This window comes from Muntiacus reevesi, chromosome 14 (assembly GCF_963930625.1).
Source record: "Muntiacus reevesi chromosome 14, mMunRee1.1, whole genome shotgun sequence".
Lineage (NCBI taxonomy): Eukaryota > Metazoa > Chordata > Mammalia > Artiodactyla > Cervidae > Muntiacus > Muntiacus reevesi.
This window is the reverse complement of record NC_089262.1, coordinates 21,375,717-21,447,805: the sequence shown is the minus strand read 5'-3', so window position 1 is coordinate 21,447,805 and position 72,089 is coordinate 21,375,717. Positions and strand designations below refer to the sequence as shown.

At 36.6% G+C, this 72,089-nt stretch overlaps 2 pseudogenes; one reads left to right on the top strand and one right to left on the bottom strand.

Moving 5' to 3' along the window:
• Nucleotides 1–40,177: 40,177 nt before the first annotated feature.
• LOC136146406 (sodium/potassium-transporting ATPase subunit beta-3 pseudogene) lies at nucleotides 40,178–47,449 on the bottom strand (annotated as a pseudogene).
• Nucleotides 47,450–53,773: 6,324 nt separating this feature from the next.
• Nucleotides 53,774–54,410, top strand: LOC136146710 (large ribosomal subunit protein uL1 pseudogene; annotated as a pseudogene).
• Nucleotides 54,411–72,089: the final 17,679 nt, after the last annotated feature.

The following is a 72,089-nucleotide window of genomic DNA, read 5'->3' as shown; positions in this document are numbered from 1 at the left end:
TTTCCCAGCATCAGGGTCTTTCCTAATGAGTCAGTTCTTCGCATCAGGTGGCCAAAGTATTGGAGTTTCAGCTTCAGCATCAGTCCTTCTAGTGAATATTCAGGACTGATTTCCTTTAGGATGGACTGGTTGGATCTCCTTGCAGTCCACGGGACTCTCAAGAATTTTCTCCAATATCACATTTCAAAAACATCAATTCTTCAGCACTCAGCTTCTTTATAGTCCAACTCTCACGTGCATACATGTGAGACTACATGCATACATGTGAGAAAAAATCATGGCTTTGACTAGACAGACCTTTGTCAGCAAAGTAATGTCTCTGCTTTTTAATACGCTGTCTAAGTCATAACTTTTCTTCTAAGGAGCAAGAGTCTTTTAATTGCATGGCTGCAGTCATGATCTGCAATGATTTTGGAGCCTAAGAAAATAAAGTCTCTCACTGTTTCAATTGTTTCCCCTTCTATTTGCCATGAAGTGATGGGACCAGGTGCCATGACTAGTTTTCTGAATGTTGTTATTTAAGCCAACTTTTGCACTCTCCTCTTTCATCAAGAGGCTATTTAGTTCTTCGCTTTCTGCCATACAGGTGGTGTCATCTGCATAGCTGAGGTTATTGGTATTTCTCCTGGCAATCTTGATTCTAGCTTGTGCTTCCTCCAGCCCAGCATTTCTCATGATGTACTCTGCATATGAGTTAAATAAGCAGGGTGACAATACACAGCCTTGACATACTCCTTTTCCTATTTGGAACCAGTCTGCTGTTCCATGTCCAGTTCTGTTACTTCTTGACTTGCATACAGATTTCTCAAGAGGCTGGTTGGATGATCTGATATTCCCATGTCTAAGAATTTTCGAAGTTTGTTGTGATTCACATAGTAAAAGACTTTGGCATAGTTGATAAAGCAGAAATAGATGTTTTTCTGGAACTCTCTTGCTTTTTCAATGATCCAGCAGATGTTGGCAGTTTGACCTCTGGTTCCTCTGCCCTTTCTAAATCCATCTTGAACATCTGGAAGTCCATGTTTCAGGTACTATTGAGGCCTGGCTTGGAGAATTTTGAACATTACTTTACTAGCGTGTGAGAAGAGTTCAATTGTGCTGTAGTTTGAACATTCTTTGTCTTTTAGACAGCTTTACATTTATTAAATTTTTTCTGCAAAATTGTGACTTGCCCTATCATTTTCTCAATGTTTATTTTGAGGAGTTGAAATGTATAGTTTGATAAAGTCTAATTTATCCATTTCTTTCTACATTTAATGATTTTAGTGTCTTTTATAAGACATCTTGACTTTGAGGTCACAAAGATAAAATCCTAAATCTTCTCTAAGACATTGTAGTTTGAATATTTATGCTCAGTTTGATTATCCATTTCAACTTAATGTTTGTGAATCACTTGAGGTAGGAATATTAATCCTCATTTTCCCTTGTACAAACACCAAGGTGTTTTATAACACATCTTGAAGAGGAAAGCCTTGCCCTGGTTAATTACCTTGATGTTTAATCAACATTTAATTGCTCATATATGGTTATGTCTACTCCTAGACTCTTTATTTTGTCCCATTGATCTTTCACACATCCTACGTTCTCCCACCTTAATAGATTTATAGTAACTGTGGGGCTTCCTAGGTAGTTCAGACAGTAAAGAGTCTGACTGCAATGCAGGAACCTGGGTTTGCTCTCTGGGTTGGAAGATCCCCTGGAGAAAGGAATGGCAACCCAATCCAGTATTCTTGCTTAGAGAATCCCATGGACAGAGGCGCCTGACAGGCTCCAGTCCATGGGGTCGCAAAGAGTCGGATACAAATGAGAAATTGACACTTTATAGTAATTGTGGTATTAAAATCAAGTAGTTTACACATTCTATCTGGGTCCCTTCTGCATTTTTATGTTCATTTTAGAATCAACAATTTCTATTAAGAAAGCCTGTTGGATTACTCCACAGTTGACTTTGAATTTGCATATTATTTTTAGAAGGATTTACATAATATGTTTAAATTCTTTAAATTTATGTCATGATCCATGCCTCCATTTATTCAAATCTTTCATTTCTCTCTGTTCTATTTTACAATTTTCATTGTAGTAGGCTTACCATATTTATTCCAAGTATTTTTTATTTGAAGTTGCTATGAATAATATTATTTTTTAAATGACTTCAATTTTCAATAGTTTGTTTCTAGTGTAGTAAAATAGAATTAATTCTTTCATATTGATTTGGGTCTTACAATGTTGCTAAATTTATATGTTAGTTTTAGAGTATTTTTCCTGATTAGTCTTTTATACAAAAAGCAATTGCATTTTCTGAAAACAAAATAATTTCTTCTTTCAATATTTACTAAAATAATTTATTTGTTTTCTGTTCGCATTGGCTAGGAGCTCCAATAAAATGTTGAATAATACTGAGAGTAGGTGTCCTTGCCTTGTTCCCATCATAGGAAATTTGTGGTCTATATACTAAGTATTAGGTTAGGTATTGGTTTTCATGGACATCTCTTATTATATGAAAGATGTTCCCTTTGATGCCTAAGTCACTGAAACTGTTTTTCACAATTGGGTTTTGAATTTTGTCAGATTATTTCTGTGCATTTCTTAAGATGGTTATATTGATCTTATTTTTTATTCTGTTAATGTTGTTAATTACACTGATTGATTTTGAATGTCAAACACATCATTCTAAGTCATTTACAGATGTCAACTCTTTAAATCCTTAGAATATTTCAGTGAGAGAGCTCTTATTAATTTATCCAAGGTCACTCAGATAAAATTTGTCAAAATAAGATTTGACACTGAAAATTTAATACCTGAATCAATGTTCTTAGCCACTCCTATATTTAATGATAGTTTTTTCTCATCAGCAACATGAATAAAATTACTTAATACTTTTATAGAAAATATATATGATACAAATCTATATTACAAATAAAGCAATATAAGCATTTTGAACACTGTCAGATGTTACAAAAATGTACTAAAGTTCAAAAATCTTTGTAAAATCTCTTAGAAATTTTAGTATTTGTGGAATTAAGGTGTCTAATCTCTATTTCCTAATTCTTAAGGAAGAAAAAACAAATGTCTCTTCTTGGCAGAAAGCCTCATTCCTGTCAGCTTCTTGGTTTAATGATGAGAAAAACAATAAATGTTTGGCAAGCATTTAAACATGTGACTACCGTTTTAAAAGTTAATGATAAACATTTTTTCAACATGAAAAGTTAAAATTATAACAGCTCAGCCCTCTTGAGGGCTTTCATTTTATTCTTTAGTTTGTGAACAAAGTCCCCACCCCATAAAAACACCAGAATATTACAGAAAATACAAACTTGAAATTAGTACATTTGTATTTTCATACTAAGTAAAATAATTTTGAGGCTTTTTCTCATATCAATCTTACACAATAAAGAATATTAACAGAATTAGAATGCAGTTATTTAAATTTTTTCATAGGAGAGCTAAAAGATACTTATTTCTATGATAAATAATATTTTGTCTTATATAACATGTTATTCCAAAGTATGATAGTATGCATTATTTTATTTGATCTTTATTCCTATGGGGCCTTCCTGGTAACTCACTGGTAAAGGATCCACCTGCCAATGCAGGAGATGTGAGTTTGATCCCTGGAATGGGAAGATCCTCTGGAGAAGGAAATGACAGCCCACTCCAATACTCTTGTCTGAGAAATTCCATGGATAGAGGAGCCTGGTGGACCACAGTCCACAGGGTTGAAAAATACTTAGTAGCTAAACAATGACAATAACAAGTGTTTCTATAACTGGTAGATCCTGTTTCATATTTATTAGTCATATTTCAATGGCATTTGCTTTCTGCTGATTTTGAGGTGTTTATGTCCCTGCTGATTACCTTTCCTAAGTAATTTTTGTCAGTTTTTAACCCTCAAGAATTATGCACAAATCGGCTGATTTCTGAACATCACTAAGATCTCCTCAAATATCCTGAAGAATTTTGTTCATAGGTCATAATTTCAAAAGATAAAATGAGATGAGGGGTCCCTTCCTCCCTCAAAATCTTGACCCCTGCTGACTATGTCATCTCTGTGTCCAGTGCCTGACAGGAAGCACCATGTGCCAGAACATTCTGCTGTTCTAACCTGCCAAATCCTGCTTCAGTGTCAAAAGGAGAAAGTCTCTCTTCCCAGTGTGGTGCTCAGACAGGAGCTTCGTGCCAAAGTACATCGAGGTTCCCACAGTAGAAGCGCTAAGCAGCCTGTAATTAAGCTCATTCCGTGTAACCATAGACTAATGTGGCAGAGTCTAAAAAGACACCAGCCATATCCACATCTTTTCTGCCCTAAAACATGTCATTCTCAATTACTCAGCTCTGGCGTTTGATGTGAGTCACCATCACATACCATAATCTTTTTAAAGGTGACCCTTGGAACGGCATCTTCCTTTCCTAGATTTGGCCCCATTTAGGGTCTAGTTGGGGCTTCCCTGGTGACTCAGAGGTTAAAGCATCTGCCTGCAATGCGGGAGACCCGGGTTCGAACCCTGGGTTGGGAAGATCCCCTGGAGAAGGAAATGGCAAACCACTCCAGTATTCTTGCCTGGAAAATCCCATGGAGGAAGGAGTCTGGGAGGCTACAGTCCACGGGGTCGCAAAGAGTCGGACACGACTGAGCTACTTCACTTCACTACCCTGGAGAAGGGAATGGCAATCCACGCCAGTATTCTTGCCTGAAGGCTCTCATGGGCAGAGGAGCCTGATGGGCTACAGTCCCTGTCACTTCACTACCCTGGAGAAGGGAATGGCAATCCACGCCAGTATTCTTGCCTGAAGGCTCTCATGGGCAGAGGAGCCTGATGGGCTACAGTCCCTGGGGTGGCAAAAAGTCGGACACGACTGAAGCAGCTTAGCACAGCACAGGGTCTACTTAGGACTTCCCTGGTAGCTCAGCTAGTCAAGAATCCACCTTGAAGACAGGAGACCTAGGTTCGACTCCTGGCTTGGGAAGTTCCCCAGGAGAAGAAATAGGCCGTTCACTCCAGTATACTTGGGCTTCCCTGGTGGCTCAGATGGTAAAGAATCCACCATGCAGGAGACCTGGGTTTGATCCTTGGGTTAGGAAGATCCCCTGGAGGAGGGTATGGCGACCCTCTCCAGTATGCTTGCCTGGAGATTCCCCATGGACAGAGCAGACTGGCAGGCTATGTCCACGAGGTTGTAAAGAGTTGGACATGACTGAATGGCTAAGCACAGCACAACAAAAGGCCTACTTAACAGAGGCTTTAAAACATCAAGACTTATGGTGAAGCGGAGAACAAAATTTCTAATTTTAAAGGCGATGACGAGGGTTTCCTAAAGAAATGAGAACTACTGTCTATCTGAATGGTAGAGTCCCCTCAGCAATCAGAAGTGGTAAAACCTGGTGGGAATGCAAAATGGCACCACCACTTTGGAAGATAGTTTGGTATTTTCGTGTAAAACTAAATGTGATACTGCTACCATATGATTCTACAATCATGCCCTTGATATTTATCCAAATGAGTTGAAAATTTAAGTGTACACAAAAATCTGCACATGCAACTTAAAAACAGTTTTATATATAATTGCCAAAGCTTGAAAGCAACAAAGATATCCTTCAGACATGGAAGCAACCTAGATGCCCATCAGCAGACGAATGGATAAGAAAGCTATGGTACATATACACAATGGAATTTTACTCAGCCATTAAAAAGAATACATTTGATTCTTTTCTTTGATTCTTTTAGAATCAATTCTAATGAGATAGATGAAACTGGAGCCCATTATACAGAGTGAAGTAAGCCAGAAAGATAACCACCAATACAGTATACTAATACATATATATGGAATTTAGAAAGATGGTAACGATAACCCTATATGCAAAACAGAAAAAGAGACAGAGATGTATAGAACAGATTTTGGGACTCTATGGGAGAAGTTGAAGGTGGGATGTTCTGAGAGAACAGCATAGAAACATGTATATTATCAAGTGTGAAACAGATCACCAGTCCAGGTTGGATGCATGAGACAAGTGCTCAGGGCTGGTGCACTGGGATGACCCAGAGGGATGGGATGGGGAGTGAGGCGGGAGGGAGGATCAGGATGGGGAATACATGTAAATCCATGGCTGATTCATGTCAATGTATGGCAAAAACCACTACAATATTGTAAAGTAATTAGCCTCCAACTAATAAAAATAAAGAAAAAAAAAAAGATGTCCTTCAGCAGGTAAATGAATAAACAAATTGTGGTACATCTGAACAATGGAATATTAAGATGCATTAAAAGGAAATGAGCTACCAAGTCGTGATAAAGACATAGAGAAGCCTGAAATGCTTATTATAACTGAAAGAAACCAATCTGGAAAGGCTATATACTGTATGATTCTAACTATATGACAAAAGGCAAAAGCTATTGAGAGTAAAAATATAAACAACTGCCAGGGCTTGGGATAAGGGAGGGAGAGGTGAATAGGTGGAGCACAGACCATCTTTAGGACAGTGAAATTATTCTGTATGTTACAATGTGAAGTGAAAATCAGATATGTCTGAATCTTTGCCACCCCATGGACTATACAGTCCATGGAATTCTCCAGGCCAGAATACTGGACAACCATTTCCAACCCAGCGATTGAACTCAGGTCTCCCTCATTGCAGGCAGATTCTTTACTGTCTGAAATCACCAGGAAGCCCAAGAATACTGGAGGGAGTAGCCTATACCTTCAGTGGATCTTCCCAGTTGAGGAATAGAACCGGGATCTCCTGCATTGTAGGTGGATTCTTTACCAACATTAACTTGCTGATATTAGATTGAGCCATATAAAATAAAAAGTTTTAAATTTTTTCTTGGTCAAAAAAGTCATATTTGGGAAACTTTATGTAATTTATATAATTACATATGTGATTTATTATATAATACTGTATATAGTAGGTTAAATCACATAAAGTTGCCCATTTCTGACTTTTTGACCAAGAAAACAATTTTAAACTTTTAATATTGAATGGCTCAATCTAATATCAGCAAGTTAATATAAATTTGTATTTATATAAGGGGGTGAAGCACCAAGGTGATTTTTCTAGGTTGATGGTCAATAAAAAGCTTCAAAGAAGGGTGAGCCCAGTTTACTACTTGCATTTTGCTGAGGGAGTCTTTTGGTTTTGTTTTTGGTTTTGCTTACTGAGAAGCATATGGAAGACTGAGACCAGAAGCGAAATGCTTCAAAAAACAAAAACAGGGGGAAACTTTAGATAATGGCATCAAGAATCCATTGGTTCAGTATTTGGTTTCTGTAATCAATATGTATTCAAGAAATATTTAGAAATATCTTCCAGAAGAAGTATCCTTTTACACACTAGGATTACAAGATTTCTTGATTAAGACAGTCAGGATACAAGAAAGAGCATCAAGAACCAAAGAAGGGGGAAAAAAAAGACTCCAAATTTAATGGATTCCAAAAATCAAAGAGATGAGCAGAAAATCATGAAGAATCTTTTGTTCCATCTAGGATGACAGGTCATTCTCCAGATCCATTGGGGATTTATACATCTGATTTATACTTTAGAAGTAATTTTTTTTTTTTGGCTTCTGGTGAGTTGTTTTTTATTTTATTTTTTAAATTTTTATTAGTTGGAAGCTAATTACTTTACAATATTGTAGTAGTTTTTGCCATAAATATTTGCTGTGAAATAAGCTGATTAGTTAGGCATGTTAAAAAGGCAATGTCCATTGAGGTGAACGCAGTAGGCCAGTCAAGAAATGATGGATGTGGAACCAAAAGTGAAAGTGGGAATAAAGAGTGAGGGAAAATTTGAAAATATTTAACATAAAACTATTAGGAAAAAAGGGACTTCCCTTGTGGCTCAGCAGTAAAGAATCCGCCTGCAAGTGTGGGAAACACGGTTTCGATCCCTGGGTCAGGAAGAGCCTCTGGAGGAGGAAATAGCAATCCACTCCAATATCCTTGCCTGGAGAATCCCAAGGACAGAGCAGCCTGGTGGGCTACAGTCCATGGACGCACAAAAAGCCAGATAGGACTGAAGTGACTGAGCACTCACACATGCACATCGGGAAGAAAAGAACAGTTACATAGATTATGAATTTCAGGTGAGGACTTCCCTGGTGATTCAGTAGCTAAGACACTGTGCTCCCAAGGCAGGGAACCTGGGTTTGATCTCTGGCCCTGGAACTAGATCTCTTGTGCTGCAACTAAAGATCCCACAGATGATGCAAGATTCTCCGTGCTGAAACTAAGACCCAGTGCACCAAATGAATAAATAAATAATTTTCTTTTCTTTAAAAAGAGAAAATCTCAGTGGTTAGTTAACACGGAAGGAATGGGTTTCAAAGAGAAAACAAGGACTTTGCAGTTTGGTGTAAAGAATGGGGGAAGGTTGCTGCCATTTCCTGAGAAAATGAAAGAAAGAATCAAGGAAAGCAGCACATTTTCAAATAAAAATCTTTGTATTAAAGTTAAAAATCATGTAAAAGAGTAAAATATTTAAGGTTTTGAAAAAAATATAAACCTACAACACAGACGATAGCAAAGTAGAGATTGTTAAAATATTGGAACAAAATAATGAAGTGAGAAAAAATACACTCTCTCTTTTATTTATCATCTCATGTATGGACCAAAAAGATTATTTCACAAAAAGAGAATAAATCTATAGGAATTCAGCAAAACAAGAAAATTGATATATCTTGATAAAAATACTGATGGGAACCCTAGAATTTAGAAAATAGACAGACTCATATCCCAAGCCTGAAGAAACTTGTCCAATACTTCCACTTCCCAGAAATTGTACAACAGATAATCGCTTCAAAAATAGTAGGAGAAGCATCTGTATGTCAAGCTGAGTCAATGCATGCAAGATGCAGCAATGGACTTGGAAACATTTGTTGTCAAGGTGACTAATGGGAAAAATAGATTTGGAAGAACTAGGCTGTGTAAGTCCCTCCCATTTCTGCTCAGAACTAGCAAAAGTGGCACTTGATCTTGAGCTGGAGTAGTGAGTGTCAGTCCCGAGAATGAAGAGGCAGAGAAACTTTCTTGGGAGCTCATTACACCCAGGAGATAGGGAATAGCTCATATCCAAAAGAAATGACCCTGGCATATCCTCTCAGTTGCAGCAGTACATAATGTCTATTTTATATGACACCTGGGAACAGCCACAGCAAATCACAGCAGAAGTAGGATTTCCAAGTAGTAAATATTGATAATAATAATAATAATAATAATAATATATTAAATGAGTCAGCAAATATGGGGAAAAACTTTCACAATGAGACTAAAGAAACAAGGTAAACCAATAGAATTAAACAGAATGGAGATAGGAAATTGGAGATTTTAGGATGAATATAATAAAAATCTTCAGAGAGATGTCTTTGGATATGAACTTGGAGATTAAATTTTTGTTTTCAAAGTAATGTAAATTTCCATTTGTGTAGGACTTTGTATCAGTTTAAAATATTCACCTTTTTTTAATGGACAACATTTATAAATTGGGTTTTCCAGGTGTCTCAGCTGGTAAAGAATCCACCTGCAATGAAGGAGACCTGGGTTCAATCCTTGGGTTGGGAAGATCTCCTGGAAAAGGGAATGGCTACTCACTCTAGTATCCTGGCCTGGAGAATTTCATGGACTGTATAGAATTTATAAATTATTTTATAAAGTAATTGCTTTTACTTTACAGTTTATTTTCAGTTAAGGGAATGCCAAAGTATCTTCAAAACAGTATTGCATAACAGAAAGAAAAACAGACCTCCTTATAACACATTGTCAAGACACCCAATAGTATTTTTTGAATTTGAAATTTTATTTTTATTTTAAGATTGCACGTTCTTAGTTAAATAAACAGAAACTTATAGTCCATGCTATTTATCTTTTTGATGTAAAAATTGTCCAAACGTGTAAAAATGGATTATAAAACTTTATACTGTCACCTAAGTTCTGGCTTTGCAGATTGAGTATGTGGAGTTCACATTCCAACTTGCATTTCTGAATGTGATTGTGATGTTAATTTATTTTCCCTCAGTAAAAATTCCTTGAGGATAGGAATCATATTTTTATTTGCTTTTTTTTTTTCCACAGAAATTGTGCCCAGAATCTCCCTTTATGTGGATATTCCAACAATGTTTTATGAGTGAATAAAGCAGGATTATTTACAAACTTCTTTATATTTTCTTCTGTGTGAACAATGTGACATCTTCTACAACTGAGTCTTTAAGAGAATCATTACCTTGTGCATTACTTTGTTATGCAAAACCACTTTTTAAAGAAATAGTGTTAAATTAATTGTGAAGTCAGCTCCAGTTGTGAAGTGTTTATGAAGTAGGCTACTTCAACATTTTCAAAGAAAAAATAGCAGAAATGAGCTCTTTCTTATACTATCTTCTTCCTTGTCTCATTCTTTTCACAAATGTTAAGATAGTTTCTTGCAATGATTAGGAGATTGTCTGACACCTAGTGGGCACTCACTAAATGCTTGTTAAATTATGCTGTGAAAATGGAGGAGAACAAGAAATGAGGCCAGTATCAGCAGAGTACGTAAAGCACCTTAAAATGCCTAAAGGTACAGCTGAGAATAGAGAAGAGCGTGGCTTCTTAGAAGCTTCCAGAAGGCACTCTTTAAGAGCATACTCCTAGAGGTTAATACAAATGTCTTGACTCTTTAAAACTAAAAGGAGATTAAGAACATGACCTTCTAGTCCAAATATGCACATTCATTTTAAGATGTGGATATAATAACCTAGTTATAATTTGTAATTTATCCACATAATTGAATGATTTAACATAACAGAGAAAATGTGAGGTTTTGATCTGCATAGAAAATATTTTGTATTACTATTTCATACATTGTTATTAGGTTAGCAATTCAGTTTATTAGAGGCTTAAAATCAACCACACATGTTACACAAGGAATCACTGAAAGAATAAAAGGATACAGACACAAATATTTCACCTACATCAGTTTAGGTCAAATGTGACTAAATCAATAACATTAGAATACTCTGCCTACTATTTTAAATCAAAAGTATTCTTCTACCTAAAAAGGTTTTTTATGCTTTTTAAGGTTAAGTTGTCACATTCCCTTCTCCTGGGGTTTTTCCCAACCCAGGAATCAAATCTGGGTCTCCTGAATTGCAAGAAGATTCCTGACTGTCTGAGCCACCGGGGAAGCAGGATATACTTTAAAAGTCGCGTCATTAACTAAATTGCAATGGTTAGAATTGACATCAGTTATCTGATTATGAAATCTTAAGTTGTAGCACGGGATTATTTAACCCTTCAGTGAAATAACTTGACCCCCTCCACCCCACTCAAAAATAAGAAACAAAATACAATGAAGGAACACAGGGGTTGCAAGCCAGCAAAAGGAAAATATTGTATATAAGGCTAATTTGCTTGCCTGTTTCAATATTAGAGAAATTAAAACCTTTTTAAATGCTTGTATATTAAGGTGGTCCATACTGTTTCTTTTATTCCTTTAATTGTCTTTAGGTTTAGTTCAAGTTACACCATAATCAACACTGACATGTATCAATGGTAATTTTTTCTAACACATCTAATCACATAAATATATAGGCATGAGAATGATACATAATTTGGAGTCAATGCTGAGACTAGTCAAACAGAGAGAGATATGATTGAGTCCAGGAACAACATTTTACAATGTCAATTGTACTTTACAGGACAGTCCACCTATTAGTTCATATTTAAAGCTGGATATTTAAGAGGATCTATAAAGCTGTCATAGTATCTTATACTCCAGAACAATCATAGGCATATTGATATAAATAAAATGAGAAGACTAATCTATATTCATTCAGCAGTGATTCATTGCCCCGTGATGGAGTCCTAGTATTTTCTTAGTTTCTGGATATTCGAAGCTGGGTCAGACAAGGGTCCTCACCTCAAGGTCACTGTACAGAGTGCCAGCATTAACAGAGATATGCCCTATAAAAGCACAGGGAACCAAGACTATGTGCCTGGAAATTCACAGAAGGCTTCACAAAGACTCTAGTCCATCTAAAATTTGGAGGGGTTGTGTGTTGTGCATGGATAAATGTGGAAAGACATTTCATGCAGCATGGATGACAGTTGAAAAGGAAGGAGGCAAGGAACAATGATGATTTTCTTTTTCATGGAAAATTTTTACTTAGAGAAGTACCATGTTGATCTTAAGGTCCTGTAAGACTAAAACTTACCTGATTCAAAACAGACCATTTCCTCATCTTCCACAATCATTTCTTAACATTCTGTCTAACAACCACTTAATGATTTAAAATAAAGTATAGAAAACAATTGTTTCCTATTGTTTCCTCTTCTTCCTCATTTTCCACATACAGACATGGCTCACCCATGTTTTCTCTCCTTCATATCTTCTTCTGTTAGGAGATGGTATCACATATGGGTAACTCATGCTGAGTACGGAATCAGATATACTGGGGTTTGAATGTCAACTTCAACTTTCCACAAACTCTTGGATATTTCACATATTATCATTCAGCTCATTTCAGTCGTTCAGTAGTGTTTGACTCTTTGCGATCCCATGGCCTTCTGCACGCCAGGCTTCCCTATCTATCACTAACTCCTGGAGCTTGCTCAAACTCATGTCCATCTAGCTGTTAATGCCATCGAACCATCTCATCCTCTGTCATCCCCCTTCTCTTCCTGCCTTCAGTCTTTCCCAGCATCAGGTCTCGCCAGGACTGGGCATCACATATTATAAATTAAACATAATAATCTTGGTTTCATCAGCCCTATTGTGATGGTTAATTTTACATGTCAACTTGGGTAGATTATGCTGTCCAGTTGTTTGGTCAAACACCAGTCCGGATGTTGCTGTGAAGTCATCATTTTTAGATGTGATCAACATTTCTAATCAGTGGATATTGAATAAAGCAGAATCTTGCATAATGTGAAGGCCAATCAGTTAAAGGCCTTGGGATCCAAAACAGGCTTTCTGAAGGAGAAGGAATTCTGCCAGAAACTGTAACAGAAACTCTTCCTGCGTTTCTAGCCTGCTTGCTACCCTACAGATTGCAGACTTTCTAGCCCCCACAATCAAGAGAGCCAATTCCTTAAAATAAATGTCTTTCCCTCCCTCTCTGTCTGTCTATGTCCTCTGTTTGTCCCTTTCTGTCTGTGTTTCTCTGCTTTTGTGTTTCTCTGGCTTTTTCTCTCTGTATATGTGTTTGTATGTGTGTGTGTGTGTATGTGTGTGTGTGTGTGCATGCTCAGCCACTCAGTCAATATTATCTGAATTTATTTAGGTCCTGGTATGAGGCACTAAATAAATTCAGATAATGTTTCTCTTTTTGTTTAAATATTGTTATTTTGCTAACTTTCTTCTATACATTGGATGATTGTACTACATGAAGAGATTCTATGAAGAGATTCCCCAGCCTGCAGCATCTTCTCGTCCCAGTGAGTCCTCTACACAGCTGCTGGAAAGATGGAAAAAAAATCTAATAATATTAAAGTGAAATAAGTAACAATAGCAATGAAAACTGAGTACAGTTAGGCACTGTGTTCATCCACATAAATTTTATTATTTTACTTAAACCTGAAAAAGCAATAAAGGTATATGAATATATTAGTTTAAGCCCATATTTCAACATGGAAACCAAGTCTTTGAGCTGTCAAGTAATTTGTCCAAGGTTAAACAGCTATTACAGGCTAGAAGCAGGATTCAAGCCAAGTTCTGCCCTACTCTATTGCCCACAGTTCATTCATACCTCAATGTCCCTTTCAAATTTAACATTTAAAAGTTCTTCTCCAGCTAAGCCACCTGGCCCATAACCTTTACTTTCCTTTTCTTTAAATAATGTTTTACTCACTCTGCATGAAAAATCCTTGCACTTTAAAATATCTGATTTTTTGCGCTGTTTCTCTATTTCCTATGTGGTACATCTGGCAAACTGTTTCAAACACTATAGAATTCTGATTGAAAGCAACCTTCTCTGGGAAAACTCCCCTGACAACAAATCCATCTGAAGATGGAGTGTGTCCTCTTCATCCTCTGTGTTATGGAAGTACCACATACACCCTTTATTATGGCATTTATTATATTTTACTGTGGCTATTTTTCCTGCTCATTTAGAATCTGTTATAGAGAGAGGCAAAACAAGGATATGCCCTATTTATCTTTCTATTCAATTACATAGTGGAATAGAATGAATATTTGATAAATGGATGCAAGAATGAAGTGAGGTTGAGAACAAAAGTTGTAAAATTGTTTGAAATAGGGCTTGCTTTTTAAAATGCCAGAAATGTAGCAATTAAAATAAAATTTTAATTAATTTTTTACTATAGGCTAAGAATGTTGATAATGAGAACTAGGTTAGGCAGAGTGAAATAAAAGAAGATTTTCTGATTGAATTATGTTGGAAGGGCTTTATACTTTCCTGAATATACAGATTTTGAAGAAAGAGAAAAACTATTTCATGACTTAAATTGATTAGACATTCTAGAACTTTTGAAACACACAGGATAATTATATAAATTTCTTCTTAACTTCGTATCTCTGACCCAAGAGTCAGGAAGAAAAATGAAATGTCTAACTTTAGGCAAAAATAAGCATCCTGCTAATTACAGTGAGGTAATTATATTATATAAGCATAAAATTCAGATATTAATGAACTACTTTATATAAGCCTAGTTATTCCAAAAAGTAGAAATGGATTTGTGAAAATACAAGGACTCCATGGCTATTATAAAAGAAATGCAGACATTTTGGAGGTATGATTGTGCATAGTGATTTCAGGTTCTGCAGGCAAATATATTTTTAATTTTCTTTTAGTTTCAATAAATTAGTGAAAATATAAATGCATGAAACTGCTGATAATGAAGGAAAGCCCTATGGAGTACTGTCAAGAGTATGATTTTTTAAAGCTTTTATTTAAATATCCCTAATTCAATTTCTGACCTTTTCTTTTAATATTTATGGGCTTAAAGACACACTATATTCTTAATATGCCTTATTTTTAAATTCATAATATGAGGATAAGAACAATTATTTTCAAATCTCACAGAGCTGATATCATTGCGAAAAAATATTATTCCCTATGAAAGTGTTTGAAAATAGTAAAATGCTACATTTATATTGCTAATGTTCTTAATCATGTTACTTCTATAATTTTTGTTTAAAAAAGGGAGATATTATCCTAGTGATATAACCACCAGAAAGTGGACTATAATGAATAAAAAAATAATTTAAAACAATTGTTTTATATAGCACAGAGAACTCTACCCAGTTATCTATAATGGTCTATAAGATAAAAGAATCTTTAAAAACAGTGGATATATGTAGATGTATAACTGATTTATTTTGCTGTACATGTGAACACAGCATTGTGAATCAACTGTACTCCAACATAGACTTTTTTTTTTTAAAGAACAAATATTGAAATTCCCTGGAAACTGTGTATGTGTGTTTTAACTTGAACTTAGAAGGATATGCTACGCTAGATTTTGAGAATGGTACTGTGACAAATGTACTTGGAGGAAAGACTTCTTTGAGGGAGGAGAACAAGTCATAAATTCTTCAGATTAGCTGACTTAATCCAAATATCATTAAAAGTCTCTGTAGAAGGTTGAAGCATTACATTTTTAAATAAACTGTCTTTGAAATACAGTTGATTTACAATGTTTTGTTAGTTTCAGGTATAACAGCAAAGTGATTCAGTTTGAATATATATATATATATTCTTTTTTTATATTCTTTTCCGTTATAAGTTATTATAAGATGTTGAGTATTTTTCCTTGTACTCTACAATAGGTCCTTGTTGCTTATCTATGTATATATGCTGTGCGTGGCTAAGTTGCTTTAATCGTGTCTGACTCTTTGTGACCCTATAGACTATAACCTGCCAGGCTCCCGTGTCCAGGCAATTCTCCAGGCAAGAATGTTGGAGTGGGTTGTCATGCCTTCATCCAGGGGATCTTTCTTTCTTGTTTTTTTCAGGGGATCTTTCTAACCCAGGGATTGAACCCTCATCTCTTATGTCTCCTGCATTTGCAGATGGGTTCTTTACCTCTAGTGCTACCTGGGAAGCCTCTATTTATATATAGTAGCAAATATATTTTACCCCCAAACTGCTAATTTATTCCTTTCCCTTCGGTGGCTCAGTCGGTAAAGAAGCTCCTGTGTTACAGAAGACCTGAGTTCGATCCCTGGGTTGGGAAGATTCTCTGGAGAAGGGAATGGCTACCCACTCTACTATTTTTACCTGGACAATTCCATGAACAGAGGAGCCCGGGGCCATGGGGTTGCAAAGAGTCAGACACGACTGAGTGACTAACACTTTCCCCTTTGGTAGCCATAAATTTGTGTTCTATGTCTGTGAGTTTATTTCTGTTTTGTAAACACATTCATTTGTATCATTTAAGAAAATACATTTTAAAGGACTTCTGATAAGGTCATAAGATGCAGATAGAGCACAAGTCATTTGTGCTAGAGAAAGGTGATGTCTCAACTCAAGCCTTCTTGCCAACTCCAGAGACAAAATACAGGATTGAGTTTGGCATTTCCAATGATTGTTGAATAAATCTGAAGGATCAAGGCAAAGGAACACTTTTCTTGATATGCTCATTCAGATTCTTAAAACAGAAAATGAAAAAATGAAGAAAGGAGCAGCACCTTCAGATAATCCTCTGCCCATTTCTCTACACTTTTTCTTTGAACAACTGATTCTTAACAGTCAAATCTTCCAACCTGGTATGCAGGTGGCTCGTGATATGTGTTGGCGATGGCTCCTACTGTACCTGTGTGCTACCCACTAGAGGCGTCTGCATGGATGGGAACTTGATTTTCAGTGGGATGATCTGAAGAAGCAAGATGCTATGGCCTAAATTGTGTCCTTCCTTCTCCAAATTCCTATGCTGAAACCCTGGTTCCCAAAGTGATAGCTTTTGTAGATGGGACTTTGGGCATGTAATTAGGTTTAGAGCAACCATGAGGGCACCATAGACATGATGGGATTTGTGTCCTAATAAGGAGAGACCAGAAACTGTTTCAATCTCTCCCTCTCTCTCTGTTTTTTTTTCCTGCCATGTGAGAATACAGGGAGAATGTGGGCATCTTCAAGCCAGGAAGAGAGCTCTCACCAGAACCCAACCATGCTGGTACCCTGATCTTAGACTTCCAGACTCTATAACTGTGAGAAATAAATTTTCAGTTGTGCAATCCATCCAATCTTTGGTATTTTGTAATGGCAGCCCAAACTAAGACAAAGAATATCCAGTGATGTAGTCCTAGACTGGATCTAAGTTTCAGAATATTTAGACTAATATTTCTGACCAGATATCTCAGAACCAGAGATTATCTCATTAGATGTCTCTTTTCCTTCAGCTTATTGTATAAGAAGGACTTCCCTGGTAGCTCAGCTGGTAAAGAATCCACCTTCAATGCAGGAGACCTTGGTTTGGTTCCTGATTTAGGAAGATCCCCTGAAGAAGAGATAGGCTACCCACTCCAGTATTCTTGGGCTTCCCTGGTGGCTCAGATGGTAAAGAATCCTCCTGCAATGTGGGAGACCTGGGTTTGATCCCTGGCTTGGGAAGATCCCCTGGAGGAGGGCATGGAAACACACTGCAGTATTCTTGCCTGGAGAATCCCCATGGACAGAGGAGCCTCATGGGCTCATGGGGTCACAAAGGGTTGGACATGACTGAGTGACTAAGCACATTGTATAAAAAGTGGTGGTGTCACTCTTAATTGATTAATTCAACTACAATTTTAACTCATCAGAAATAAAAATTCTTTACATTAGTTTAAATATTTGATTAGAAAAAGTGAAAGTTAGCAAAATAGGATTAAAAGTAAAATGTTTAAAATTGAGACCTTTGGCTACATCATATAGTTTAAGTTTTCTCCTTTATCTCATTAACCAATCTGTAGAATGTATCATAACAAAATAAAAGAGCCATGTAAAAACATTTAATGCAGTAACATTTATAAAGATAATTTTTAGAAATAAAATCTTTGCAGTGTAAAAAATTATTTACTAATTTTATAGAAAAATTCCTCAAGTGAAATACTATACAACTATTAAGTTTATTATGGAAAAGTTGCATAAGTGTCATATGTAAATTATCTATGTGTATATATACACATATATATTCATGCATGCTAAGTCACTTCAGTTGTGTCTGACTCTCTGTGACCCTATGAACTGTATACCAGGGTCCTCTGTCCATTGATTTCTCTGTGGAGTGGGTTGCTATGCCCTCCTCCAGAGGATCATCCCAACCTGGGGATCCAGCCCACGTCTCTTATGTCTCCTGCATCGACGGGAGGGTTCTTTACTAGTAGTGTCACCTGGGAAGGCATATATAAATATATATACACATATATATATATATTTATACTCATATATACCAACAAATTTACATATATAAGCATACATATATCCATTATAAACTAGCTACAACTGCAAAATATCAAACTATCTATAGTTTTTTTGGAAAGGATAATTTTTTGTAATATATTTCTAGCTTCAAAACTTTTACTTCAAAACTTCAAACTCTAGGTTCAAAACTTTTACAATAAGCATCTAGTGCTTGCCTAATAGAAAAGTTATTCTTATAAATAAGATTATATGGAGAGAGGTCCTACATGACTATGAAGTATGTTATCAAATGGAAAGCCATTTTCCCTTGATATTTATGGCAAAGAATTCCTCTATTACACAAATGTTGAAACATTATAAATTGCTTGTATGTAGTTGTGTCCAATTAGTATACATGAATTAAATATTTGCAGTATCCACCCTGACAAATGCTCTAAAAGAAAAATTTAAGTAATTTCTATTACTATTTTAAAACTAATCACAGATTAAGAATTGTATATTTTGAGTTTTGCTGAAAGTTTCAGAAGCTCAGTGATTATGAATGAGACATGAATAAATATATTTAAATAAAACAAACAACAATGGTTGTTGTTTCCCAAAGGAAAAGAAATGCAAGAAGGTGAAGTCGTTGTCTAAGCAGGTTATACAAATAATTTAAGAAAGAAGAGAAACAAAAAGCAAGGGAGAAAGGAAAAGGTTCAGTCCAATTCAGTCATTCAGTCATGTCAGACTCTTTGCAACCCCATGAATCACAGCACGACAGGCCTCCCTGTCCATCAGCAACTCCCGGAGTTTATTTAAACTCATGTCCATTGAGTCGGTGATGCTATTCAGCCACCTCATCCTCTGTCATCCCCTTCTCCTCCTGCCCTCAATCCCTCCCAGCATCAGGGTCTTTTCTAATGAGTCAACTCTTCACATGAGGTGGCCAAAGTACTGGAGTTTCAGCTTCAACATCAGTCCTTCCAATGAACACCCAGGACTGATCTTTAGGATGGACTGGTTGGATCTCCTTGCAGCCCAAGGGACTCTCAATAGTCTTCTCCAACACCACAGTTCAAAAGCATCAATTTTTCAGTGCTCAGCTTTCTTCACAGTCCAACTCTCACATCCATACATGATCACTGGAAAAACCATAGCCTTGACTAGATAGACCTTTGTTGACAAACTAATGTCTCTGCTTCTTAATATGCTATCTAGGTTAGTCATAACTTTCCTTCCAAGGAGTAAGCGTCTTTTAATTTCATGAGTGCAGTCACCATCTGCAGTGAATTTGGAGTCCAAGAAAATAAAGTCAGCCACTGTTTCCACTGTTTCCCCATCTATGTCAGCCACTGTTTCCACTGTTTACCCATCTATGTACCATGAAGTTATGAGACTAGATGCCTAGAAAAGGTACACACAGCTAAATGCAGAATTCCAGAGAACAGCAAGGAGAGAGACAAGAAGGCCTTCTTCAATGAAAAATGCAGTCAAATAGAGGAAAACAACAGAAAGGGTAAGACTAAAGATATCATCAAGAAAAATGGAAATATCAAAGGAACATTTCATCCAAAGATGGGTACAATAAAGGGCAGAAAAGGTAAAGACTGTATAGAAGCAGAAGAAGAGATGAAAAGAATACACATAAGAACTGTACAAAAAATATCTTAATGACCCAGATAACCACCATGGTGTGATAACTCACCTAGAGCCAGACATCCTAGACTGTGAAGTCTGGTGGGCCTTAGGAAGTGCTGCTGCCAATAAAGCTAGAGAGGGTAATGGCATTCCATCAGAGCTATTTAAAATCCTGAAAGATGATGCTATTAAAGTGCTGCACTCAATATGTTAGCAAATTTGGAAAACCCAGCAGTGGCCACAGGACTGGAAAAGGTCGACCCTCATTCCAATTCTTAAGAAAAGCACTAACAAAGATTGCTCAAACCACCAGACAATTGCACTCATCTTCCATTCTAGTAAGGTTATGCTCAGAATCCTCAAGCTAGGCTTCAGCATTCCATGAATGGAGAACTTCCAGATGTTCAAGCTGTGTTTAAAAAGGGCAGAGGAACCAGTGATCAAATTGCCAACATTTTCTTGATAATAGCGAAAGCAGGAAATTCCAGAAAAAAAATCTACTTCCATTTCATTGACTATGTTAAAGCCTTTGACCATGTGGATCATAACAAACTGGAAAACTCTTAAACAGATGAAAATACCAGACTATCTTACCTGCCTACTGAAAAACATGTATGCAGGTCAAGAAGCAACAGTTACAACCCTGTATGGAACAACTGACTTGCTCAAGACTGAGAAATGAGTATGCCAAAGCTGTTTATTTTCATCCTGTTTATTTAACTTTTATGCAACACACATCATGCAAAATGCTGGGCTGGATGAATTATAAGCTTGAATCAAAATTTCTGGGAGAAATATCAAGAACTTCAGATATGTAGATGATACCACTCTAATGGCAGAAAATGAAGAGAAATGTGAGAGCCTCTTGATGAGGGTGAAGGAGGAAAGTGAAAGTGAAAAAGCCAGTTTAAAATTCAATATTAAAGAAAACTAAGATCATGACATCCAGTCCCATCACTTCATGGCAAATAGAAGGGGGAAAGGTGAGAGCAGTGACAGATTTCCTCTTCTTCGGCTCTAAAATTGCTGCAGATGGTCAGCACAGCCATGAAATTAGTAGACAATTGCTTCTTGGCAGGAAAGTTATGACAAGCCTACACAGTGTGTTTAAAAGCAAAGATATCACTTTGCTGACAAAGGTTCATATAGTCATGTATGGATGTGAGAGCTGAACAATAAACAAGGCAGACCTCTGAAGAATTGATGCTTTTGAACTGTGGTGCTGGAGGAGACTCTTGAGAGTCCCTCAGAAAGTAAGGAGATCAAATCAGTTAAACTTCAAGGAAATCAGCCCTGAGTACTCTTTGGAAGGACTGACGCTAAAGCTGAGGCTCCAACACTTTGGCCACCTGATGCAACCAGCTGACACATTGCAAAAGATCCTGATGCTGAGAAGGATTGAAGGCAGAAGGAGAAAAGGGCAACAGAGGATGAGATGGTTGGATGGCATCGCTGATTCATTGCACATGAACTTGGGTAAACTCTAAGGGATGGTGAGGGACTGGGAAGTCTATGGTGCTGCAGTCCATGGGGTTGTGAGAATTCAGGTATGGCTTGGTGACTGAACAACAATAACACAATAATGATTGCTGTTGTTCAGTCACTAAGTCATACCCAATTCTTTGCAACCCCACGGATTGTAGCGCACAAGCCTTCCCTGTCCTTCACTATCTCCTGGAGTTTGCCCAAATTTATGTCCATTGAGTCAGTGATGCTATCTAACCATCTTATATTCTGTTGCCCCCTTCTCCCTTCACCCTCAATCTTTCTCAGCATTAGGGTTTTTTCCAATGAGTCAGATCTTCACATCAAGTGACCAAAGTATCGGAGCTTCAGCATCAGTCCTTCCAATGAAAATTCAGGGTTGATTTCCTTTAGGATTGATGGTTTGGTCTCCTGCAGTCCAAGGGATTCTCAAGAGTCTTCTGCACTATGATTCAAAAGCCTCACTCAGGTTTCTTTATGGTCCAACTCTCAGACCTGTACATGACTACTGGAAAATTCATAGCTTTGACTATATGGATCTTTGTAAGCAAAGTACAAAGTTCCTGCTTTTGAATATGCTTTCTAAGAAGCAAGCATTTTTTTTTTTTTTTTTAATTTCATGGCTGTAGTCACTGTCCACAGTGATTTTGGAGCCCAAGAAAATAAAACCTGTCACTCATAATTGCATTGTAGAGACTCAAATATAGCCTTATGTCAGTGGTAATGATATTAAAAAGGAGGAGTATGTGGTGATAAAGGAGAAAGAGAGGTGAGCAGGATACTGAATTTTTCAGTCTTCAGGTCTTAGTCTAGATTTCTTTTTCCTGACTTTTTTTTTTTTTTTTTAACTTTTTTTTCAGTGGGTTTTGTCATACATTGATATGAATCAGCCATAGAGTTACACGTATTCCCCATCCCGGTCCCCCATCCCACCTCCCTCTCCACCCAATTCTTCTGGGTCTTCCCAGCCCACCAGGCCCGAGCACTTGACTCATGCATCCCACCTGGGCTGGTGGTCTGTTTCACCACAGATAATATACATGCTGTTCTTTTGAAACATTCCACCCTCACCTTCTCCCACAGAGTCCAAAAGTCTGTTCTGTACTTCTGCGTTTCTTCTTCTGCCCTGCATATAGGGCCATCGTTATCATCTTTCTAAATTCCGTATATATGTGTTAGTATACTGTAATGTTCTTTATCTTTCTGGCTGACTTCACTCTGTATAATGGGCTCCAGTTTCATCCATCTCATTAGAACTGATTCAAATGAATTCTTTTTAACGGCTGAGTAATATTCCTGACCTTTTGAAAACTAGTATACACGGCTATAGATCCTCTAGAACATGCTTTCCTGCATTGTATTTGTTTATTTTATCATTTTTTCCCTTCCACTGTAGTGTAAGCTAGAAGAAGGAAAGGATCCTGTCTTTATTGACCAGACTGTATGCTCACTATGTATCAGAAGTATTAGAAGTATTAGAAGTAATTAGAATGTATTAGAAGTAATCAATCAATATTTTGAAATCAATCATTGAGGAAGAATGAACAAATCAAACAAAATGAAGTAGGAAGAAAACAGGAAATAAGACAAAAAGGAAAAAAAAACAAAATTGATGACATTGTTTTCAACAATGTAATTCATTGTTGAACAAAGTAATTCAACAATAGAATTACTGACTAATAAGTTGGGTTCCTTTATTTCTCTATTCTGTCTTTAATGTAAAACAGTGTTGATGTAGACATTTGATATATCTGTAAGAGGTTTTCAGAGGTTATTAGTAAAGTCCCTTAAAATCAGATTAAGACAACAGAAAGCAAGATCTCCTACCTTGTGAATTCATACTGTGTAGATAATATAGCTATTTTAGCAGTGTAGAAATCAATCCACCAAAAATTATATCAATATTTATTTTCAGAAATTGAAACACAAAATACTTAGGTATTCAACATTCCTGATGGGTCAAGAGACCAAAGAGCAAGAAAACATAAGATCAATTAACTACAAAGGGGAAAACAAACAAACAAACAAACAAACATACTTAGAGAAACAGGAATGGGGCATGGAATCTACTGAATGTGATAGTTTACTTATTTAAGGGCAAATTATACTTGTGCCAAATGTTAATGTAAATGAAATATTATAAATTCTCCATCAGAACCTCTGAAGAAATAAAAAGCAAATATTTATCTTTTGTTTATTGTAAAGTCAGTTACAAAGAAAACTGAGAAGAATATTGTTACAAATCGCTGGCTAGGGTGGGAGAAACACAAAGCCACAGGAACTTTCAATTAGTCATGAGCTGCCTAAGAGGTCATGCTCGATTGGGACAATGGATTTGTTTCACTTCAGGTCTGTACTGTTAGGTAAAAGGAATTACTGTTTGAGATATTGTACACTGTGCCAGTTTCAATATACCAAGAACAGAGTGGCTGTAAATTTTAGAAAATCTATTCTGGGGCACCATAGGGAAAAGTTGCAATAAGGCTGATGAAGGTTAAATAGACCATATATTTTAGTCGGCGCTACAAATCTATAGCAAACTCAAGCCAAGAGAAACAAGTAATGTCTTCAGTTGAAACAAAAAAAACCTTGTTTTGGATTATTGTTAAAGACAAATTCTCTGAAAAAAAAAGCAATAATTTATGACAATGAGAACTTATTTTCTGTGGCTTCTATTTTATCTGAACTCATTTTCTTCTGTGTATATTCTCTAATATTTATGTCTATCTTCCTGTGACTGTACTTTATTTTGTGTTTTTTAAGGAAAATAAATGCTAGTCACTCAGTCATGTCTGACTCTTTTGCAACTGCATGGACTGTATACCACCAGACTCCTCTGTCCATGGAATTCTCCAGGCAAGAATCCTCAAGTGGGTTGCCATTTGGGTCCTTTGAAAAATGACTAAGACTAGTATTATTTTGGTTTACAACATCTACACCAATTCATGTGCAAATATTAGTCACAAAATACTTCAATGGTGATAAATGGCATCTGTTGATAATTTTAGTATGACTAATGAATTAAATAAAAGATCAACAGGTCAGGAAACTCCTTCAGATATTCTGGCAATATAGAAGAAGTAAGAGAACTTTAAAAAGCCATAGGAAGAAAGCTGCTGCTGAGAAGCTAGATCATGACTACCACTCAGAGTTGACTGGCACATGCAGTGTTGAAAAGGGATTAGCTTTTTCTCCTACCTGATTTCACATTTTTACCTGGGCAGCCCTCTCTACTGTTGTATTTCTTAGTTAATTTTCAAATATTTTGATTTTTGCTTATTTCAAAGGCAATTCTCAATGGTGTGTTTACATGTCCTGTGATAGCTTTGATTGCCAGCTCTACTTTCAAGGATGTTTGTACAGCAAAGAGTCTTGAAAGACAGAAATGGATAGAAATATGCTTTGTGGTTAGAATGTAGATGTGTTTCCTGATGAGTCTGATAGAGATAATGGCTCTATGTGTGGCAAAATTTGGGCAACTTCGCTAGGAACCTTCTCATAAAATGGGGATTTTCTTAACTTTGGGGTTCCTCAGCTTGGGTACAAATCCACTTATCCATTCTAAGTGCAGTGTACAACTGGGCCTACTTCCAGGTTGCTGTAATGGGACTTGGGAGGCAAGTAGAAGCCAATGTAAATATAAAATCAGGCTGCCTATTGTTCAGGGAATAATAAACTCCCTTATTTGTGGCCCAGGAATTACCTGTTTTCTGCTAGAATCGGTGAGACTGTGGCAGATTCACTTCACAGTTCTTTACATCTGTAATGACAAATTCTTTTTGTGATTATTCATTTTGAGGAATGACAAAAGTAGAACACATATAGGATGAATTTATGACCTGCAAATCTAATGATAGAAAGCAGAAATAATAGCCTTTTGAGTGTGACTAGAAGAAAGTTACATTATATATTTCAAAAATATCTTCTTTGAGTAAGAAAAGTCCTTGTTTTTAAATAAGAGGTATTTTGGGTCAACGAGAAAAAAAAATTTTCAAAAGTATCTGCTTTTGATGGGAAAATATTTTTCAATGGCCAGAGATGATAGACCTATATTTTTCTAATTAGGTGAAGGGTGTTCTTTACTATAGGAAACCTTAGCTGAAATTAAACTGATCATTTTCAGGAATTGCTGCAGACTCCACTGTTTCAGTTAACATCTTAAATAAAAAATTCTCCCTAATTTCCCATCTCAAAGAAACAGCTGAGGAAGAGTCCACAGTCAAAACTTCTGCTGAGTGTTGGTCATTATCATCTCCTCTGTCTCTTAGTCACATTTATCGTGAAGGTCAATGTCCAGACCATGAAAGCCTCTGTCCTGTGAAAGAAGTTAGTCGGATATTACCTGTAAGTCCTTCTTTAGGTGTTGTGCATAATTAAAAAACAAAACAAAACTCCACCCCAACTATTTTTTTATTGTTTAAAATTATTTTTAGAAACTAATATAGAGAGTAATAATTTCTAATGCACACTTTTGGGTTTGGGAAAATTCCTCAAGATTCTCAAATCCAACTAAAATGTTACATCAGTATGTCTGATTATTTCTTGTTTCATTGGTCTGCATTTTTCTGACATACCTATTAAAGGATAGTGGTGATATTTTATATGAAAAGAGAACATTCATAATTTAAAAATACATTTTTTGGCCACGTCTAAATTTGTAGTGGTTTATGATAAGCAAAAGCTATATTTTGCTATAGATTATGTTCAGTAGGATTCAGTAGTTTTTTTTCTTTTTTAAAATTATCACAGTGTTCTATTTACTCTATGTGTTGTGTAATTTATACTGACTAGACCTAGAACACTATACATACTTCTTTATGATCATGGACCCCCTTCTTGATTGTCTCTCATAATTAAGCAATCAAACAACTGCCCTTTATCTTCACATGTTAATCTTCCATCAGTCCACAATCAAAGAAGTCTCCTCTTTAACTCACTACAAATATATGAGACAGTCATCAACTATTTTTCTATAGTGAATCTAAGTGAAGATTCTCTCACAGAATTTTTAACTCTGTTCAACTCATCTTGAGTATTTAAATTTGTTTCTCAGCCCTAAATATATTTCTTTCCTCTCCAACCAAAATGAGGTAAATGTCAGGCTTTGGATTTGATTTAAATTTACACCAGCTCTTTCATCTCAAATGCACACATCTCGTCTGTGACTGCTTATCACTGAGATGACTGAAAGCAATTGCTTTAAGTGCCCAACTCTATATATCTGAATCCATCTGTGGAACTTTGGTGCCACACTCACATATATCACCATGCTTCAAGCTTCTGTGAGTCTCTTCATGGAGAATATAAGTTTCATAAGACACACACTTGGCATTTGTCTTGAATCACTGTATTAACCTAACTCCTTTACTGTTCTCTTACAAAACTGGATGAAGAAATTATACTCAAGTGTCAAAAATTGAAGACTTGGGAAATGAATAATGAAACACTGAGTATTTGTTATACATTTGAATTAAAGTTAATACATACTACTGAAGAAGAGATGTCGTTTGAGCAGAATTTATTCCTTTAAGTATTAAAATGTCTTCCCTTGCCCACTAATCACATTTGCTATTTGTCAACCAGAGCTGACCCAGTATAAAGTATACATTTAATGTTTATCTATATTTTAAAAAAAATATAAGACAGGGAGATTGAACAAAACAAAAAAATCCCAAATATTCTTAAACTAATAAATCAATTTCAACATGTGAAATACCTAAATATGAATGTCAAAGATCATATTCACCTTAACAATATTGTGGATTAGTATCATCACAGCAATCTGAAAGCATTTTGTGAATGGTAACCGTATGGAATTTAAAATTGTCAAATTCCTTCCCATACACAAAAACATCCATCATATAACACTCTCAGTGGTCTGTGGGATAATTATAGATTCTGATTCAAACTAGAAGTAAGCAAAGTGGGTTAGTTTAAAAAATTGCTAGTCTGTTTTTCTCAGTAAATTCCAGTACTCTGGCATTTAAAAAAAAATGCTCTGTAGTCTAAAAAGATTATAGAATATTCTCATGCTTACAGAATATAATTATCATTTATTATTTTATTAAAAATTGGTTTAGCTTAATATTCATTACAGCAAACAAAATACTAATTAATTTCAAATTTGGAGAGTTCTGTCATAAAGTTTCAACCTTTAAAAAATTGTTCTATATGATTGAATTAAGTGTGAACATATGTCACTAAATCTTCCTGTAAATCAATTCCAAGTAAGGTGGCATTTACCGTTATGCTACATGTTGATCTATTTCCAAACATGATCTATTACCAAGTAATCTTTAAACCAGCTCCTGTTCTGATGTCTTAGTTGAAGGCAACAATATTTCTTACCCTGAAGGTAACAAGATCAGGATACACTGGTGGTGGGAGGAGGGGAGGCTGGGAATCCAGGGACTCCATGCAGGTTCAAAGTCTAGGAGAAGTTCTGCCTATGTCCTGGGAAGGATAGATGGAGAAGCCGTCCGCTCTGAGAGAGGCCCCTCTGGTCTGCAGTCCAGAGCCTGGCTTCTTGAGCTCTGGAGAGGCCACTTTAAAAGTCTCCGTTCCCAATTTAGGAGCTAGAGTGGAACCATAAGCACCTGCCAGGGTTGGGAGGAGCAGTTTCAGGTCACCTGCAGAGAACTCCCTCCACTGCTCCTTTTAGTCCAGCCAGACAGTGTTTCCACCAGTAAAATGCAGAGAAGCTATTCTCAGATCACTTGTCCTGTTAATGCTGCTTTTTAACCTTTAGTCAGTGTATCTATAACAGCCTGAAAGGGAATGTAGATTCATTTTCTTTGTTACTTTGTAAAAATTAAGTCATTTACAAAGTATTTTATTTTTGAGTCTTTTTGTGAATGGATTCATTTTCATTCCTGGATGCAGCATTATTTATAATACATGGAAGAAAATATTCTTGCATGAGTGAGTAATGGACACACACACAAAAAAAACACAGTACATGGCAGTGTGTGATGAGAAGTATCAGTTATGCAAAGGAAAAGTTGGTGTCCTTCAGGCCTTTGATAGAGACTGGAGTTTGAGCAGGGATGGGATTCAGCTAGCATTCTAGGGAGAGGAAATAGTAAATCAAATGCTCCGGCAGAAACACACACAGCACACTGTCGGGTGAAAGAGCAGTCTGGATGTTCCCCTGTGGTTCAGGTGGTAGAGAATCTGTCTGCAATGCAGGAGACCCAGGTTAGATCCCTGGGTCAGGAAGACCCCCTGGAGGAGGGCACGGCAACCCACACCAGTATTCCTGGTTGAAGAACTCTGTGGACTCCAGAGCCTGGTGGGCTACAGTCCATGGGGTCACAAAAGAATTTGAAGAGGCAAGTAAATTAGTGCTTAACTACAAGCTTATTGCTATAAATGCATATAATTAAAAGATGGGGAAAATGAAAAATCAGTGATCTAACATTCTATTCTCATAAAAGTAGTAGAAGAAAAATAAATCTAACTGAAGGACAGTGAAAAGAAATAAAGATTTAAAAAACTCATCAAATAAATAAAAACATAGTGGAGAAATATCGCTTCTTTTGAAAAGTTTAAAAAATACTTGACAAATCTTTATAGTTATAAATCTCATAAATCTCCATAGGCAGTATCTAATAAAGCTGAATGTATCAATTTGGTAATTCTAATTACTGCAAATGGTGATTGCAGTCATGAAAATAAAAAACGCTTACTGCTTGGAAGGAAAGTTATGACCAACCTAGACAGCATATTAAAAAGCAGAGACATTATTTTGTCCACAAAGATCCGTCTAGTCAAGGCTATGGTTTTTCCAGTGGTCATGTATGGATGTGAGAGTTGAACCATAAAGAAAGCTGAGTGCCGAAGAATTGATACTTTTGAACTGTGGTGTTGGAGCAGACTTTTGAGAGTCCCTTGGACTGCAAGGAGAGCCAACCAGTCCATCCTAAAGGAGATAAGTCCTGGGTGTTCATTGGTAGGACTGATGTTGAAGCTACAACTCCAATACTTTGGCCCCCTGATGTGAAGAACTGACTCATTTGAAAAGACCCTGATGCTGGGAAAGATCAAGGGCAGGAGGAGAAGTGGACGGCAGAGGATGAAATGGTTGGATGGCATCACCGAGTCAATGGACATGGGTTTGGGTGGACTCTGGGGTTTGGTCCACACCAGGGAGCCCTGGCGTGCTGCGGTTCATGGGATCGCAAAGAGTCGGACACGACTGAGCGACTGAACTGAACTGAACTGAATTCTTGGCCTGTGACCCCAAGTTTAAATATGTGTTCACTAAAAACTTGAATCTAAGTGTCACAGGAACTTATTTTTAATTGCTCAAACAGGAAGTTAATAGATGTCCATAACTATGGAATGGATACATAAATTGTAGTTATTTACATAACTAAATACCTACCAGAGATGCAAATAAATAACATGACTCTACACAATGACTTGGGTAAATCTCACAGGCATAATGTTGAGTAAACAACCTGCGCAAATCACTACATCATGCACTATTTCATTTACATGAAGTTGAAAAGCCATGTAAGACTAAACAATATTGTTTAAGACAGAATTTGTTGAGCTAGGGGGTGACCATAATGAGAAAGTAAGAGTCCTTGGAATACTGGAAATGCTTTTATGCTTGAGTTCTGCTTACAATGATGAGCTCACTTTGTGAAACCTGAAAAAAGATGATATGTGTTTTTTTTTTTCCTGTAGACTCTGTATAATTTAATAAATGTACTGAAAAATAAATGTCACACAATTATAAAAAACACTGATATATGTACTCTAAAATATATGACAGCATTTACATTCAATTGAAGTCCATGATATTCAATTTTCTAAATATGCCTTTTTATCTTTTTGAATTTGGAGATGTTGCCTTTAGAATGATAGCAAATGCAATATTTAAGAGTGATTTAATATGACGATCCCAGCATAATTTTATATTGTAGATCACAGTTCCTAACTAAATAAGCACTAACAAAGACTATTTTGTGCAAAAAAAAGTTATGGATAATTTGGTTTAGATAAAATATTGAGCAAAAAACCCAGAAAAGACTAATAGTTTAAAAGTGGTTCATTTCCAAGAGACTTAACTTTTATTTTTGAAATCTCTTTATCTCGAATTGCTGATATGGACACACACTTCCAATAATGTTTTACTAAGTTATTTTTTAGCATTATTGAGTTTGTTAGGCTAACACTAATTGAGGAAAATGTTTATACATACATACCATCACTGTGAGATAAATAAAAACTCCAAAAATGAAAGCAGTACCTCTTTAAAACAGGAGAGACCAACCAGCCACTTTCTGCAAGTTGACTGCTTTGGGCTCCGTCTGACCTTGACAAGCTAAGGGTTTATCCTTACAAACTTACATTTTGTGCATCTTGCTTGCAGAGCCTGCAATAGTTGACTACTTAGGGGCTTAGCAATTGCCTGATCCATGCTCATATAATTCGACACACCATAGCATCTGAGATGAAGAGCTACTTGACAGCAAAGAAGTGATGGAAATTGCCTCCACTGGTCAATACATACACAGAACTGTTCATAAGAAGCCTGCCTCTCAGAGTACTAGAGCAACCTTCTAAAGCTGAAACTTCATACTATAGAAAGATGCTGTCTTCCTAGGTGGCGCTAGTGGTAAGAACCCTCCTGCCCATGCAGATGCAAGATCATCAACCCAGGTGATCCCTGGGTTGGGAAGATGCCATAGAGAAGGGAATGGCAACCCACTCCGGCATTCTTGCTTGGAGAATCCCATGGACAGAGGAACCTGATGGGCTACAGTCCATGGGGTTGCAAAGAGTCAGACACAACTGAAGCAACTTAGCATGCATGCATGGAAAGATGTGCCACCATCCTTTAGGATGTACTGAATGCATTGAATTTGAGAACTTAATGTGTTATCAGTGCGAAGAATCCTAGCTTGGATCCTAGAAACAAAGGGGAGAAACAACAGTGGTTCCATTCACTGAACCTCTGGAGTGTTTTGTGGTCTGTGTACCTGGAATTGCCTTCTCCATAAGGTTGGAGTCTCTGGTCCCCCAAAAAGGGCATGATGTTAGGAAAGGAGCAAGGGGCTCCTTAGACTATAAACTCTGGCTGCTGCTTGAACATCCTGGACTCCCTGTGTCCAGGGACAGCAGGTAAAAATAGGAGTCACTGTCATTTGTTCTTCAGCCGCCTGCCAGGCCTCTGTGTCCCTCACATCTCTGGGAGTTTGTCCAAGTTCACGGCCAGTGAATCGGTGCTGCTGTCCAATCATCTCATCTTCTGTTGCCCTTTTCTCCTTCTGCCTTCAATTTTTCCCCGCATCAGGGTCTTTTCCAATGAGTCAACCATTCGCATCAGGTGACCATAGTATTGCAGCTTCAGCTTCAGTCCTTCCAATGGAGGGGTGACAAATTCTGTCTAGTGGGGAGGCTACATATAACAGGGTCTGACAGCAATATGCAGGAATGAGCTTGGTGAACATTCTGGTTCCCACTGGTTCTCTTACACTGGAGCCCTTACTTAGAACAATAAGTCAGTAGCTTTAGTTATTACTGTTATCTCCATTACCATCATTCCATGCTACCTTCTTATTCATCAATTGCAATGGTCTTCTTGTATTCAAACTTTATTCTTCTTGTCTTCCTACTAGAAACACATGCACACACACAGGCTTTCGAATCCTCTTTTAAATAAGGAACAGAATAGAAAGCCCAGAGATAAATCCATGAACCTATGGACACCTTATCTTCAGCAAAGGAGCCAAGAATATACAATGGAAAAAAGACAACCTCTTTAACAAGTGGTGCTGGGAAAACTGGTCAACCACTTCTAAAAGAATGAAACTAGAACACTTTCTAACACCATACACAAACAAACTCAAAATGGATTAAAGTTCTAAATGTAAGGGCAGAAACCATAAAACTCCTAGAGGAGAACATAGGCAAAATACTCTTCGACATAAATCACAGCAGGATCCTCTATGACCCACCTCCCAGAATATTGGAAATAAAAGCAGAAATAAACAAATGGGACCTAATGAAACTTAAAAGCTTTTGCACAACAAAGAAAACTATAAGCAAGGTGAAAAGACAGCCGTCAGATTGGGAGAAAATAATAGCAAACGAAGCAACAGACAGAGGATTAATCTCAAAAATACACAAGCAACTCCTGCAGCTCAATTCCAGAAAAATAAATGACCCAATCAAAAAATGGGCCAAAGAACTAAACAGACATTTCTCCAAAGAAGACGTACAGATGGCTAACAAACACATGAAAAGATGTTCAACATCACTCATTATCAGAGAAATGCAAATCAAAACCACAATGAGGTACCATTACACGCCAGTCAGGATGGCTGCTATCCAAAAGTCTACAAGCAATAAATGCTGGACAAGGTGTGGAGAAAAGGGAACTCTCTTATACTGTTGGTGGGAATGCAAACTAGTACAACCACTATGGAGAACAGTGTGGAGATTTCTTAAAAAACTGGAAATAGAACTGCCATATGACCCAGCAATCCCACTTCTGGGCATACACACCGAGGAAACCAGATCTGAAAGAGACACGTGCACCCCAATGTTCATCGCAGCACTGTTTATAATAGCCAGGACATGGAAGCAACCTAGATGCCCATCAGCAGACGAATGGATAAGAAAGCTGTGGTACATATACACAATGAAATATTACTCAGCCATTAAAAGGAATTCATTTGAATCAGTTCTAATGAGGTGGATGAAACTGGAGCCCATTATACAGAGTGAAGTAAGCCAGAAAGATAAAGACCAATACAGTATACTAACACATATACATGGAATTTAGAAAGATGGTAACAATAACCCTATATGCAAAACAGAAAAAGAGACACAGATGTACAGAACAGAATTTTGGACTCCGTGGGAGAAGGCGAGGGTGGGATGTTCTGAGAGAACAGCATCGAAACATGTATATTATCTATGGTGAAACAGATCACCAGCCCAGGCTGGATGCATGAGACAAGTGCTTGGGCCTGGTGCACTGGGAAGACCCAGAGGGATCGAGTGGAGAGGGAGGTGGGAGGGGGGATCAGGATGGGGAATACATGTAAGTCCATGGCTGATTCATGTCAATGTATGACAAAACCCACTGCAATATTGTAAAGTAATTAACCTCCAACTAATAAAAATAAATGAAAAAAAAAAAAAAGAGTTACAGCATGCATTCTCTTAAAGTTCCTGTGAAAACAAAGGTGATTCTAAAGATAAATACCACATTTACCATAAGAACAGGTGTTACAGGAAAGTGGATATATAGTTTATTGATTGTATATTACTATGTGAGTAATATAGGAATGAACAATGATAACTTCTCTCAATATTTGTATCAGTTTGCAGACTTTATTTTCAGGAACTTCATTTAACCCATGGGGATATTAATGAAGACTTATAAGAACTGCTGAAACCTTTAGTCAATCATTGGTATGCTTTCAATTATTTGAATATATTGGACATGAATAATTAATTTTTTTAGTTCTCATTTTAATATTTTTCATTATCCAGCTTGAAGAAATTTTCTGCTCCCTCCGTGAGACACACACACAGGAACAAAAGCAGAGGCCTTGCTATTATGCTTTCTATTCCCTCTCACTATATTCTGTAACGTTAAGGGAAACTTGAACTCATTTTGTTTGGAGCCTATAATATGTTGTAACTGGGCTCAGAATCTCACACATGTCATCTCATTTAGTCCTCCCAGCACACTGAGTGGTTGGCATCACCATCCACAGTGGTAAAAAGATTAATCGATAAATCTAAGGGGAAAAGAAAAAAGATTCTCAATTCCAGAACTGTAGAGTCAGGAATTAAGTTTAGGCCTCACTCCAAAGGTCACACCTTTCTCTCTATGACTTATCTCCTTTTCCATTATACTATTAGAGTCATCAACCAATGAATGTGCATGAACTGAGCAGTGTATATTGCAGTGACATGTTTATACATTTTATTAGCATTAAAAAGCTAATGGTTATTGCTATATTACTGAAATATATGTTGCATAGTCTTAATGGTTATTGCAATATTAATAAGGTATGAAAGAATATTCTTAGTGGTGATTGCCATTTTAAGAAGATATATGTAGAAGTTTATAGGCTACAAAAGAAATAAATATGCTAAAGGAAAACCCTGTCATAATGCATATTCCAAGAGTAACACAGCTTGAGTGGTTATAGATTACAAAAGTCATTTCACTGGAAAATAATTTTAATGTCTAATAAATTTAAAATGATATAGAAGAAAGATATACTTAAAAGGGCTCCCTGTCATCAGGCTAGCCCTGCTTCAATTCATCTACTAGAATTTTCTTCTTCCTAAAACATAGCTTGGAAAGTATTAAATCAGTCTTCCAAATTGCTGAAGTTCCATTTCATTCAGTAGTGAAAAGAAAATAAAGTCCATTTCTGGTAACTTGATATAACAAGCCAATCATTGCCTGACTCATCTAAATTTCTAATTTCTAAACTGACATAGTTTTCCTTTTCGGAATAAATTTTATTGACTCACTGTGCATGTAAATTTTAGTTACATATCATCTCTTCTCCTAGATTTCCAGTGTCTGCATGTACACAAAATAGTTCTTCTATCTGTAAAGATTGCTAATACCCTGTTCCTATCTTATTTTGTCAACAAGTTTGCATTAGTTCTGTTCAGTCGCTCAGTCATGCAGTCATATCCAGCTGTCTGTGACCCCATGGACTGCAGCACACCAGGACTCCCTGTCCATCACCAACTCCTGGAGCTTGTTCAAACTCATGTCCATTGAGTCGGAGATGTCATCTAACCATCTCATCCTCTGTCATCCCCTTCTCCTCCTGCCTTCAATCTTTCCCGGCATTAGGGTCTTGGATTTCCAGTGAGTCAGTTCTTCACATCAGGTAGCCAAAGTATTGGAGTTTCAGCTTCAGCATTAATCCTTCCAATGAATATTTAGTATTGATTTCCTATTATGATTGACTGCTTTGATCTCCTTGTAGTCCAAGGGGCTCTCAAGAATCATCTCCAACATCACATTTCAAAAGCATCAGTTCTTTAGTTCTCAGCTTTCTTTATGGTCCAACTCTCACATCCATACATGACTACTGGAAAAATCATAGCTTTGACTCAATGGATCTTTGTCGGCAAAGTAATATCTCTGCTTTTGAATACACTGTATAGGTTGGTCATAGCTTTTCTTCCAAAGAACAAGCATCTTTTAATTTCATGGCTGCAGTCACCATCTGCAATGATTTTGAAGCCCAAGAAAATAAAATCTCTCCATGTTTCCATTGTTTCCCCATCTATTTGCCATGAAGTGATGTGACCAGATGCCATGATCTTAGTTTTTTTGAATATTGAGTTTTAAGCCAGCTTTTTCACTCTCCTCTTTTACTTTCATCAAGAGCTCTTCAGTTCCTCTTTGCTTTCTACCATAAAGGTGGTGTCATCTCCATATTTGATATTTCTCCCAGCAATCTTGATTCCAGCTTGTGCTTCATCCAGCTCAGCATTTCACATGATGTACTCTGCATATAAGTTAAATAAGCAAGGTGATAAAATGTAACCTTGATGTACTCCTTTTCCAATTTGGAACCAGTCTGTTATTCCATGTATGGTTCTAACTGTTGCTTCTTGAACTGCATATAGATTTCTCAGTTTACATTAGAAATATTTCTAAATATTATTTGAAATGGAATTTTTCAGTACACATTTTAATTGTGTATTACTGATATGTAGGGATACAATTAAGCAAAGAAGCCATTAGACCAAAGTGGTTCCAATCCATTGCTTATGTAAGCAAAATCTAAGCTAGAGTCAATACACTTGAATCCTAGGGAACAAAACTTAAGAGCAACTAGTACAGACAGCCAACTAGGCTTTCCTAAATAAGGCAACTGCTTAAGCAATAGTGAATCAAATAATTTATTAATGTTTGCTTTGCCTTCTAGTCTTCTTTGTAAAAGACTTTCATCTCGTTTCTGTCTGTGGAGTTCTAACCAGTTTCAGTTTGCTTTACCTGGTTGGAATTGTATTTGCTCAAATAAAATCCTAGGGATTCTAATATTCTTCAGTTTATCTTTTAACAGATTTTTATTTAAAGTTGCTTTTTCTAATGATAACAATGACAAATGTCCTTTACTTAGAATTTTCCTGGTATAATATTTAAAAAACAGTACTTCTTACAGGACAATTTAGACCATTTTACTGTTTACACTTTTCAGTATATTAAGGACAAATTTCTACTATCACAATTTGTGTCTTCCTATACTCAATCATTTATGCTATTTTTCTCCCTGATATCTTTGTACTTTGGGTGTTTCTTTAGTTTCCCACCCATTCACATACTGGTTTAAAATTTATACACTCTCATTCTTTTTTTTTTTTTTTTTTTTAAAGTCTAATTTTGAAATCGTTTCCCCAATGACTCAGCAGGTAAAGAATCCACCTGATGCAGGTTTGATCCCTAAATTGAGAAGATCCCTTGGAGTAGGAAATGGCAACCCACTAAATATTCTTGTCTGGGAAACTTCATGGACAGAGGAGCTATGGATTGTAGGACAGTGGGTTACAATCCATGGGACTTCAGAGAGCTGGACACACACAGACTGAGCAGAACACAGCAGAGTCCCAGAGCTAACAAATTTTAAAAATGATGTGTGCAATCCTAAAATAATCTACTCCAGGGCAGCACAGACTTGGATACAGTGCAATAGGTAACCAATTTCTTTCCTCACCAATCCCTAAGATTATATTAATGTTTCAATAACTAGCCTACATATTGATATACCAGGATCTAACAGCTTTTAAAAACTTCTCATTATATTTAGTTACCTACAGTTTCACTAAGATATGCCCACATGAAGATTTATCCTATTGAATTCTTGTGCCTTTTGAATCTGAGAAGTCATTTCTTTCGGCAAATTATTCCTTTGCCTTCTTTCCAGTCTTTCTGTTTCCTCCTGCTTTCAATAACACCTGCTAGGCTCTCCCCTAGTTCATTATAGCTTCTTTTCTATTTTTCCTTGTATTGTAATATGCATCGCAATCTCAGGTATTTCTATTTTTTTCACCTGAATTGAATCTACTGAATTAAATGTAATAAGCTTATAAGTTTTATCTATAACATGCTTAGATATATCACAAATGAATTTAAAATGATCTTTTCTCTTTTGGTTTCTATGTTTGCATTTCTTGTATGTTTAATTAATTTCTTTGTTTTAAATAAATTAAGCATTCTTCTTTAAAGGCTATCAAATACTTCTATAATCTGTAGCTATTGGGAATTTAATTCTGTTACTTATTTTATTTACTAATAAATGACTCATGGTATATTTTCCTTTTTTTTACCTTTGGCCTACATAATAATCCTTTCTCAGTACTATATATGTTGCAAATTATTTCTTCAAATATAGATTTGTAAGCTTTTGAATATGTAAGTCCTTTGTTCTACACTGTTGCTTTTTGTATTGATATAGTTAAATCTGGGTGTGTTCAACAACACATTTTTCCAGTACTTTTTGAATTTTTCTATTTATGATTATTAGCTTTGTAATTTCAATTGACTTTTGTGTATTCAAAATAAAAATCTAAATTTCATTTCCTATATGCAGAAGCTATTACACAACATGAATATCTGAATAACTAATATTTATCCCACAGATCTGAAATGTTAAATTTATGATATAATAGATTTCCATGTAGGTGGAAAAAAGAAAAGAATAACTAGTATAAGTTGCTGGCTTTCCCCCAAAATAGGGATACTTCAGGCTTGAGATGACATAGAAATATGTGGATCTGGAAAACTGACACAAAAATCTGTGTGAAAGCTCTTTAGAAATAGAAGGCATTTAAGAAAAAAATGTCATCCTAGGATACAGTGTGCATGTTTGAGGGGCTGACAAAAGAAGATAACATATAATGGAAAATCTTTTGATACACTTTTAAAATTTTGGACTGCTCTATTACCACTTGCAATCCATTATATATTTTGTTACATTCATGAAATATTGGAGTGATAATAATTCAACATATTAAGAAAATATCTTGATAAATTTCATTTCATATTTGTGACTTTAAAAATATATTCAATCAGAAAGAATTCAAAGGAACATTCTATTAATACCTTAAGATGCCTATATTACACACACTGAAAACAATCATCAAAATTCATGAAGTTACTAAAATGTATTTCTCTTAAACTTGAAAAAAATAATTTATAAAAGCATGTCTGTCACTACTGCTATTGTTTTTAGTTAAGCCCTATGAATATTTTAAAACAAAAAAAATGCTGTAAGAGAATGCTGTAATATCCGTTAGAATGAGAAGAGAATTAACTTTTAAAAATTATTTTTAGACTTTATCAGCCGCATTATAAATCCATCGGGTGCAGCAAGTCATTTTATGGATACTGATAAACTGATTCTAAAGTTTACATGGAGAAGTAAAAGATCCTGAATAGCCAATACTATATTGAAGGAGAAGAATGGAATTGCAGGACAGATGCAACCATATTTCAAGACCGACTATAAAGCTATAGTAATTAAGATGACGTAGTACTGATGAGGGCTTCCCTGGTGGCTCAGACAGTAAAGAATCCGCCTTCAATGAGGAAGACGTGGGTTTGATCCCTGGATTGGAAAGACCCCCTGGAGCAGGGCATGGCAACTCACTCCAGTATTCTTGCCTGGAGAATCCCCATGGACAGAGGAGCCTGGTGGGCTAAGCCTGGAGTGACTAAGCACAGTACTGATGAAAGAGACCAGTGTCACAAACTAGAGACCCCAGAAGTAGATCCACATAAATATAGTGAACTGATTTTTGTCAAGTAGCAAAGGCAATGCAATGGAGCAAAGATAGTCTCTTCATCTTTGCAAAAAATGGCGCTGGAATAACTGGCCATCCACATGAGACAAAAATGAATGCAGAAAGACTTTATATTCTTCACAAATTAACTCAAAAGGGAGCACAGACTTAAATGTAAAATGCGAAACTGTAAAACTCCTAGAAGTAATAACAAGAGAAAGCCTATGTGATTTTAGGTATAAGGATGCCTTTTTATTTTTACTTATTTATTTTTAGTATGATTTATTTGACTGTGTCAGGTCTTAGCTGCAGCAGGCAGTATCTCTCATTGCCTTTCATTGCACCATGTTGGATTCTCTCTAGTTGTGGCAGAGGCTTAGCTTTACCCCACAGCATGTGGGATCTTAATTCCCCAGCCAGGGATCTAACCTGTGTTCCCTGCATTGGAAACTGTATTTTTTTTTATAATCCACTTTTATTTTCCTTTTCCTCCTCACATACAGAACTTTTCTACACACTGAATTTCTTGCATCTGTAAGGTCATTTGATGTTGGTCAGGTACCATTTTATCCCCTAAAATAACTTTGCTGACATCAAAATATGACAGTTAACCAGTGTTAAATCTATAAAAATATTTACATAGCACAGCACATTAAGTTTTAGGCACTTGGCATTCAAATCACATAAAAATTGGACAAGACCCCCAACCTGCATGTTCAGAATCAGGTGTTCACAGTCCCTACCTGGTGACTGTACATGGTTCAAAAAGCAGCAGAGGCAACAGACAGTTGCCTCAAAGGACACGGACCTCTGTTATCTGGAAGCATACTCTGTGATCCCAGTGTCATGTACCACTCCACCTTTTTCTCCAAGGCGGTCCCGTAATTCTGGAATGGCAGGTCCTGCTGATACAAAATGAAGACAGACAACACAACGTTTACCCTGTGGAGACATCCTAACTCCTTCCATGCATGGTGATCTTGAATGCAACTCGTCCTAAAAACTTGTCACGGTCATTCTGGATTTTTAGGTTGGGTGACCCATCAATCTTGCACTCAACTATTACTTCTTTTACATCACCATCACTACCAAAGCTGAGCTGGACAGCAACTAGTGGCTGCACGCAGCTCCCATGCAGTTTTGTTTTGTTTTCCATAATATGGAAATATTTTAAATATATCTTTCCAATGGGAGGATAAGTTGATAGAACTGCTGTGTTTTCACTTTTTGTAATGCAGTCTATCCTTGGTTCTCCTTGAGGCTTTAATACAATTATCCTGCTCATTTTCACAAGAATACAAGGGTTTTCTGATTGGTAGCCAAAGGTGGGCTCATCCACACCACCGTATGCTTCAAGTAAAGCAAGAGGAAACATATGCTGTGTATTCTGGACCCTTCTGCTCCAAAAACTTCCATTGGTACGATCTGTGAGATTCTTCTGTTCTTCTAAGCCATACGGCTTTAAAACTTTCTTAAGGTCATCCATGTACCCTTGATAGGATTCTGAATAAGACAGGCTGAATGAAAAATCCAACGCTGGCACTGGTTTTGGAAAACCCATAAATCCTGGACTAGGAATCTGGTCACGAAATTTTGGGACCCTCTTCGTTCAGGGTCTGAAGCATGGCCCACATTGTGAATGAAAAGAGCGCAGCCAGGAAGGCATAAAAGACAGGGTAGAAGATCAAGGTCAACCCCAGCTCTTGGCCTTGCGCCCCAGGAACTCTCTGGTGGGCTGGTTGTGGATGAAGAGCTTCCACTCGGGCAGGCTCCGGTTGAAGGACTTCTTATCTCCTTCCTGGTGTGTGTGCCTACTGCGAGCGGAGCGGCGGGGCAGAAGCTGCTAGGAGGGGGGAGGCGCATCCCTGTTAGGGCAGAGCTGCCCTGAGACGTTGGCGGAATGCGCATCGGCCCAGGAAACCTCCTCACTGCAGGAAAGCTTTTTTTTTTTTCCCCCGTTATTATTTTTTTATTGAAGGATAATTGCTTTACAAAATTTCATCGTTTTCTGTCAAACCTCAACATGAATCAGCCATAGGTATACATATATCTCCTCCCTTTTGAACCTCCCTCTCATCTCCCTCCCCACCCCACCCTCCTAGGAAAGTGTATTCTTAACCACTGGTGGTGGTTTGTTCAGTCGCTGAGTCATGTCCAACCTTTTGTTAACTCCGTGGGCTGCAGCATGCCAGGCTTCCCTGTCCTTCCCTCTAACCCAGAGTTTGCTTAAACTCACATCCACTGAGTCAGTGATGCCATCCAAGCATCACACTCTCTGTCGTCCCCTTCTCCTCCTGCCCTTAATCATTCCCAATATCAGGGTCTTTTCTAATGAATTGGCTCTAGGAATCAGGTGACCAAAGTATTGGAATTTCAGCTTCAGCATCTGTCCTCCCAGTGAATATTCAAGGTTGATTTCCTTTAGGATTAACTGGTTTGATCTCCTTGCTGTCTAAAGGGCCCTCACCAGGGACGTTCTGTTGATTCCATTTTAGATATAGAATCAAAGGTACCATCCATGAAAGAAATAATAAGATTTACTTCATTGAAATTGAAAACTTCTAACCTGTAAAAGACAATATCAAAAGACAAGTCAAGACTTAAAATGTTTACAGAAGACACATCTGAACAAACTAAGCATACTCTTGCTATACTATTGAGCAGTCAAGCTCCTTCATATGTATTTGAAGGAGTTACATATTATGTCTATACAAAAATATGCACATGGATATTTATAGCAGCCTTATTTGTAACTTCCAAAACTTGGAAGCAACCAAGATGTCCATTATTAGTTGAGTGAATAAACTGTGGTATATTCAGATGATGGAAAATTATTCAGCACTAAAAATAAATGAGCTATGAAGTTATGGAACAACATGGAGAAATCTTAAATGTATATTATTTAGTGAAAGAAGCCAACCTAAAAAAGCTACATATGGTTTGACACCAAATTTATGACACTAGAAAGGGCAAAGCTTGGAGATATTAAAAAGACCAATGGCTGGTATGGTTGGAGGAATGGGGAAATTCATTGGTACAACACAAAAGATATTTAATACAGTGAAAATATTCTCTCATATTATCATGATGAATATATGCCCTTATACATTTATCTAAGCAGTGAGTGTTGATGTATGATAGATTTTACAACACTAAGAGTGAACCCTAATGTTTTTTGGATGATGATATATCAATGTAGGTTCATCCTTAGTAAAAATTAGCACTGAGGTGAGTGATGTGATAATTGAGGAGAATATGTATGTATGTAGGTGCAGAAATTATATAGGAAATTTCATTATCTTCCTCCCAATTTTGCTTAAAACTTATCTTTTATAAAAGTCTTAAAAATACATCAAAATTTGAAATTAAAAAGTGATGAAACTTCATCACAATTGCTAAATATAATATCACCTTATAAAATTTAGTGATTTTTATTTAGAATATTACTTAGTATAAAAATCAAAAGCAAGGTTATTATAATTAAAAATCAAGAAAGCATTTTTTAAGAATTAATACACAAACAAGTCACAAGAGATTATGAGGAACTGTCAATAAGTAACATAAAAAATCTAAATAAAAACAGAGATAAATCAGCTCATGAATAATAAATTTTAACATTGTAAAGTTTGTAATCACTTTTTCCAGTAATAGGTAAACATGTTTGTATTCAAGAGAAAAATTTAACTGTGTATTTTTGAAACTCTGTACATTTGGAATTTTAAGAGAGTAAAGGTTCTTTGATAATTAATTTCTTATAAGAACAGAAACAGAAATCAACTTAGCAGGTACACAAATATACTACAGAGCCATATCTTGTAAAACATTTTCTTTTCTTTTTTTTTGCCAAAAAATCAGAAAAATAAGACTGATGGAACACACTAGAAAGTTCAGAAACAGATGCACCCAGGAAGATACAGCAATAAAGTTACCTGAAATAAATGAGGAGGGGTGGAATAATTAGGATTTGATTTAGAACAATCTGGCACACCACATGCAAGAAAAAAATGGCCCATATTTTGTTGTAAAAAAAAGTAAAAAGAATTAAGATTGTGGGGCTAATTATAGAAAATTCCAGATGATAAATTGACAAATAACTGCAATCTTGAGTCAGGAAAACAGATTTTAGAAAGCTAAAAAGAATAATTCATAAGAAGAAAATATAATGATTAGAGTGCATAAAAACCAGTGATTGTATTCAATGTAAAATTCTATAGTATGTTAATTAAAGCCAGATAGTCACACAATTTAAATGATATGTAAAGTATCTGTACAATGTCTAAAATAATTGGAATGTAGTGCAAAATGGCACAGACTATAGGTCATTGCCTGTTTTCAAATATTGGCACATATCTGATTTTTATTGTTGTCGTTTTTGTCATAGGCATATTTCTTAATGTCTTTGTGGATCAGATTTTTTTGATGTTCCAGTGTTATTTTGATCACTGTACTTTTATGGAAATTAATCAAGTTCATACATGGGATAATATTAGAACAGTGCATGGAATATAAACATCTAAATAAATACAGTTATTAATATGTATTAAAATATAAGCTATTATTTTAAGTCTTATTATTTATATTATCATCTTTTACCGACAAAGGCATATAATTTAGATCATCAAAGGGATATTTAAATTCAATAAGATAAATACAAGACAACAAATAGAAATATGGCCACAGATATAATTAGGCAATTCATAGATGGGAAAACAGATAATTAATAAGTAAAGCATATTAAAGGATACACAATTATTGTTTTCACTTTCTATCATCCCTGCAATTTGCAAGTAGCTTACATTTATTGTTTCATGTGATTTAATTGACAGGTTTTTAAACTGTACATAATTAATGGAGAAGTGGATCTTAATTTGTTTGCTGTCTCATCATTTATGAACAGAGTATAAAAACTCCTTAATCTCAGAAGTAATCAGGGAAATGCAAATTTGGAAAAGAGAAAACTTTACACTCATGACATTGACCCACATACTAAAAAAGTTAAGTTACACAAAAGTCTGATGACGATTTGGACACATAAATCATCCTGCGGGCTTCCCTTGCGCCTCAGTGCTGGATACTGCTTGCCTGCCAATGCAGGAGACTTGGATTTGATCCCTGGTCCAGGAGGATCCCACACGCCATGGAGTAACTAAGCCCATGAACCGCAGCTACTGAACCTGTGCTCTAGAGCCCAAGAGCCACAAATACCGAGGCCTGCACACCCTGGAGTCCATGCTTCACGGCAGCAGAAGCCACCACGATGAGAAGCCTGCACACCCCAACCAAAGAGCAGCCCTGCTCACTGCGACTAGAGAAAAGACCTCAGAATCAAAAATAAATAAATAAATACAATTATTAAAAAAAGAAAAAGAAAGCATCTTGTATCTCTAATGGGAATATAAGTTTGTCAACAACCCTGGAAAGTCCTCTGGGAGTATGCAATGAAAGTGGTTATTTGTATGCCACAAGACTCACCAAAATTTTCTATCTATCAATCTAATCTCCATTGTATACATCCAAGAGAAGTTATTGCAAAAGTACTTTAAAACACTTCATATTGGTAACTGTAATGCATTTGGGGGTTTCAAGGTCGTTTAGCAATAACCTAGGATTTCATCCTATGCAAATATCAGACATACACTACGGAATATAGTCATCAACAAACTAGATGTATACACAGCAGCATAGGTTGAACGAGTATACATAATGATGAATGAGAAAAATCAAGAAGTGAAAAATATATTGGTGTAAATTAAATGTTACATACAGGCCAAAACACACAACTAAATATGTGTGTTCAAATGCCTATACAAAGAGACATACAACATTTTTTTAGTAGAACGTCTAAATGGGAAGATCCCTTGGAGAGGGACGTGGTGGGCCACTTCAACATTCTTGCCTGGAGACTCCCCATGGATGAAGGAGACTTGCAGGCTACAGTCCATAGGGTTGCAAAGACTGAAGAGACTGACTTAGTGCTCCTGGAGTTAGGGAAATAGCAGTGTGGATTCAGGAATAGAGTGGAAAAAAAGTGAAAGAAAGGAACTGTCCATTTTTGGCCCTCTGATGATAACATATTATGAACAAGAGCACAAGTTTGATATTTTAAGTTAGACAATTAATGAATGAACATTATACTGGTTTGGGGCTTGAGATTCTATTTCCTTTATGTTTGGTTTATTTCTGCACTAATTGTACATATTAGGTGCTGCTAGTGGTAAAGAACCCACCTGCAACATAGGAGATACTAGACATGGATTTAATCCCTGGGTTAGGAAGATCCCCTTGGAGAAGGGAACTGTGACCCACTCCATGACTCTTGTCTGGAGAATCCATTGGACAGAGGAGGCTAGTGGGCTATGGTCCATAGGGTTGCAGAGTTGGCCACAACCTAATTGACTTAGCACTCAGCAAGCATATATTCACTTTAAATCTGATCTTCTGAAGTTCTCACTCCCTCACTGTATTCATCATTTCCCAGACTTCTTGGAGGAGGTCATGGCGAGGACTTGACTGCTGGTTGACCTGTAAGCTGGACCCAGGCAATCAGAGATCCTCTCCACCCACCAGCCCCCCACCCTTCCCGCAGAATGTATGTTACCACCCATCATTCCAATGCTAAGAGCTATTTAAAAGACACAGCTTTGAGAGAGTGAAGTGTTGTTGAGACCATCTGGACTGAATATGTGACCAAACCCAATTAAGGCCTCTGTATAAACTTTTAAGATTCTGATAGGCAGATGCTGAGAACTACTTGTCTTGTGGCTGCCAAGACAAGTTTCATGTGTAAAGTTCCCTTGCTTATTAAGCCTAGCACTTATTAACCGAGAATGGTCTGCCTCTTCTACTCTTTGTTTGGTCTCTTCTTGTCCTTCTTGTACAGGGGCCAGTTTCGAATTTCAAACTGGTGTCAAGCCAGCAATAGTGGAGTAAGCCAGGAGACTGAAGAAATGGGTCTTAGGAAAGAGGCATCCACAGGGGAAATCCCAATGGTGGTGCTCAGTCACTCAGCCATGTCCAACTCTTTGCAGCCCTATGCACTCTAGCCCTCCAGGCTCCTCTGACCATGGAATTGTCCAGGCAAGAATACTGGAGTGGCTTTCCATTTTCTACTCCAGGGGATATTCCCAACCCAGGGATCAAACCCAGATCTCTAGTGTCTCGAGCTTTCACAGGCAGATTCTTTACCACCTGGGAAGCCAAATAGGCCATGAGCCTCTACATGGGGTGTTGTGACCCCTAGGATAGATGTCTGTAGACTATATGGATGCTCTAAAAATGACTGGTTTGATGCCTGTGTGTGAGGAACTGTACAATGTGGCAAAGAGAGGAAATACAGGTCTGTGCAAGGGGCTGGCCTCTGCCATAGGCTATTCGGCTGGCCACAGATCCTCAACTAGAGGTTGAAGGCTGAGTTAGAAAGTTGGAAGAAGAGCTAAGGTTAGAGGGAAATGTATGATGGTCCATTACTCTGCAAGCTTCAGGGCTGACAAACAGGATGGGAGAGTAGGATATTATGTCTGAGACTTCAGCTTGCCATTTTGCAAGGCTGTGCTGTGCTTAGGCACTCAGTCATGTCCGACTCTTTGTGACCCCATAAACTGTAGCCTCTCAGGCTTCTCTGTCCATAGGGATTCTCCAGGCAAGAATCTTGGAGTGGGTTGTCGTGCTTTCCTCCAGCGGATCTTCCCAAGCCAGGGATTGAGCCCAGGTCTCCAGAATTGCAGGCAGACTCTTTACCATCTGAGCCACCAGGGAAGGCAAGAATACTGGAGTTGGAAGCATATGGAGAGCACAATCTGCTTTGGATTCAGGTTTGGTCACTCTGGCAAAGCCTGTGGGACCCTGAGAAGAGGGATTCTTTGGAAAGTGAGAAAAGCAAGAAGGAATATATGGTGACCATTGACAATTAAATGGACAAAATATTCCGTACTGTCTGATCCCCAGTACAAAAGGAAACTAAGACACAGCAGCAACAATCCCAGTCAACGGGGCAACTCCCAGTTCAGGAAATGGTGATGATGAGAGAATGTATTCCCACTGGACTTGTTGGTATTGCCACCGTGTTCTAGCAAAAGGCCAGGAAAAGCATGCAGGCATCATTAGTGAGGCTATGGGCTACCTGACGGGGGTGGGGATGGTGTGGTGACAGCTTTCCTCTGACTTGGGGCAGGAAGCACGGAAAATGAGCAATATTACTGTGCACCCCGCTCTCAGGCATGGCCTGCATAGTGCTCAGGGGTTCAAGGTATTCACTTCCTTTTAGATTGCATTCTTCTAGCCTGCAGGAGGTTTGGCCCAATAAAGGGGATCTCCCTGGGCACATGGGGCCTTATAAGTCTATAAAGGAGGTACAAAAATCTCATAGGGAGTTGGGAATGAGATAGTCTGTCTAGGTCCCTGTGTTTGAAGGCCCTTAAAGAACCGACCTGTCAATGCAGGGGACATAAGAGATGGAGGTTCAATCCCTGGGTAGAAAAGATCCCCTGAAGGAGGGCATCTCAGTCCACTCCAGTATTCTTGCCTGGAGAATCCTACAGACAGAGGAGCCTGGTTGGTTACAGTCCATGGGATTGCAAAGAGTCGGCCACAACTGAAGTGGCTTAGCATACACAATCAGACCACATTCATTTCAAGAATAAAAGCCAAGATATGCCAGTTCACCCCCAACACCTGGTATAAATGCCAATATCCACAGTGAATCCAGATGTGGGACAAAACATATAATGTTGAGTGATCCATTGCTGATCTGAGGGGAAAATGATAGATCCAGGGGAAAATGATAGATCCTGGGAATGGATATAGGTTGTGGGGAAGCCATGAGATAGAGAGGAAGCTAAAAGCTATAACAACACCTTGATTAGATTCTTCACTATGGGATAACCTACTATTTTTGTAATTATTTTATAGGTTTCTCATATTCACATATTTTTTATTACTGCAAGTTTTTGGGGAGATTTTTATATCTTGTCATTTTATTGATAAGAAATTATAATTTATCTAGTTATATTCCTTTATGTATGTTTTAAAAATGTATGCCTACACGTTTTTCTTGATTTTGATTGCCCTAAGTTTTGTGCATATTATATTCAAAAATTGCACTATTTTTTCAATTATATAATCCATACTTTAATTCTTAGTAATTTACTTTTTCCATTTTTAAAATAGCTTCCTGAGGAGAAAACGTAGTTGCTGTATTTTAAGTTTTGTACCTCTTTTGGCAGAACAGCTTTTCTGTTTTTTGGGAAAGGAATTTGAAAAAGAATAGATATATGTATATGAATAAGTGAATCACTTGGCTGTCCACCTGAAATTATCACAACATTGTTAATAATACTTCAACATGAAATAAAAAATGAAAAATAAATTATATATATAATTATATACATAAATACACATGTAAATATATATAAATACATATGTGTGTGTGTGAACTATGCCATGTGACTTCCTCTACTTCATTGTTGTCAACTCTTAAAACATGGAGAAAGTACACAGATATACATGTTTACATGTATGCAGTTAAATATATATGTATATATATATAAAATTAACACAGAACTTGTATTTCTTATTTGTTTTGGCAACTGATGTCAAACTTTAAGACAAATAAAATGGCAGCTCAATTATGAAATAGTCTAACATAATGACATAATTCACCAAATTGATTGCTGTTCAATTAAAGAATCCATCACTTTGTGCAATTAATTTTACTAAATTGTCACTAAACTGTCCAATTTGCTTATCTCAGTTTATTCATTTGAACACTGTTAGCTGGATATTCTCTAAAATTCATAAAAATTGGAAACCAAGGTCAAATCACCATTATAACAAAATAGAAGACATCAGGTTTATAACTGGCAAAATATCTCCTGCACTATCCTAAAATGAACCTCCCTGTCAGAGATTGTGAATTATGTCATTTAGAAATTATTCAAAAATAACACAAATATCAATAGGGAAAATGCTAGAATGCCCAATTACACTAACAAGAAAATATTGCACTGTATATATAAAGTTGAAATGCTTTCAAGTGGTGTAAATATATTTAATTTCAAATATTACTGGCTCAGATATAAAATAATAAAGTAAAAATGTATACAATATTTAAGTATAGAGCATATCTTTGATAATTTATAGGCAACATTTTCCCACAATTTTCTTTTGAAATAACTTGAACTAAAGATAAAGCATCATTCAGATCTGAATGAGGATAAACAACATATCCTTTCTCCCTTCGACTGCATCTGTTTATCCTGCAATGTTCTCAAATAAGATACTCGGGGAATCCAAGAACTGTCCCCTGATTTTGGCTCAGAAACATAGGTTGTCTGGATGAAAGAGGATTCAGGTTTTAGCAAAATCGGCAGTGTACTTGAAGATTAGCCATTAGCTTCAAATACATGCCAACAGCAGCAGCTGGCCTTTAAAAGACTCACATGTTCATTTCATTTCTGCTCATTAATTTATCTAAAATGAGTGAAGAAGAATAAACAATAAGAAAAGGAGGACATGAGTATCTTTACAGTGTTTTTCACTGGTCTGGAGTTAAATTTAATTATTTTTGTCATTTAAGGATCAGTAAATTTGCATGTAATAGAGAATATTTGGGACCATATCTCAGAAATTTTCTCAGACAACAGTCTTCATATATTATGTACTATGTGTATGTGTGTATATATGTGTGTATGCAAGTATGTTGGTATGTGCCATACAAGTATGTGAAAGGGGAGAAGGAAAAGGCAACCCACTCCAATATTCTTGTCTGGAAAATTCCATGGACAGAGGAGCCTGGTGGGCTACAGTCCATGGGAATTGCAAAGAGGCAGACACAACTGGGCAACTTTCACATACATATATACATACACATGCACGTAGATATATGCATACACATACATATATATACACATGCACACATATACACATGCATACATATACACACATAAAAAGTTTACAATGAATATGTAAAGTAGAAGCAATGTATTAAAAAATGCATAATTTGCTGTCTCTCTTGACTATGTATCAAGATTACATAGCTACATTTGTAGAGGTGCTGATAAGTAACTATGATAGCTGGCTATCAACATTATTTTAATACCATATATAAAAATCCAAGGTGGCACCGTCAGTAAAGAATTTGCCTACCAATACAGGAGACAGAAGGGGTGTTGATTCAATCCCTGGGTCAGGAAGATCCCCTACAGGAGGAAATGGCAACCCACTCCACTATTCTTGACAGGAAAATCCCATGGACAAAGAGCCTGGCTGGCTACAGCCCATGGGATCAAAAAAAAGTCGGACACGAGTTAATGACTAAACAACAATGACAAAGATCACTTTAGCAATGATAGCTATCAAACAGTGGATGGAAGGATTGGGGACATAAGCCTAGAGACCTAGAGACGTAGAAGGATGTAACTGGGCATTGTCCTGGGGCTTCAAGGGCACCTCTGTAGCTTAGCATGTTTAGAGAAAATCTGTAAAAAATATGTGGCATGTCATTTCTAAAAATGGGAAGGGTTTATAAGAGTGAGAGTTCACTCAATAGTTTGTAACAACCTAACCACCTTTTTTCAATCTCCCTTGACATTATACTTCCAAATGATATCATTTAATTTGCATAAAAGTTCTTCCAAATGGCAATGAGTTGTCTTAAGAAACAGAAAATATGGAAATTCAAGAAGATATCTGCAGTGTGTTTTGCAAATCTGTGAGTTGAATAAATTTTGAAATCATTAAAAATAAAGTGAGAAAATTTCCTCTTCTCACAGGATCTATCATTATGGGAACATCTGGCATTTGGAAAACAGATATTAAAATAAAATTCATGAAATTTTACAATATTGTGCACATTATATAATTGATCTTTTTAAGCAGATTTTCCAAGTTAGCTGTCTTGTTTTCCTTTCAAAACATATTTTACATGACCAAAACTTTCTATGTTACATTAAAAATGTTTTAATAAGAGAATTATAGTATGGTTTTTAAAGAAAATTAAAAGCATAATAACTTCATGGTTTGAGAAATTATTTAAGACAAATAAAAAAATATACATCATATTCCCAGGAAGGAAATAAACTAAAATATCTCCACTGGATAACATCTTTTATCTTCTTGGAGAAGCAGCTGTATGTTGTCACATATCTGTACTGTTTGAAAAACAAAATGCATAATTATTGGTCATTAAGACAGTAAGGTTATTCCGTGCACATGCCAGTCTTGTTGATGTCCCCATGCAAGGGAATTCTCGCCTAATAGTAAAAGCAGAAACAACGTTTTATTTTAAGGGCCATGAAAGACCATGTCCAATCATGATTTAGAGTGAGTTTTCTTCAAAGTCTTTAATTACAGGTCACTTCAGTGGTGCAGCAGATGGTAGAATGGTAAAGTGGATAACAAGGCACAAAGACAGGTAGCAGTGAGTCTGAGGGAAGTTTTTCTAAGATGTCAGTCTTAGCAGTTGGTGACATTGGGACTCCCAGGGCAAGATCATGGGTGGAGTCAGTGCTAATCTTAAATCACTTAAGAACTGATAATTGCCTTAAGTCTAACAAGCAAGGGCTGTTAGCTATCACCTTGAGAAAAAAGTACACAGAGCTGTCTTTTGTAAACACAATACTATTTTCACGGTTTTATAACTTTTTGTTAGGAATCAACAACTTAAAATATATGTCTGGTGAACCAAAAATAAAGAAATGAAACAGAAAATGTGTGGAGAACTTAATTTGTATTAGCCAGGACATTATTAAACACATCAGTGTAAACCAGTATATATATTTTTATGATTCATACAGGAAAATATCTCATGATCTTTTTAAATCAATTTCTGTTGGTTTGACTGTCCTTGGAGATGAAAGCAAGATAGAGGCTAGGTTGTCCCAACTTTGAATGGAAGGACACAAGTGCCCCTGGGATCTAGTAATAGCTTATTTTAAAATTCTAGAATTCATCTACACCAAGATCACCAAACCAATTTAAATACAATAAAAAAGAGTCTACAAGGAAAAAAAAATAAAATAAAGTTAGATACTAGAATTGGGTGAAAAGATTCCTCAAGAAAAAGCAAAGCCAGTAACAACCAGAGCAGAAACACAGCAGAACGCTCTTAAATTTTTCTTATTTGCTGCAGCGGATTAAATGGAGCTCCATTAACTAACCATGTCTAAAACTTTGAGAGTGAACTACTGTCTGGCACGATTGAGGAATTTTGTAATGCTCCAAATTTCACTAGAGTAGCACTCAACACTTCAGCACAATAGTGTGTGTAAATACAAAATTAGAAAATAGGTAGTCCTTTTGTGTTTTAAAAATAAGAATCTAGACTCAGTAGCACATCTTTTATTTGGAATTGACTTTTTTTCCCCCAAAGTCAATGAGTAAAGTTATGTTCAAACAATAATGAAAATACTAACAAACAAAATGTGTTTATAAGCTCAGGATAAAAGCTCCCAATAATTATTTAAATATTTTATCACTAAAGGTGGCATAATTGGGCTTAGAGAGGTAAGCAAATTAGATAGACCAAATAGATACCTTTAGGAAAAATACCTTAAACAAAAAAGCAAACAAAAAAGAATCCATTTTCCTACTTTAGTCATACATTAAATTGATTTTAAAACAATGACATTATTGTGTTTTTATCTTTGAGTAGTATTCCTTTAAGAAAAGCACAGGACAAAGGACAAGGAAAAAAAAAAATCCCTTTAATTAGGAAGAAAGTATTGCTTAAGTCTCACAGTTAGCTGCTGCTGCTGCTGCTAAGTCGCTTCAGTCGTGTCCGACTCTGTGCGACCCCACAGACGGCAGCCCACCAGGCTCCCCCGTCCCTGGGATTCTCCAGGCAAGAACACTGGAGTGGGTTGCCAGTTCCTTCCAATGCATGAAAGTGAAAAGGGAAAGTGAAGTCGCTCAGTCCTGTCCGACTCTTAGGGACCCCACCGACTGCAGCCTACCAGGCTCCTCCATCCACGGGATTTTCCAGGCAAATGTACTGGAGTGGGGAGCCATTGCCTTCTCCAAGTTTATTGCTAAGTAGGAAGATATTTAGTAGACTTAGTAAGGACCAATCAAAGGGGAAAAAAAAAACAAAAACCTATGTTGGCAAACTACAGTGCAACTGATCTGATACACACACACACACACACACACACACACACACACAATATACAAATATAATAATTCTTTTAATATTGCAATTACAGATAATGCAAATTTCACTGAATGTATTAGAATTTGGTTAACTTAAAACATTGTCCTGGTCTTATTATCTCAGAAAACTCAAGAATGCAATAGAGATAGTAAGAAATAATGACTTTTTCCTTCTTCTCTTATAGATTCTTTGGTTAGTCTGATAAATGGTATAAGAAGGATTAATGAAAGAAAAACACATTTAATTTAATTTTGTACATATAAGAGGCTCAAGGACAATCAGGTTTATTTGCCATACTCAGCTAAGGAGAAGGGGGTGGGGCCTGGGGCTTCAAAGGTAAGTCCACTGGCAGCAAAATAAAAATGTTTTTCCTGCTGTCTTCAGGCTATGCCAGACTCACCTACCATGAGCAACAAAGTCTCCGGAGACACCTTCTAGGAGGTGGTGCGGAAAATGCAGGGGATCCAGCGTGGGAACTGGAAGCTTTTGGAGACGGTGGCGCTTCAGGTCAGTCTGAAGAACTATGACCCTCAGAAGGACAGATGCTTTGGGGACATGCCACGCTTAAGTCCTCCCCATGCCCGGGTTCTCTGTGTGTGTTCTGGGGGACCGGCACCACTATGACCTGGCCAAGGTTGTGGGTTTCCCCCACATGGACATGGTTAGACCCTGAGGAAACAACAAGAATAAGAAACTGGTCAAGAAGATGGCCGAGAAGTATGATGCCTTTTTTGTTTCAGAGTCACTGATCAAACAGATCCCACATTTCCTCCGTGGAGGCCTGAATAAGTCTGGCAGCTTCCTTCCTTGCTGACCCACAACGAGAACGTGGTGGCCAAAGCTAATGAAGCGAAGCATCAAGTTCTAGATAAAGAAGGTGCTGTGTCTGGCAGTAGCTTTTGGCCACGCAAAGATGACAGATGATGTATAAAGCATCCACTTAGCGTTCAAATTCTTGGTGTCACTGCTCAATAAAAATTGGCAAGAGGTCTGGAATTTGAACATTAAGAACCCCATGGGGAAAGTCCAGTGCCTGTACTAAGGTACAAGCTTAATAAACCATACACCCACCATTTATCAAAAACAACATGATTTTCCTGCCTTGTATACATGATGGGACATAGAGAAAGCTTTGAACGAAGATGTGTTGCTAAATTCTACCCAGACTATCAAAACCAATCTATAATCTTTGTAGCTATCTCTGGTGATTACTACTCTCTTGGTATAGACTCTCCCTCTAAATTCTTATAAGCAGTTAAGGGGGAGGTAAAAAAAAAAACTTCCAGACTCTTTAGTCTGTTAAAACTAATCAGCCCAAAATAATGTTCATAACAAAGAGACACATTTGGGGTGGCAGATTTTGCTCCCCTACAAGATCCATATGGTCTTAAATTTGCATGTGTCTTACAGTTCCTATTTTATTAAGATATTATAAAATTTCTAACAAATTAAAAGCATCAAATAATGCAAACACTTTGAAAAAGAATTACTAATCATGTCTCAAAACTAAAATTAAAATTTTACTAGATAGATTTTTGTGTTAATGCTAATCTAGCAAAAAAATCTCTATTACAGAAAAATGTTACATAAAGCCACAGAGATAACAATAAATAAATACAGTTGCTACTGCTGCCTAGGAGAGACATTCAGCACCTCTGCTTTGGTAAAGCTCCCCCACATACTGTGGGGACTTCCCAGGTGGTCCAGTGGTTAAGAGTCAATGTTGCAATGCAGGGGATGAGGGTGTGATTCTCTGGTAAGTGAGCTTAGATCCCACATGCCATGGGCCTAAGCCCACATGTCACAACTAGAGACTATGTGAACCATAATGATAGAAACTGCATGAAGCAAAGATCCATCATGCAGTCAAAAATAAATAAATAAAAGACCATTAAAAAGAGGACATACTATTTATTTCAGAGCAGTATTTATTCTGATTGGCCTGTGCTTTTTCTTAAATAGTTGTTAGATATTTTGAATATCTTTGCTGATTTTGGCAAACTGTTACTATGAAATGATAGAGATATGTTCATTTGAATTTTATGCTGAATTTCAATGTGTAGGCTGCCATCTCCTGCTAGTTCAAGAAGTTAGGCACTGGGTCTGTGAGTGGCTTTATACTGTGGTCAACTAGCGGGGACAATTCTCTTTACCACATAAGGAGAGTTTATACTTGACTCAAGACAGGAATGTTCAAGAAGCCATTCCATGCTCCATGGGGTAGAAGCCATTGCGCTATCTCAGGTCCAAAAGAAGGCATAAGTTAAGCCATTGTGCTTTGAAGGTTAGAGAGAGAAAGCAGAGTTCTTTCTCCTCCGCATAAAGTTCCAGCATCAGCAGAGCTCATCCAAGTTTTCCTCAAGTAGCTCACACATCTCCCTAAATTTACCTGATGAAATTACTTATCCCTATAAAAACTGAAAACTTCCACACCCTGGTGTCCCCTGCCTTCCAAATGCCCCAGACTCTGTCTGTGGAGTGTGTATCTCCTTGAATTAACCTTCTTTTGCTTTACTAAGGCCTATTCTTGATCCTTTCCTGTGTGATGCCAAGAACTTTCACTCAGCAGCTGTTCCAGGGACTTGCCTAAGACCTGGAGTGTGACTGTTCTCTCAGAGTCCACTTTTTTCTCTGTAACACTAGCCCCAAGTACTTCTCACCTTATTTTGAAATAGGGACATTGAACATGTAGTTGGTTTAGGAATAAGGTGGGCTCTTAATCCGATATGATAAGTGTTTTATAAAGAGATGATGATATGAAGACTGAGAAACCCTGGGAGAATGTTTAAAGGCAGAGTTTGGAGTTATGCAGCTTCAGTAAGAAATACCAATGATTCTGGCAAAATAACAGAAGCCAGAAGAGTCTCTAGTGATTTCAGAGGGATCATGGCCCTGTTGATACTGGAATTTCAGACTTTTAGGCTTCAAAACTGACAGAACACTTTTACATTGCTTGAGCCTCTTAGTTTGTGAAATTTCATCATGGCAGTCTTAAGAAACAATTATTTCCATCTAAGGAAATGTTCACTAATTAAAACTAATGTTAAACAATTATATTTTATGCCATTTACTTTCCTAGGAAGATTGCCTTTTGTGTTGATTCTTCCTCCACAATAATAAAAGCACAAGAGTAGAATATAGAATCCATGTCTTACTTTTTCTATGGTGTTTGTATTTAGTTCAGCCTTTAAAATGCCCAAATTCATGTTCTTACACAAAAAGATTTCAGACAAAACCCCTACAGTCCTCTTGAAAATGTTTCAGGTCGTGACATGCTTTATCAAGAAGTCAAGTCTCCTACACTACTTCTTAGACAAAGACAGATAGTCATATCTGGAATGGTCTACTTATAAATTACTTCTGTTAACAAAGACAAATGCAGTTTATTCCTTTATTTTTCTATAAAATTGACTGATACTTAGCAAACCTTTATTAAATATTTCTTGACTATGTGATTATAGTAATATATGACTGGATGTAAAACAAAAAATAACTGTGGTAAGTAGCAATGAAATTGTACTTAAGATTTGCTTTATAAAGTTTATTTGCTTTATAAACTACAGAAGGAAAAATTCAGACAGAGACATTATCTGTTTTTAAGGTAATAGCATATTGCTTGGGATATAGAAAAGAGCTATTATTATTATTTTTCTTTTTGCCTTTTATTTTGCCATTGTAGTTACATAAACAAATATGCTTGGAGAGGGAAACAGTGATCATCTTCAAATGTTCTAGTACTTTTCCTTCAAGAGTGAGTACAGATTCGGAAATGCTAAACATTAAATCACTAATAGAATCACTCATAGTTAGGAAATAGGAAATATCCCTCTAGATTTGACTCACGATTATGATCATAAAATAGTTTGACCCAGAAGCACTTAAGAAGTGCCACACAGTGAAAGGATTATGTTAATTTGGATTATATATAGATCCAACTCTGGGAAAGCTATGTATAGTGAGGGTTCTGTTGCTGAATTATAAGTTGCTGGGTGCCTAGGCTCCGCAGACATTGAAAGATTTTCTATTTAAAGGTAGGAAGCTATAATGATTTCATGCAAGTTTTGAGGAAACTATGAATGCTTGAACGCATTGTTCTCTATTATATTAGAACATGTATCCAAAATTTCAAGAAATCAGCTTCTGTTGTTTTATGAACAGTCCCAGAGATCATCTCTCTGGCATTCAAATAAATTAATGAGATTTATCCTTTTTAATTCAGTAAAAATATATTTAGACCTGGTAGAGGGGGAAACAACATAAAGGGTTTTAAAGAATATTTATAAATCCTTACGTGCGTTTCAAACTATAACTCTGTTCCTCTTTATTTTTAAACTTTGAGGCATTTCTCACAGTTTCTGATAAATCAGATTTCATCCTTCTTACTTTTGGGTATAGGTTTATATTTTATATACTGTCAAGAGATGGGGATTCTTTATAATTCTTAAATAGATGGGAATACCGTACCACCTGACTTGCCTCATGAGAAATCTATACTCAAGTCAAGAAGTAACAGTTAGAACTGGACATGGAACAACAGACTGGTTCCAAATAGGAAAAGGAGTACATCAAGGCTGTATATTGTCACCCTGCTTATTTAGCTTATATACAGAGTACATCATGAGAAACGCTGGGCTGGAAGAAGCACAAGCTGGAATCAAGATTGCTGGGAGAAATATCAATAACCTCAGATATGCAGATGACACCACCCTTATGGCAGAAAGTGAAGAAGAGCTAAAGAGCTTCTTGATGAAAGTGAAACAGGAGAGTGAAAAAGTTGTCTTAAAGCTCAACATTCAGAAAACTAAGATCATGGCATTCAGTCCCATCACTTCATGGCAGATAAATGAGGAAATAGTGGAGACAGTGAGGAATTCAATTTTATTGGGCTCCAAAATCATGGCAGATGGTGACTGCAGCCATGAAATTAAAAGATGCTTGCTCCTTGGAAGAAAAGCTATGATCAACCTAGACAGCATATTAAAAAGGAGAAACAATAGTTTGTGGACAAAGGTCAGTCTAGTCAAAGCTACCAGCTACCAAAGCTACCATAGCTATGGTAGTAGCTTTGACTACTATTCCTACCACTATTTTTCCAGTAGTCATGTATGGATGTGAGAGTTGGACCATAAAGAAGGCTGAACACCAAAGAATTGATGGTTTCAAACTGTGGTGTTGAAGACTCTTGAGAGTCCCTTGGACTGCAAGGAGAACAAAGTGGTCAATCCTAAAGGAAATCATTCCTAAATATTCATTGAAAGGATCGAAGTTGAGGCTGAAGCTCCAATACTTTGGCCACCTGATGTGAAGAACTGACCATTGGAAAAGATCCTGATGCTGGGAAAAATTGAAAGTGGGAGGAGAAGTGGATGACAGAGGATGAGATGGACATCACCGACTCGATGGACATGAATTTGAGTAAGCTCTGGGAGATGGTGATGAACAGGGAAACCTGGCGTGCTGCAGTCCATGGGGTTGCAAAGAGTCAGACACAGCTGAGCGACTGAACTGTACTGAATTGAACTGATATATTTTGCATGTGTATTATTTCTTAATATCATTTCCTAGATGTATTGGACTTGGTGCACTAAGGAGAAAGAATGGATACGTAGTTGTCATTTTGAAAATAATGCCTAAAAGGTTCATTTCCAGGATTTGGTAAATGTCATAAACTGTGACTGCTTGGACTTGGATCAGTATGTGTTAAAACCAGTTTTAATCTGATTTTACTCTGATCCTATCATTTCAGAGGCATCTTGCCACCAATTTCATCTCTTGATATTTTAACACACACTCAAGTTGACTCACCAGAGGTGTGTCTTGAAGTACAAAGTGTTTTTAGAATTTCATACAGCACTAACATCCATGGAAAAGTCATAATTAAAAAGAATTTATTCTCTACATAGTTAGCTGATTTCATTATTGACATCTATGCTTTTCAAGGGGTCTTGACTTTTTATGTTCAATTTAAAGCCAATATATTTTGTATTTTCGAGCCAACAAGACAAAAGAATTTCTGTAACTAATGAAGTAAGATCTATTGCTCTCACAGACATGTGAGACAGAGGATGTGTAACTGACCACAGTTGAAGAAGGTGATTTGACTTTCATATCAGGATACATTTGGGGACCAACTTTGAACCATGATTTATTCCTTGAGGTTCCTGGAATCTTGTATTTTCACTAATGAAAGGTCCTGATGAACTGAAATGCAGAGAAGCTTCTCCCATTTAAACACTTTCCACATTTACTATTTTCTCTCTATGTCTGAGACTAGTCAAGTTGTCAGACACAAATGAAAACAGACTTCCCTTTATGTAATGCTTTCTATGGTCCTAAAAATAGTAAGTCTCCCTGCTTGCCAGTACATGGGAAGCCAACTATTGTTTTCTTTTAGAATCACAGTATGAAAGTTAATATTAACTGGACTGTGTTGTAGCTCCTTTTAAAGATGTCTGACAAGAAGCCACCAAAATCCTTGTAGGGAAATTGACCCAGACAATTTAGATGCATTATTCATAAATCAGAAACAAAACTGCTTCAAAAGATTCTCAGATATGAATTGATAAAGCCTTGTTCCAGCACCATGATATAGTTGGGTGGTTAGTAAGTGTTATGATCATGTAATTTATTATTCAAACCTGCATGTTTTGGAGTGAATGAGGGGTGTTATTAATTGTTCAGGAAAACAACCATAATAGAAATGTCTTGGGCAAGCTCTAGCATATGCTTACCCAGTTTGCAAATTCAGGAAATCTGTCAATATCAAGTAATATCTGATGGGGTTTGTGTTTCAACAGGCAAATCCATAAGGTATATGTTAATTAGTGTATGTTTAATTAGCAGATACATACACAGTCATACACAGATATTTTCTTATTCTAAAACTACTTGATTAATAAGAAAATAAAACCCCAGACTTGACAGTCCTTAACTCTATGGTCCAACTAGTTTAACTAATTGACCTGTATGGAAACACACATTAATGTTGCTTGATAAATACTTTGCTATGGGCTTAGTTGCTCAGTCATGCCCGACTCTTTGGGACCCCATGGACTGTAGCCTGCCAGGCTCCTTTGTCCATGGAAATTCTCCAGGCAAGAATACTGGAGTGGGTTGCCATGCCGCCAGACGATCTTCCCAACCCACGGATCAAACCTAGGTTTTCTTTGTTTTGTTTTACCATCTGAGCCACCAGAAAAACCCTCTACATCACCAAGGAAGCCTGCCATAATATTTGGAATGCTTTGCCTGAAAACTAATATTGTTGCAATGTATAATAATAACATAAAACTATTGGTTTGCTAAGTTTGATTTTATCATTTCTATTTAAGCAAGTGAAAAATGAGTACTACTTCCAGATGTTACACATATGCACAAATTTTTGTGCTTGTGAATTGAAATTGTAGATGAATCTTTTACTTCTACCACCACTGTCAAAATTTTTTTTTTTTTTTTTTTTTTAAGAAATCTCCATCCAAGAAGTTAAACTTCTCTGGCACTTTATGTAGGTTAATTATCCCAAATTATGAATCCAAGAGGCTCAATCTTAAGTACAATTGAGATTTAAAATTGCTTTTTGTCTAAAACAATTATAATTTAATAGGCTGGCTGCCTGAAAAAGAACCCATGTGAATGTATCTTTGCTTCCTTTTCTAGTGCAAAAATTATTGTTCTCTTCAGAACACATTTTAATAAGATGATAGGTCAATATAACAGTTTCTGGTCTTACTTGTGAATTTTATATGGCAAACATATTTGTGATATTTTATAACTCAATGTATTTTCCCAGTTGTCCCAGTTAAGCTGTAATCATGTAACACAAATGCTTGATATGAAATCAGTTACTATCAATGTGATTAATCAGTATCCTGAAGTCAAATTTATTTACTTTACAAATTAAATGGGTATTTTGATGTACAAATTTATATTATAGTTATTTAACCCAAAATTAATTTCTTTTAATCTTTATTATTTTAACACGAAGCTTAGCTTATATGTAATGCCTTTATAAGCTTAGGTGTTTTGAAATTTAATTATGCATTTTCCCTCTTTACAACCTATATTATGATCTAATCGCGTTTGCTTAGAAAAATCTATAATCATTTTATAAATGCCAATGGTTTTAGTTTATCCTTTGCATAGGTATGTTAATTAAAGATATGCTTGTTTTTTTCTTTTTGTTTTCTTTTCATCAATGTGAAAAATGCACCCTGATACAAGGAACAAAATTAGAATAAGACAGATTACAGGCTGAAATGGATTGTAAATCAACTTCTGTACTGTGAATATTTTATAGCAGGCATTTGCAAAGTAAAAAATCTGACATTTATACAGCAATGCATGCATAATTTCCCTCTTACATGTTATTTCCCTGAGATGAAAGTAATTTTAAAATGCAAGGTCAAAGAAATGATTACCCCTAACAAATAATAGTAGAAGTTGAGGACAAGTATCAGGAAGAAGTTTGGCATTTTCTGTTCTGTAGAGCATTTAATTTCTAAATGTACACCTTCAGATAAGACTAAGAAAGTTGAAGTAGGAAATCTTTGCTGGAGATAACTTCAAGGTAGATAAATCATTCCCTTAATAGCTGTTTTGTTTCTGGCCCAAACACAGTTGGAACTGTTCTTGTGGGACTCCATTCTCTCCTATATCTGATAAACGGCATGACCAGGACAACCTCAGTCTCCGCAGGAGAGACACTGAACAAATTGTCAGCATGATTTACATACAAGTTGTCAACAGCATCTGGGTTGCTCTGTGAAAGAATGATGGGTAACAGATGTTCTGGGAAATGCTACCATCTGCCCTTTCTCAAAATACATCCCCTGTGAAACAATACATTTGAATGGATGCCACAGCGATACCTTTCTTTTGAAAAACTTGAGCATCCTCAATATTTCAATGTTACTTGTGGCCATCACAAAAGCAAACGGGCTTAAGAATGTAAATGCAAACAGGTTAAGTAAGCTGACAGGTCCTTCAGAGGTCTTTAAATTTAGTCACATAGTTTGGAAAGAGAATGCTTGATGATTCTTTAGGGGGTATACTGGAAAAATTGTATCAGGAGGTCAGGAACTCCACTTTTGCTGATCTATTGAATGATGTCACTCTAGTGTATTATTTCGTAAGTGATTTGTTGAAATTCTACAGTGTTTTCATAATACTTTAAAACTATTTGCTGCATGCACCTGCTGTATAGATATAAACTTAGCAATGTATCAATGTGTGGAAGGTTAAGTGTGCAACAGTTGATCAGTACTAGCAATAGTAATGGGTCAAGGCTTTCAACAGAGAAAATTACCCACTTTCTTATTCTATTTCTCCTCAATATGAATTGCTTTTTTAAATAAAATGTTTCTTTCTTCTGTAGAAAGGGTGACAAGATAGGTGTTTGCTAGACTTGGAACCCAATGTACAATGAAAAATTCCACTGAATTTAACTGCATTTTAAAAACCTACCAGTTTGATATACCGAATTATTAATAAGAACATTATTTGTAAACATACAATTAGTGCAAGAAAACATTCACAATTTTTTTTTTCTCTGTGGATTTATTTCAAATCCTAATGTATAGACTCTTTCTGTTTGTGATGATAATACATGTTTTAAAAATAGGATAATGGAGGTTCATCCTAACAGACACTTAATAATATATATGAAAACAATATAGATTTTGCTTAGTTTACTATGATTTTTTTATAATGATCCTGAGAAATTTTAAGAACTAAATATCTTTCAATATTAAATATGATCTTATTTCTGTTATACATTTTATCACACTTAAATGTATCAAGATTCTCCTACAAATCTCTGTTTACTTGCTCAGTTGTACCCAACTCTTTGTTTTGCATGGACTGCAGCCCATCAGGCTCCTCTGTCCATAGAATTCTCCAGGCAAGAATACTGGTGTGGGTTGCCATGTCCTTCTCCAGTGGATCTTCTGGACCCAGGGATTGAACCCATCTGCATTGCAGGCAGATTCTTTACTATTTGATCTATGTAATGCTTACAGATTTGTTAAGGATGACAGTATTATGGTGGTGGTAGTTTAGTCACTAAGTCTGACTCTTGCAACCCCACGGACTGTAGCCCACCAGGCCACCAGGCTCCTCTGTCCATGGAATTCTCCAGGCAAGAATACTGGAGTGGGTTGTTGTTTTCTTCTCCAGTATTTTGGTAACCAGAATATTAAATTCACAAAAGTAGCGTAAGCTTAATTAAGCTTAATTTGCTTAATTCTGAGCAAAAAGAAATATATATTTCTTTGGAATTGAATATATGCTTGTGAGAAGATTAGATTAGCCTAAGTGTGGAATCATCAACCCTCAGATATACACAGGACCCTCATGGTTGGTCAGAATCTTGATATTAAAGTAATTAAATTGTGGGACTTCCCTGGAAGTCCAGTGGTTAAGACCTGTGCTGCCAAGGTAGGGAGTGCAGGTTCTATCCCTGGTAGGGAACTAAGACAGCGCATGCTTCGTGGCACGCCAAAAAAAAAAATTTTGTTAAATTAAGATCACACACATGCACACATTCAGACAGGAAAGTAATAGCCAGCTAGTGTGTAGGAACAGACATGAACCCCTGCAAACTAGCCCAATCCAATTCTCTTTCATGTTAGAATCCTAGCAAGAACTTATCTTCTTCACTTTTATATTTTAATCTCATTTTGTCTTCTTAGCTTTTCACCATCATTTTGACAAAATCTGGGAAGGAATTGCCAAAGATAGTTAGACAAATCTGATACAGATATCCACTGTGGATGCTTTGAAAATTTAATTTACACAAGCTAATACGTCAAATTAATTTCATAATTTGTTTTTGTTTGTTGGCTTATTTGCTTTTATCAACAACAGAGATAGGAACTTCATGGTCATTCATTTATCTATGAAAAACTTGGCTAATTTTTCTATTTTCACCCAGCCATTAGTTGCAGACATAAGTGAGTCTTCAATATGTACAATTATAGTTTACAGCAGAGGGCAAGGATGAATGCTTTTATTACAGATAACATGCAAGGTATAAGAAATTGATTTTAGTGATGGCCAACATTTTCCACCCTTCTCCCTGATATCCATGTTTTTGCTATGTGACTTTGCAATTTCTCTCACTAAAAAGCTTGAATCTATTTCCCCAGTACCAAATTTTGAGTTCAGACAGGTAACTCACTTAGGCTAATGGGATGTTAAAATACGTGTTACCTAAAAAGGCTTGGAAAATGCTCATGTGCATTAATTTTCTCTCTTGTTTCTCTTGGAGTGACAAGAGAATTTACCTACTGGAGAATGACAGACCACACGGTCTTCCCAAAAGAGGCTATTTCAGGTCATCTGAAGGCCAGAAGAATCTACAGGCATGTGAGAAAGTCCTACCTAGATTGAAAGATGAAATATACATGAACTTGCTTAATTAAAATCAGTGGAATTCCCCCACATGTGTGAGTTAAATAAATGTTTAATGATACATGTCACTGAGATTTTGTGCTTGTTTTCTACACAGCATAATTGTGGTAGTAGGTAACTAATGCACAAATTCACAAGGCTATCCTCTGTTTGTTTTTGTTGTTTTGCTTTTGACTAGCATGATATTAAAAAATGTGATTTGAATGGATGTACTTAGAAAGGCATACATCTTCCAATTAACTGGAATCAATCAGATCCTACTGTTGTACACTCAAATCACAGATTTATGTTATTTCTTGAATTTTGCAAACTTTTACAGCTCTTGATCTTTAGGGCATCATAAAATATTCATTCTTTGTAAATTGTAAACTACTTGACACAGACTTTTGTTTTACAAATCTAGTTGTCTATGAGCTGAAATGTCTCCAGCTTTTCTGCCAAATAAAAGTATTTCAAGAATAGTCATTCAAATACAGTTCATATTGTTAACTTGTCTTGTAGGGTTTGTTAATTGTCAGGACCAATGTCATACAGAAAACCCAAATAATGCACTTCCTAGCACTTTAAATAGTAAATAAAGAAATTAGAAAAAAAAAACCGAAAAAACAAAATAAGCAAAACCTGTTTCTGGTTGCAAGAACATTGAACATTTTTTTGTAATTAAATTTTGCTTTCAGTAATAAAAAATCTAGTTCTGAAATTAGCTGTATTTTTCAAATATAATGAAAAACTTCAGGTAGTTTTGTTGATGTGTATTTAGATAGTTAAAATTATTTCATTTCATTAATATTTTAGTTGTGTATCTCTTCTAAAATGTTATATTAGGTGATAGCATACAAGCTAATAGACAGTCATAAGCATATTGCATAGATAAATGTCTAATAATTTATGTGGTGCAAAACCCATCACAAATAGCTCATTTTCAAAGCATTTTTTTTTTCTGAACTGCTCTAAACATCACTGGTTCTTTTCCCCACCCCCTATTGCATTCCTCTACTCTTCCTTTTTTCATTTGATATGTATAGTTCTATATTAAGTATATTTCAAATCCTAAAAGACGATGCCATGAAAGTGCTGCACTCAATATGCCAAAAAATTTGCAAAACTCAGCAATGGCCACAGAATTGGAAAAAGTCAGTTTTCATTAAAATTCCAAAAAAGGCAATGCCAAAGAAAGCTCAGACTACTGCACAAGCGCACTCATCTTACACGCTAGTAAAGTAATGCTCAAAATCCTCCAAGCCAGGCTTCAACAGTACGTGAAATATGAACTTCCAGATGTTAAAACAGGTTTTAGAAAAGGCACAGGAACCAGAGATCAAATTGCCAACATCCACTGGATCATTGAAAAAGCAAGAAAGTTCCAGAATGACATCTATTTCTGCATTATTGACTATGCCAAAGTCTTTGACTGTGTGGATCACAATAAACTGTGGAAAATTCTTAAAGAGATGGGAATATCAGACTACCTGACCTGCCTTTGAGAAATCTGTATGCAAGTCAGGAGGCAACAGTTATAACTGGACATGGAAAAATAGACTAGTTCCAAATAGGTAAAGGAGTACATCAAGGCTGTATATTGTCACCCTGTTTATTTAACTTATATGCAGAGTACATCATGAGAAATTCTGGGCTGGAGGAAGCACGAGCTGGAATCAAGATTGCCAGGAGAAATATCCATAACCTCAGATATGCAGATGACACCACCCTTCTGACAGAAAGTGAAGAACTAAAAAGCCTCTTGATGAAAGTGAAAGAGGAGAGTGAAAAAGTTGTCTTAAAGCTCAACATTCGGAAAACTAAGATCATGGCATCCGGTCCCATCATTTCATGAAAAATATATGGGGAAGCAGTGGCAGACTTTACTTTCTTGGGCTCCAAAATCACTGCAGATGGTGACTGCAGCCATGAAATTAAAAGACACTTTCTCCCTGGAAGGAAAGTTATGACCAAGCTAGACAGCATATTAAAAAGCAGAGACATTACTTTGCCAACAAAGGTTCGTCTAGTCAAGGCTATGGTTTTTCCAGTAGTCATGTACGGATGTGAGAGTTGGACTATAAAGAAAACAGAGCACCAAACAATTGATGCTTTTGAACTGTGGTGTTGGAAAAGACTCTTGAGAATCCCTTGTACTTCAAGGAGATCCAACCAGTCCATCCTGAAGGAAATCAGTCCTGAATATTCTTTGGAAGAAGTGATGTTGGAGCTGAAACTCCAATACTTTGGCCACCTGATTGGAAGAGTTGACTCATTTGAAAAGACCCTGATGCTGGGAAAGATTCAAGGTGGGAGGAGAAGGGGATGACAGAGGATGAGATTGTTGGATGGTATCACCGACTCAATGGACATGAGTTTGAGTAAACTCCGGGAGTTGGTGATGGACAGGAAGGCCTGGCATGCTGCACTCCCTGGGGTTGCAAAGGGTCGGAAACAACTGAGTGACTGAACTGAACTGAATACTGAGTACAGGCAATGCACTTGACCTTTATAATACCAAGCTGTACATGTCCTCTGCCTTCAAGAAGGCTTTAGTCTGGATAGGAGGTAGACTTTTAAACAAATTAACTCCTGTCAATCTCATCTAAATTAGGTATTTTGCTTTGCTATTTTGTTCAAGATAATGGAAGCTTGTCCTTTACTCAATTATGCACTTGATTATCAACTCATCAAGGCTAGTGCCTGTTTTATCCACAGATAAAACTGCTGTTCAGTGAATTCCAAAGCCCTAGAACTGTGCATGACATGCCATAGATCCCTAGTTGAATGCCTCCCTGGAGTCCACTTCACATTGCCTGGCCCCTTTTATATCCACTGCAATTGTGGTCTATAGGCCCTAAATCTCTTCTCTCTGCCCTGGGGTCTTCTCCAAAACTAGAGGAGCTCACTCAGCCTAGAAAAACATTCTCTGGAGTGTGAAGGAGTTAGTGTCCATGGGGACAATGCTCAAACAACTGGGGAAAGAAGTTAGTGAATAAATATTGCAATTTATTGTAGTAAATAAATATTGCAATTCTCTTGTACAATCCTTGGAGCCATTCTCATGATGCTTCTCAGAAAGTCACAGAGGATCCTCCCTGCCTGCCTCTGCTCTCTGTTGCGTTGTCCCAGTTTGCTGGGTTCACTTCCACCTGCCTGCATCCAAATATCTCTCTGGTCTCAGAGGAAATCAACTAAGTCACATCTTTATAAATACTCATTTATATTTTTTATATATTTTCTACTCCATAAATATTTATTGGTAAAGAAATGGCTTCTCACTGTTTAGCAACATCCTTTACAAAGTATCTAAATGAATATCTTCAAATAACAGTGACACCTTCACCTTCAAACCCAAGGTTCCATTAAGTCCATGATTTGCTGATTATTAGATTATAAAATTAATATGGAGCATGAAAATGGGTAGACACAATGGCAAACCACTCCAGTACTTCTGCCTGAAAAATTCCGTGGACTTAGGAGCCTGGTGGGCTACAGTCTATGGGGTCGTAAAGAATCGGACACGACTGAGCAACTTCACTTTCACTTTCATTAAGCAACTATTGAGTTGGCCAAAATTTCCTTCAGGATTTTCCCTAAAAATCAGTGTTGTAGTTCAGTCACTCAGTCGTGTCAGACTCTGCGACTCCCAGGGACTCCAGCATGCCAGGCCTCCCTGTCCTTCACTCTTTCCCAGAGTTTGTCGAAACTCATATTCATTGAGTCATAATGCTATGTAACCATCTCATTCTCTGGCGTCCCCTTCTCCTTCTGGCTTCAATCTTTGCCAGCATCAGGGGCTTTTTCAAAGAGTCAGTACTTTGCATCAGATGGCCAAAATATTGGAGCTTCAGCTTCAGCATCAGTCCTTCCAATGAATATTCAGGAATGATTTCCTTTAACATTGACAGCTTTGATCTCCTTGCAGTCCAAGGAACTCTCAAGAGTCTTCAACACCACAGTTTGAAACCATCAATTCTTTGGTGCTCCAGTCTTCTTTATGGTCCAACTCTCACATCTGTATATAAGTACTGGAAAAACCATAGCTTTGACTATACAGAATTTTGTTGGCAATGCAATGTCTCTGCTTTTTAATATGCTGTCTAGGTTGGTCATAGCTTTTCTTCCAAGGAGCAAGCATCTTTTAATTTAAAGACTGCAGTCACTCTCAGCAGTGATTTTGGAGCCCAAGAAAATAAAGTCAGTCACTGTTTCCATTGTTTCCCAATCCTTTTGCCATGAAGTGGTGGGATCAGTTGCCATGATCTTGCCAACATTTTTTAAATGTTGAGTTTTAAGCCAACTTTTTCATTCTCCTCTTTCAACTTCATCAAGAGGCTCTTTAGTTCCTCTTCAATTACTGCCATAAGAGTGGTGTCATCTACATATCTGAGGTTATTGATATTTCTGCTTGCAACCTTGATTCCAGCTTGTGCTTAATCAATCCTGGCATTTTACATGATATACTCTGCATATAAGTTAAATAAGCATGGTGACAATATACAACCTTGATGGTCTCCTTTCCCTATTTGGAACCAGTCTATTGTTCCATGTCAAGTTCTAACTGTGGCTTCTTGACCTTCATACAGATTTTTCAGGAGGCAGGTAAGGTAGTCTGGTATTCCCATCTCTTGAAGAATTTTCCACAGTTTGTTGTGATCCCACAGTCAAAGACTTTAGAGTACTCAGTGAATCTGATGTAGTTGTTTTTCTGGAATTCTCTGTTTTTCCTCTAAGCCAGCAGATGTTGGCAATTTGATCGCTGGTTTCCTCTGCCTATTCTAAATCCACCTTGTACTTCTGAAAGTTCTCAGTTAATGTACTGTTGAAGCCTATCTTGAAGGATTTTGAGAATTACCTTGCTAGCATGTGAAATGAGTGCAATTGTGCAATAGTTTGAACATTCTTTGGCATTGCCTTTCTTTGGGATTGAAATGAAAACTGACATTTTTCCATTTTGTGGCTACTGCTGGGTTTTGCAAATTTGCTGACATATTGAATGCAGCATTTTCACAGTATCATGTTTTAGAATTTAAATAGATCAACTGGAATTCCATCACCTCCACTAGCTTTGTTCTTAGTGATGTTTCTTAAGGCCCACTTGGCTTTGCACCCCAAGATGTCTGGCTCTAGATGAGTGATCACACCATAATGGTGATCTGGATTATGATCTTTTTTGTATAGTTCTTCTGTGTACTCTTGTCACTGCTTCTTAATATCTTCTGCTTCTGTTAGATACAAACCATTTCTATCCTTTATTGTGCCAATTTTTGCATGAAATATTCCCTTGATATCCCATGGTATAAGATGTCAATAGCTTACCAAAAACCCTGAACAAATTTTTTGGCTGTTGCAATAATATGAGTTCCCTTTGTGTATATGCACTTAGCTATATTTGACTCTTTATGACCCCATGGACTGTGGCCCGCCAGGCTCTTCTATCCATGGAATTTTCTAGGCAAGAATACTGGAGTGGTTTGCCATTTCTTCCTCCAGGGGGTCTTCCCAACTGAGGGATTGAACCCTGGTCTCCTGCATCTCCTGCATTGGCAGGTGGATTTTTTACCACTCAGCTACCTGGGAAGCCCCATGAATACACATTACCTTTGTATGATTCTAAAAGTTTAACACTTGTGTGTATTTTGCAAGATGCTATATTACACTGTTCATGGCTTAAACACTTTGCATTTCCTGTGTGAAACAGTATGTTTATGTTATGGATATAAACCTGGCTTTGAAAAAGTAATTAAAAAGTTAAGATGGACATTTTATTTGGAGGAATATATATATGAAGAGATGGCTTCTGGACAATTAAATAAATAACACTTAATATTTAATACACAATAAAATTTAATATTATAACAAAATGGAAATTTCTAGTGGTGTTCCCTGGTTTATAATATTAAAGTAATATTTCATTGGAACAAGTATGGGAAGTTTTATATGATATGAAATTGATCATAAAAATTTATATATCAATTGTAAGATAAACCACATAGAAAATAAAATTCTTAAAGGATAAAATATCCAAAGTTTCATTTCTGAAGCAGAAAAGTAACACAAGTGTGGCAGACAATTTTCTTTACTCTTGACATTTATTTACTTATATAATAAAATTTAATTGTCTGTGTCTCTTAAAAATGGCCTATTTGCTGTTATTTAGAGAAAGTACATTTATTTCACCAATTACATTTTAAGGTTTGAAAATATATCTGCTTTTACATTTTATAAGTGTTAAGGAAATGATGTCAGCTTTTCTTAGTATGCTGTGATTTAACCTGTTTCTCTAATTTCATAAAATCTAGAATTTTAGAAACAGATTAATAATACTGTTTTTGTCACATGTATATTTATCTTTATATTGATATGGATGTATATATAAATACCTTAAATTTGAGATTTTATTTTAAATGTATTTTTTTTGTTTTTTTTTTGTTTTGGGTTTCTTGTTTCATCTGAAGTGTTGTGCATTTCACAGTCAGTATTTCATACAGTGTACATATGTGAATTTTTTTAATGCTTTTTCATCTCTGAGGATTTAGCTGTTACCTTTATTTTTGATAAGGGACTGTTCAGTAGCATTGTATGGTTGTTTTGATATTATATAATATATATATATAATATTATACTTATATATTATACTTCTCTAAATGCATTTTCAATAAGTTGTTCATCTTGAAGATATTTTACTTTAGTTCTACTAAAAAATGAATGATTGTGTCACCTCAAAATTTGTATGTTGAAACTACACCACTAATGTGATGGCGTTTGGAGGTGGGGCCTCTGGGAGATGTTTAGGTCACAAAGGTAGAGTCCTCATAAAAGAGATTCATGTGCTTATAAAATAGACCCAGAGAACCCTTCCACCATATGAAGACACAGCAAAAATACTGGTCTATGAACCAGGAAGTCAGATCTCACCATATCTTGAATTATCCAGTTCTTTGATCTTAGACTTCCCAGTCTCTAGAATGGTGAGAAGTCAATTTCTGTTGTTTATAAGCCACCCATTCTCTGGTATTCTGTTAGAGAATCTTGACCAATACAAGCACCTATAGACTTAAATTTTCTTTTTACTCTCATATTATATTTATATTATAATCTTTTACTTCCATATTATATATTTATATTTTCTTTATTATATGACAAATATAAGTTGACCTAAGTTTAGCCAGTTTTTACACTTTATTATAATTACTGCTGCTGCTGCTGCTAAGTCGCTTCAGTCGTATCCAACTCTGTGCCACCCCATAGACGGCAGCCCATCAGGCTCCTCCGTCCCTGGGATACTCCAGGCAAGAATACTGGAGTATGGTGCCATTTCCTTTTCAAT